This window comes from Anomaloglossus baeobatrachus, chromosome 8 (assembly GCF_048569485.1).
Source record: "Anomaloglossus baeobatrachus isolate aAnoBae1 chromosome 8, aAnoBae1.hap1, whole genome shotgun sequence".
Classification (NCBI taxonomy): Eukaryota; Metazoa; Chordata; class Amphibia; order Anura; family Aromobatidae; genus Anomaloglossus; species Anomaloglossus baeobatrachus.
Genome location: NC_134360.1, coordinates 59,809,029 through 59,881,117, shown reverse-complemented (window position 1 = coordinate 59,881,117; position 72,089 = coordinate 59,809,029). Strand labels below are relative to the sequence as shown.

The 72,089-nt window shown below is 50.6% G+C and overlaps 1 protein-coding gene across 2 annotated transcripts; it reads left to right on the top strand.

The window, feature by feature from the left end:
- The first annotated feature begins 19,980 nt into the window (after window positions 1–19,980).
- Window positions 19,981–62,497, top strand: DAG1 (dystroglycan 1). 2 transcript variants are annotated; one of them, XM_075321709.1, is made up of 3 exons: window positions 19,981–20,143; window positions 51,933–52,262; window positions 58,284–62,497. In XM_075321709.1, exons 2-3 carry the CDS (start codon window positions 51,993–51,995, stop codon window positions 60,678–60,680), a joined length of 2,667 nt encoding a protein of 888 aa, XP_075177824.1. In that variant the 5' UTR covers window positions 19,981–20,143; window positions 51,933–51,992; the 3' UTR covers window positions 60,681–62,497. The 2 variants fall into 2 exon arrangements, with proteins under 2 accessions (XP_075177824.1, XP_075177823.1); XM_075321708.1 differs by lacking the exon at window positions 19,981–20,143 and adding an exon at window positions 43,172–43,280.
- The last annotated feature ends 9,592 nt before the right edge of the window (window positions 62,498–72,089 follow it).

Here is a 72,089-nt window from a genome sequence, read left to right as displayed (position 1 = left end):
TGGGAGGCTTCCATTCCTTGTAGTAGTCTAGTTGCCGCCTTTGAACTGACTCTAACTTCTGAATGTCCTTTTTAAAATGTGGAGCCCAAAACTGGATCCCGTATTCCAGATGTGGCCTTACAAGTGATTTATAGAGGGGTAACAATACGTTGGGATCACGGGATCTAATCTCTCTTTTTATACACCCTAGAATCTTGTTTGCTTTTGCAGCTGCTGCCTGACACTGAGTGCTGCTGCTCAGCTTATTTGTAATGAGAATACTTAAGTCCTTCTCCTGTTCTGTAGTCCCGAGTTTACTTCCATTTAATGTATACGCAGTTATAGGATTACTCCGTCCTAGGTGCATTACTTTACATTTATCAACATTAAATCTCATTTGCCAAGTATCTGCCCATTCTGACATCTTATCCAGATCTTTTTGTAATATTGTACTATCAAGGTCAGTTTTTAATATCCTACATAGTTTGGTGTCATCAGCAAAGACTGACACTTTACTATCAATCCCATCCACATGGTCATTAATAAAGAGATTAAAAAGAATCGGTCCTAGCAAGGATCCCTACGGCACCCCACTGCTGACTATAGCCCATTTAGAGAATGTTCCATTTATGACTACTCTTCGTTTCCTATCTTTTAGCCAATTCCTTACCCAGGTGCATATAGTTTCCCCTAGTCCTTGCTTCTGGAGCTTTAGTATAAGGCTATTATGTGGTACAGTATCAAATGCCTTTGCAAAGTCCAAATAAATCACATCAGCTGCATTACCAATATCCAGGTCTGCACTTACCCCCTCATAGAACCCCAACAGGTTGGTTAGACAGGACTTATCTTTCATGAATCCATGCTGTCTGTCAGTTATCATATTATTTATTTCGGTTATATCGTTGTTGGGATCGCTGATAAGTTGTTTAGTGTGACTGGGCCTTTATAGTCCTACTACCCAGGGACATCTCTCATATAGCCCTACTACCCAGGGGCAGCTCTTGTATAGCCCTACCACCGAGTGACAGCTCTCGTATAGTCCTACTACCCAGGGACAGCTCTTGTATAACAGTAGTTCTACTCCCAAGGGATAGCTCTTGTACAGCCCTTCCACCCAGAGACAGCTCTTGCATATTTCTTCTACCCAGGGACAGTTCTTGTACAGCCCTACAACCCAAAAACAGCTCTCGTATAGTCCTACTACCCAGGGACAGCTCTCGTATAGTCCTACTACCCAGGGGCAGCTCTCGTATAGTCCTACTACCCAGGGACAGCTCTCGTATAGTCCTACTGCCCAGGGGCAGCTCTCGTATAGTCCTACTACCCAGGGACAGCTCTCATATTCCCTGGCCAGTTTGTGCATTGCAGTCAATGCTTGTACCATGTTGCATGGAGATCTGCATGAGTCTTTACAATTACAAGCGGCCCTTTGAAGGCAACCATAATGCTGATGTTGCCCTCGGTGAAATTGAGTTTGACATCCCTGCAGTAGACCTTCTACTCGCATACTCTGCGTATACGTACTACATATGTGCTTAATACAGTCTGTCTATGATCCTTGCCGCAGGACATGCAAGTGCTAAATATAGATTCTGATGCTATCCTTACATGATAGAGGGGGGTGGAGGCCGTGGATGTCGGATAAGGTCATAACCAAGTTCAAGGCATAAGTGAAAGAGAAGCTGTAATTATCGCCCTCGCACTGGTTGGGGCAGATCGTGGTGTGATGAGTGCTAAGGATATGATGGAACTAGGTGGAGTGCAATCTATTATATATATCTAGAACCACTAACCATGATGTGGGCACAATCTGGTAGTGAGCAGCTACTGGAGATCCGAGATGACCCCCATACTCCTTGAGACCTCCTATTCTCATCTCTGCTCTTTGTGTTCCCTGACCTTTCTAATGGCACTAAAAGTCCCTAGATTAATTTCTCCCTCTCCTCCATTGCCTGTCTTGGTGTATATCGGACTGCACTGTGATGTCATCAGAGTGCAGTCCAATGTTTCACATGCCCCATACACTTGTACACAAGATACACTGCAAATCGCTGCATGCTGCAATTTTTCTTTCATGCCGATTCAGATGTTTGGAGAGTTTGACTCAGGAAAAAAAAAAACAAAAACAAAACAACTCAGTGTGAACATACCCTTAAAATTAGAGGTCGCAATACAGACAGTGATAACCATAAACACGTGTTCTGATATGAAGCACCCATGACAGTCCACAAGTTATCTGATACTAGTCCAAACCTGATAACTCCAAGCTCCCTACACAACAGTGGTGGGTAGGGCTGCTGGACAGCTCTTGGTGTGGTGTTTGCATGTTCTGTACATATAAGCAGCTCAATCATGACAGGTAAATTCCCTTGTGTGTTCAGTAATAAGCAACTGGTAAGACCATATGGGGTCCCCAGAATATATCAGGAGACACCAAACTTTGAAATCATGCTCCAGACGATGAGGAGTTGATGGGAGCTTATGATTAATAAGATAACCCAGTCTCAGCGCTAGATGCTGATTACCTGATGAAGGACTTGATGATGATAACCTGCCTGGAGCCTATGATGCTGATGACCTGGCTGAAGGACTTGAAGAAGATGAAGACCTGTCTGGGGAGCTTGATGATAAATTTCACCACAGAGCTCGTAATGCTGCTGACCTGACCAAAGATCATTGTTGATGATCATGACCTGGCAGGAGCACTTGATGATGACCTGGTGTCAGGGCAGGGAGGACTGGTAGGCCCAGGAGGTGGATCCACTGGACCATGCACCCCACCGGAGGGCAGGGTACACGGCAGCCGGAGCACTGGCGTGGCAGGGACAGGTATAACCAGGTCACCAGGGTCACTGAGTTCTTTAAGATGGTACAGAATGCTGGTACAGGTAACAGGACACGGTACAAGGGGACCTGAGCACCTAGCTAACAAGACAAGGCTTCAAGACATGTTGATCAGGCCCCGCCCACATGGAAAGACAAGTCTCATATACCCAGCACAGCCTCATGTCATTTCCTGCTGCAGGTGTGCTGGGCCTATAAGACCAGGAGAGTGGGCGCGGCCTGGTCCTATACAGAGGCACTAGTCAGAGTCAGACTCCTGAGACCAGGAACAGAACACAGGAGAGGACGAGCGGGAGTTGCAGGCGTGACCGGCGGACACGTGAACTGGATCAGTGGGCAAGGAGCTGTGGTGCGATGCAGGTGCGACTGGATCAGTGGGTACGGAGCGGTGGTGCGATGCATGTACGACTGGATCAGTGGGTACGGAGCGGTGGTGCGATGCAGGTACGACTGGATCAGTGTGTACGGAGCGGTGGTGCGATGCAGGAACCGGGTCAGTGGGTAAGGAGGGCTGCCGGGACATCGGGAGCGTGACACCTGGCTGAAGAGATTGATAAAAATGATGACCTGGCTGGATCTCTTCATGAGGACCTGGCCAGAGCTTGTGATGCTAATGACCAGGCTGGATCACTTGATGGAGGTGGTAACCTCATGAGCTTGTAATGTGGATGGCCTGGCTGAAGGGCTTGGTGATGATGATGACCTGATTGAAGCACTTATTGATGATGAACTGGCTAAAAGGCTTGATGATGACCTGGCCAGAGCTTGCTATGCTTATGACCTAGCCCAAAGGCTTGTTGATGACCTTACCAGTGGCTGGAGTGCTTCATGGCCTGGCTGAAGGGATTGATGATAACCTGGTCAGCGTTTGTGATGCTGATGACCTAGCTGAAGGACTTGGTGATGATGATTATCTTGTTGGAGTGTGACGCCCCTGACTACATCAGGGTGTCACAGAGAACTGCACCCCTGTCTCTCATGGTGCAGGACCCAACCTCCATGGTTCTGGAATCCTAACTACTGGTATTGCTTCCATCAGCACTCAAATCCTAACCACACCTCACACCACACCCTGTCAGGCACACCAGTGGGTGGTCTAGCTGGAATAGGGTCACCCACATATGGGTCAGGCAGATTGGTGGGAGGGAGGAAGTCAGTTAAGAAGTAGCCCTCAAGGGAGTGAGGAGCTGAGGGAGTTGGAGCTCCCTGTGTGACCTTGGTTGGGTCGCAAACGGTGGTCTGGGACTAGAGGAGTCGGAGACCCGGTTGCAGGGTATTGGGAGAGGGTGCCCAGACTTAGTTTTGGAGAACGATCAGGATCAGAAGTCCAGTAACCGGACCAGTACCGAGCACGGCGGGGTACAGGACCCTAGATCAGGGAGTAGCTTCACGCAATCTGATAGTTCACCCGTGGTGTCTTTATGAACTTTACCCAAGAGCTCAGAGATCAAAGGCATCAACACAACGAGGGGGATAGGGCTTTCCAGCTTATGCAGCCTACTGAAATCCCAAGTGTCAGCCATCGAGAGCACAGCTCCACTATATCACTATAGGGAGGGGGACCCTGACAGCTTCAGGCCGAAGGGTCACTCAGGAACAGCTATACAATTGTGCATGGAGGCAGGCTCCGGACCACTAAGCAATACTAGTGGGGACGGACACCCAGATGGGCTCCCCAGAGTGGCAGCGGCACCCAGAGACTTGGTTTACTTCTGTGGCAGAGTCTGCTTATTGGCCGCACTAACAACTGCCCTGCCTGAGTGAGTACACTTGCCTCCCTGGGTCCTGACCTGACCAAATCCCTTCCACCATACAGTTCCACCTCCCTCCAGAGCCACGGGGCCTTCCCTACCCGTGGAGGGATTACCATCTAGCTGCCCCGCTCCATCAGCCCCGGGTACTCCCTTACCGCACACTACAGGTGGCGTCACGAACTGTCCCCTTGTAAATAATTCCCCCTTTTATTCGAGTGGCCACTGAGCCCCGGGTCCGAGGACCCTCGAGCCACAGCAAAACCCCCAGATCCGAGCAGTCCGACTGCTGCAGAGGCGGCACAGGAGAACTTGATCATTATGACCTGACTGAAAAGCTTGATGATGACCTGGCCAGAGGTCGCAATGCTTATGACCTAACTGAAAGGCTTGTTGATGATGATGATGATGATGATGATGATGATGATGACCTAACCAGTGGTTGAAGTTCTTAATGATAACCTGGCTGAATAGAATTGATGAAGATAAAGACCTGGCTGAAGGGCTTGATGATGATGATGACCTGGCTAGAGCACTTAATGATGACATAGCCAGCGCTTATTATGCTGATGAACTGGCTGAAGGACTCGGTGATGATCATGAGCTGACTCTAGCACTTGATGACGTATCTAGAGGTCGTGATGGTGATAACCTGGCCGGAGCTTGCGATACTTATGCCTTGGCTGAAAGACTTGATGATGACCTGGCCAAAGATTGGGATGCTTAAGGCCCAGCCTGAGCCTATGATGTTTATGAACTGGCCCGAGGTTGCGAAACTGATGACCTGGCGTGAGCTTGTGATGACCTGGCGTGAGCTTGTGATGACCTGGCGTGAGCTTGTTATGACAATGACTGTGTGGTTTCATGTTACTACAAAGCCTCAGTCTCTACCCGTTGCTGTGTAAGGCTGTACATGGCAGCCATATCAGTACACCCTCACCGGATCCGACATGAAAGAAGTAATTAATATTCCACTAGGAGGACAGACGCAGAAGTGTATCATAGTAATAATCAGCTATAGGAATTCCATCAGAGATGTATCAGGACGGCACCACTGGTCATTCTCTGTATTCATGAGGCTTCAACACAAGAAATAATAGTAATTAAATCTCGCAATGAGATCTGAATATATCACCAAGGGCAAAGCGGGGAGGGATGCCTACGACACATCACAACACCTGCTATAAGGCAATACCACAACGAAGCAGTGTGACTGGATAACAATGTGTTTCCTCGAGCTTTGATGAAGACCATTCAGTAAATCCGGCCATTTCAGTGCCATTAACCCTTTCTCACCTGTAGCCCGACCTTGGAGCTTTTGCCCCAAACAAAAAAAGGAGACAATTTCAAGGTAATTAACCCTTCGTCTCGGTTGGCTCAGTCCCAGACAAGCGGCTCCGTGAAGCAGTAATGATTGATTTAATGGGGCTTAGGTTTAGCCACTTCTCTGGAGCCGGCCATGCATGGTCGCCATGACAACAAAATGCGCTGCTGCAAAACTAGGTGATGCATGGCAGCCAGACACAAGACTTGACCTGCTGCTCTGCAAACCCCAAAGCTGATGTTCAATGTGAGAGATTGTCATATGAGGACTGAACCATATTCCAATGTTCCTAGCACACGACGGATCTTGTGCAACGTTCCCGGTATACAGTGAGACTTGGTTTTCCGAGATACGGCAGGTCTTGTGGGGCATTCCCAATAAGTGGCAGGACATGAGGGGTGCTCCCGGTATACGGGAGGTCTTGTGGGGTGCTCCCGGTATAAGGAGGGTCTTGTGGAGGGTTTTCCGGTGTATCGGATGGGTTTTGTGGAGGGTTTTCCTGTATACACCGGGTCTTGTGGAGGGTTTTCCAGTATAGAGCAGGTCTTCTAGGACATTTTCCAGTGGAGGGTTTTCCAGTATAGAGCAGGTCTTCTAGGACATTTTCCAGTGGAGGGTTTTCCAGTATAGAGCAGGTCTTCTAGGACATTTTCCAGTGGAGGGTTTTCCAGTATAGAGCAGGTCTTCTAGGACATTTTCCAGTGGAGGGTTTTCCGATATACAGCGGTTCCTATGGAGCATTTCCCGCTATACACTGAGTTTCGTGTAGGTTTTTCCGCTATACGGCGCGCCTTCTGGGGCATTTTCTAGTATTCGGCAGGTTTTGTGGGCACACCACTGATCTCGTTGGACTTTTTGTGGTATATGGGTTGTCTTTTTTGACAGTTTTCCAGTATACAGCAGTTCTTATGGGCCATTCTCTGGAATACCGCGGGTCTTGTGGGGTACACCATGTATACAGCGAGTCTTGTGGGGTGTTTACGGTATACGCCAGGTCTTGTAGGCGTTTCCCACTGTATGGCAGGTTCTGTGGAGGGTTTTCCAATATACGTTGGGTCTTGTGTTGGATTTTGCAGTATATGGCGGGCCTTGTTGGGAGTTTTTCAGTATTTGGTGGGTCTTGCGCAGAAATTTCCGCTATACTGCAAGTCTTGTCGAGGGTTTTCCGGTATACAGCGGGCCTTGTGGGGTGTTTTCCAATATTTGGCGGGTCTTGTAAGGCCTTTTACAGTGTATGGGGGTCTTGTGGGGCATTTTGTGGTCTACAGCGGGTCATGTGAGTCGTTTTTCGATATGCGGCAGGTTTGTGGGGCATTTTCCAGTATATGGCAGGTCTTGTGGGGCGTTTTCCGGTATACACCGCACAGCGGGTCCTGTGGGGCACTCCCAGTATACGGTGGGTCTTGTGGAGGATTTTCCAGTATATACGGCGGGTCTTGTGGCTCATTTTCTGGTATATGGCAGGTCTTTTGGAACGTTTTCCAATATACAGTGGGTCCTGTGGGGCATTCCTGGTATACAGTGGGTCTTGTGAAGAGTTTCCCAGTATACGGCAGGTCTTGTGGAGGGCTTTTCAGTTTACAGGGGTCTTGTGGAGGGTTTTCAGTATACATTGAGTCCTGTGGAGGGTTTACCTGTTTTTGGCGGGGCTTGTGGGGCATTTTCCGGTATTCTGTGGGTCTTGTGGGGCATTTCTAGTATGTGATGGGGCTTGTAGGATGACGTTGCCAGTAGGCAGATGCCATCAGACACCTGCAAAGATCTTGTAAAGTCCAGGCATAAATGACTCGGGGAGAATAATACGAGGAAAGATGTAGTTAGATCAAGGCTGTATCGTGTCCAGGAGGACGTGTCCCCCAGTCTATGTATCAGGTGTCAGGAACATTGGAGTCTGTGATTCCCATGAGGCGGGGGCTGTCCTGTGGGGGACACTTGTGCGGGGGAACACTGAAGTCTGTTCCCACGACCTTGGAGTCTGAGTCCATTTTATCAGTCATCTCCTGGCAGATTTGTCTGTGAATGAGAAGCTGTTCCAAGATCTGCCTCCCGTGTTATGAGGGGCTGGGATGCCATGAACACTATGGCGCACTCTGTGCTGGTCACTGCAGGAAAACAGCGCCAAAAATCTGCAGGAAACGCAAGACCGTCAGGCGCAGATTTCCCTCTAAATCCAATGTTACAGAGGATAGTGGCACATCTGGCATCTCAGGGTGGCAGCACGTCCAGCAGTCACCTCTTAATGTTCAATCTCTTGTTCTCCGGGCCCCTGTGCCCTTGTGTTCCAGTTTAACCTTTTGTTCTCCAGGTTGATGTGCCCTCGAGTTCTGGTTTAACCCCTTGTTCTCCAGGCCCCTGTGCCCTTATGTTCTGCTTTAACCCCTTGTTCTCCAGGCCCTTGTGACCTCATGTTCTGGTTTAACCTCTTGTTCTCCGGACCCGTGCCCTTGTATTGTTCTCCAAGACCCTCTGTCCTCGTGCTCTCGTTTAACCGCTTGTTCTCCGAACCCGTGCCCTCGTTTAACCGCTTGTTCTCCAGGCCCCTTTGCCCTCGTCTTTTAGTTTAACCACTTTTTCTCCGGGCCCCTGTGATGTCATTACCCACTCCTGGGCTCTGATTACACAGATAATGGCTTCCTGGCATCTTACCTGCAAGACGTGTGGTGACAAGACGCAGCCACAGAGCATTCCGCACATTCTTCAGCAGAAAGAGGCCATTCATGGAGATGAGCAGATCATCACCCCCGCCACCATACCCACAGCCCTGAGCAACCACAGAGAAAAAAAGTCTACTATTTTATTGTCAGCATCCTGTGTGCAGAGAGCCGAGGACTGCGCAAATTATGAAAATATTGCATGATTACATCCATACACGGCGCGGGGCCCCTGCGGCCACATCTGTTCACTGCGTGGGGCTCTTGGTACCACATCCATACACAGCACGGGGCCCCTGCGGCCACATCCAGACACGGCACGGGGCCCCTGTGGCCACATTCATACATGGCGCGGGGCCCCTGCGGCCTCATCTGTTCACTGCGTGGGGCTCCTGGTACCACATCCATACACAGCACGGGGCCCCTGGTACCACATCCATACACAGCACGGGGCCCCTGGTGCCACATCCATACACGGTGCGGGGCCCCTGGGGCCACTTCTATACACAGAGGGGGCCATATCTATACACCGCACAGGGCCCCGGCCACATCCATACACCGCGCGGGGCTCCAAGGGACCCAGCTATATGTTCTTCTCATGGCTCCTCAGGTTTAGTCTGCACACCTCTAGGTTACAAGGTCCAGGGGTTAGGGATGATGGGAGTGATATATTGCGTACAGAGCTGCAGGCTATAAATATACGCACGCCGTTAGCTCTGTAAATATCTCCACTTCCCGGTTATATAATTACCAGGTGACAATTATAACAGGCGCCGCTTCTCTCATCCCACTTTAGAACAAGAAATAAACTTTAGTCCCCAGAGTCAGAGAAGAAACAAGAAACCGCCGAAACCTCAGATGGGTCAGAACCAGAACATCTACAGATGGGACAAGATACATAGTCTGCCAGGGTCAGCTCCGCGTCGTCATACACACTGCAAAGCGCTGGATACTATACACACATGGCCAGGGTAATGTGCCCCCAATAACCGATGCCGCCTATCCACTGCTATGGGTTGTGTATACAGCTGCAATGCAGGCCTATATGTCTCCATGGTAACCTATAGCCGGTAGGGACAACTCCAAGTCTGGTTAAAGTACAATCCAAAGGTAAAAACACTTATAGATCGGCAGAGGAGCTGTAAACACAGATAATTATCAACAGGTGAAAGAAATATGAGTGCAAGCATGTGACGTAGAGATTTACCAGGGGCACAAACACGAGCAGTGGCCAAAAACCCACAGGATAAGCAAACGTTACAGGATTTGAAGGTGTCAGGGAGCGGTTTTCGAAGGCCGCGATGCAGTTGGTGAAGCAGAGGTCATATGGAAATATCTCCGCAGAAAAGAATTCCAAGGTGACGGAGGAGGGAGCGGCGGCCACTTATCTCTGGGCCCCAAAATAATCTGTGATTTGACTGTGTCCGGGGAGCGCGGCGGACATTGCAATCAGCGACTCAGTCAACAGTCGCTGTTTGTTCAGAGCCTCAGTCCTTATCAGTCGCATCGTCTGCAGATCGCTGCCCCGCAACAGCGAGTGGAGGTCACAGGCCTATGTCGTCAGACAGCTACAGGTGAGAATCGAAGCATGGTGGAACGTAAAGATGCCCCTTTACTACCCGTTATCTGGACCATCCCCCCACACACAAAACCCCCAATGTCAGTGGACCCCACCAAACAACCTTACACACACACGCTTTCCCATATCATCCGGTTCCACACATACTTTCCAATATCACCTGGACCTCCCCCCAAACACAAACTTCACCATATTTCCCAAACCTCTTACACACATACTTCAACGTATCACCCGGAATCCACACACACACATTCTACCTGTCACCCAGCACTCCCACCATACACTACAACATATAACCTGGACCCCCGAACATTTCTCCGTATTACCCGGACCAATCTGCACACATACTTCCATGTATCATTCTGACCCCCCACCCCAAACACCACACTTCCCCATATTATCCAACCCCCCCCCCCCTCATACACACTGCTTCATATCACCTGGACCCCTCAGACACTTCTGTTTTACCCAGCCCTCTTCTGCACATGCTACCCCGTATAGCCTGAACCCCCCAAAACCCAAACACACACACAAAATTCCCTGTATCACCCAAAACTCCAGGACCATGCTTCTTAGCATTACCCAGACACTTCCCTTACACACACACACACATACACACTTCCCCATCTCACCAGGACCCCCCACACACCCTCTCGTCACCCATGTTGCTCCCCAGTGTTACCTATACTCCCTACACAAACTCCCCCATGTCACCCAGACCCCTCCCCCTCACATGCTCCCATGTCACCCAGACCCCTCCCCCTCACACGCCCCAGTCACCGAGACCTCTCCCCCTCACACAACCCATGTCACCCAGACCCCTCCCCCTCACACACCTCCATGTCACTAAGAACCTCCCTCCCCATACCCCCTCACAGACTCCCCCATGTCACTCAGACCCCCTCCCCTTCAGAGACTCACCTAGACTCCCTCCCCTTCACACACTCCCCCATGTCATTTGGACCCTTTCCCTCATTTCACCTAAACCCCTTGCTGCTCCCACTTTAAGCCTCCTAACCACAGCTGTGTCTCCGATACGTGTGACCTCCATTTTCACATGTACTGGAGACACGGACTCATGTAGACCCATTAAATTCAATTGGTTTGCACAGACATCCGTTTTTTCACATGGATGCATGTCCGTGTGCTTCACACTGCAACATTTCCATTTTTCTCAGGCAGCACGAGTGTCACACGGACTACACACTTCTGTCATCTGTGTGACACATCCCGGAGAAAACACGTGTGACAAAAAATAAAAAATGTGTATACTTACCTGTCTGCGGCGCTGCTGTCTCTGCTGTTACTTCAGGGTCCGCTTATTATGCTCATTGCATATTCACTGCACTGACCATGGACCCGGAAGCAACAGCAGTGCTAGACACAGGTAAGTATACCATCTCATGCTGATCATGTGCTATCCGTATGTCACATGAATAGAACAGGGACTGCACTTGTAACACACACACGGACCTTCACCATGGACTGTGTAAAACATGGCCGGAGTCACACTTGCGTGTATCTCGAATCGCATAACCTGGCACGGCCTGTCGCTCTCCGGACAGGAGCATCTGAGGTGCATAGACATACATACAGCTGACCCGCCACAGTGTGTGCGGCCGTGGCGGGTGATGCGATGTGACATACGCGCAAGTGTGACTCCGGCAATGTTTTGCACGGACGCTTGAAGGAGGTCTACACTCATCATCTGTATACAGACACATCGCCTCCTGCTGGCGCCTCACCCCGGGATATGGAGTCTCCAGACCTCAGCATCACAATCATTTCATCACTTTCGTTAACCTTCCGATGAGAACATGCATCATATGACTGGAAAAGGAGGGGCCAAAACCACAAATGAAGGGAGCGGGATAAGTCAGCCAATAAGCGGCGTGGATGGAAGGAGATGGAATGGAAGTGCATGCCAAGAGGCCTGGTCTACAGAGCAGAGGGTACTAGAAGACCCAGACATCCCCACAGATGACCCCAGCCGAGGCCTGCTCATGTATGCTGAGGTACCCCAATGTTCAGACTGGGGGGAACCTGCATTCAGTGCTGTACAGCTCCCCATCCACGCACACAGAACTGTATCCCTATAACCTGCCCTGACCAGAAGTGTTTTCATGGGACCTGGGCAGAAAAGATGACAACACAGGAGAACTGGACAAGCAACAGAGGAGCACATGAAGAGTGGGGACAGGAAACAAAAGAGTGGAGGAAGACTGGGTACAGGAAACAGGAGCACCGGAAGAGTGTGGGACAGGAAACAGCGAAGCACAGGAAGAGGGGTGACAAGAAACAGAGGAGCACGGGAAGGGGGGGGGGCAGGAAACAAAGGAGCGTAGGAAGAGGGGGGCAGGAAACACTAGCACAGGAAGAGGGGGGACAGGAAACAAAAGAGGGGAAACGGGCTTGCAGGAAGAGGGGTGACAGGAAACAGAGGAGCACGGGAGGGGGGGTACAGGGAACAGAGGGGCTTAGGAAGAGGGGGACAGGAAACAGGAGTGGAAGAAGAAGGGGGACAGGAAAAAGAGTAGTGCAGGAAGAGAGGGGACAAGAAACAGGAGTGCAGGAACAGGGGGGATGGGAAACAGGACCACAGGAAGAGAGGGGAAAGGAAACAGATGAGTGGAGGAAGAAGGGGACAGGAAATAGACTAATGCAGGAAGAGAGGGGAAAGGAAACAGAGGAGCGGAGGAAGAAGGGGGACAGGAAATAGAGTAGGGGCAGGAAACAGGAGTACAGGAACAGGGGGATTGGAAACAGAGGACCGCAGGAAGAGGGGGGACAGGAAGCAAAAAGAGCAGGGGCAGGAAACAGAAGTGCAGGAAGAGGGGGGAAAGGAAGTAGAGGAGTGCATGAAGATGGGGGACAGGAAACAGGAGCAGTCAGTGTGGATGCAGTGTAAGGTGAAATCTGAGTGGTTCTGTGATTGGTGAACACTGGTCATGTGGCCTGGATGGACTAGACTGGGCCTATAACTGCCCCACAGTGATGAGCCCATGGAGCGCTTGGGAGACTTGACCTCTTTATTAAACCTCATTCACATGTCAGTCAGTTTTTTCCATTCTGTCCTTTTTATTAGTGCTTTGCACATGGACGCCTTTTATTCTATGAATATCTTCATGTGTATAAAGTCCTCAGACTTGTTTGATTGCAGTGACTGGGTCAGTACACGGATACCATGTGCTCCTCTCCTCGCCATATAGACCCCCCGTGTAGTAATGAGCGCAGCTCCTGAGCTCGTGATACAACCATGTACACACCTAGATTGAAACCTGCTGACTGGTGTGCCCCGCTGTCGGCTGCGTATTTGCTGTATTTGGACATACACAGCCGCTGTTACCCGGTGTCCAGTCCTCTGGAGGTTTCCTGTTGGTGCGTATGGAGCAACTGGCCCTGGACCTTTCACCCTCAGCTTAGTGTCATCATCTTTTCTTGGAGTTTTGCACTTTGGAAGCCCTGGGTCACACTTATCTTGGGGGGTGTGGATGATGAAAGTTATCAGGAGGGACCACCTATCTGGCTGCAAAACCCTCTAAGCAGAAAATTGTATTTCCTTTTCTATTTGCGCACGTCTTCCACATCCCACTCCCCCATCATTGTAACCATTGGTACGTGTGCCCCTCTCCTTCGGCTCATGTGATTGCTGGGGTGGGGGTAGTGTTAATGATTAATTAGCCTATAATTAAAGTAATGCCTCATTAACTGCACATCATGCTAGAGCTCCCTTGTGACAACGGACAGTATGCGGCTCCACCGGGGAGAGGGGGAACTGTGCACAAGATGTTGGTGTCGCCACCAAAAGAAAAAAAGTAGTGAGAAACTTAGCAAGGCAAAAGTCGCAGCAGGGTACGTCACACGTTCTCCACATCTCCACCTGTCAGAGCGTGCTGGGAGTTATAGTGTAATCATAGCTAGACCGCACTCATCTAGAGCACGGAGAGCAGCGTGACAGAAAATGAGGAACTTGGGTCATCGCCCACGATCGGGCCATGGAAGCCATCAGAATGTTATTGGTAGATCTCAAACACCTGGAACATCACATACTGTCCGGAGCAGCGTAATAACATTATTTCACCATAGCGATCGCCCTAATAATCTACTACAAATTACATTCACTAACAGCTCAGTGTTATTAGGTTGATTGCCAAGCAAACGACTGGTTTGAATTGAGAAGCAACCATGAAGATTTCCCAAGAAAAGAGAAACCGCATCATCCAGCTCACCCATAGTGGTCTCTTGGCCAAGAGAATCGCCAAACTGCATCATGTGAGGCCATGATAGTTATACAAATAGGAAATTAAGTCTGTTGATTCATTGAAAAGCCAAGAGCTAGCCGTCCCGGCAAAATATCGGAGTCAACAAGTCGGCTCATCAGAAGGTCTATCAGTTCTGGCGCAACAAAACCGGCAGTGGAGGCGGCTCGTATGCTTCATAATAGTGAGATCACAGACATCCATGCAAGCACCGTGTGATACACATTACACAAGTCTGGAATGGTGGCCCGAAAAAAAGGTGAAGAAGCCTCAACTTCAATATCATCATAAGAAGCGTTCGCTCATGTTTGCAGAAATGTACAAAAAGTGGACAAAAGAAGATTGGAAACTGGTGTTTTTGAGCAATGAGATGAAAGTCAATAGATGGCTCTAATTGGTGCAAATGTGTCTGGAAAAAACAAAGGGAAAAAGGGATCGAGAAATTGAAGGAACAGTCAGGTTCAGTGGAGGAAGCCTAATGATATAGGAGTATTTCACAGCCAAAGGCATTGGATACTTGACCAGAATGGATGGTGGCCTCAATGCTGAGCTATATGTGAGTGTCCTACAAGACGAGTTACTTCGTACACTCGAGTACTATGGGTATGAAAAGGACGACATAGTGTCCCAGCAGGACAATGACCCAAAGCATACGTCAAGATTGGGCAAGAAATGGTTCAGTGACAATGAAGTAGAGGAGCTGGATTGTCCCCACAGTCCCCGCACCTCAACCCAATTGAATACTTGTATGTAGAGTTGAAGAAAAAGCTGTATACATACCCAAGTGAGTCGACCAGAATACACCAAGAGTTGGAACGTGTAGAAGAGACCGGGGGTCAGATTTTGATCGGGACATGCTGGAGTCTGATGATCCCAGAAGGATTCAGACAGTGTTAAAAGCTAAAGGTGAATTTACAAAATACTAACAAAAAAATAAAAATGTAAATTTAGATTTTTAGGAGCAAAACAGTAACAATGCAGTGACGTAACAAGAATCTGCATAACTAATCATGTGCTACATAGCTGCAAGCCAAATTTATGTATGAGATAGCCAAGATGATTGTCTATAAAATGAAGGTAACTCAGGCTCAGAGCTGTAGAGGATGGTGAGATATGGAGCCTGAAAGTCAAAAGTTCGTAACAAGAAAAAAAAATCAAAACACCAGAATTACGTTTTTTTTGGTCACCACAACAATGAAATAAGAGGTGCTCTACATAAAAATTGTATAATTAAAAACGTCAGTTCAGGACGCAAAAAATAAGCCGTCACACAGCCCCAGATCTCGAAAAATGAGAACACTACAGGTCTCAGAAAATGGCGACAAAAGCGCAATTCTTTTTTACAAATTTCTAAAATTTTTCTCACTACTCAAATAAAAAAAAAACCAACTATACATATTTGGTATATGCAAACTCTTACGGATTTGGGGAATCATACTGCCCAGTCAGTTTTACCATATAATGATCGTGGTAAATAAAAAATCATGATATTGCGCTTTTTTGCAATTTCACTGCACATGGATTTTTTCCCCCCCGTTTTCCACTACAATAGGTGACAAAGTAAATGGTGTCATTCAAAAGAACAACTCATCACGCAAAAAACAAGCCCTCATATGTCTGTATTGATTGAAAAATAAACATTTTTATGGCTCTTGGAAGAAAGGAAGGAAAAAACGAAAATCTGCCAGGTGGTGAAGGGGTTAATATATAGCAGCCTCTTTTTAAAGGGAGTTGAACAGTTATCACAAAAAAATCATTAATGAGCTTGTCCCTGATTAATGCATCATCAATTAAGCAGGTAAAAGGTCTGGAGCTTATTCCAGGTGCTGCGTTTGGAAGTTGTTGCCTCCTCTTAGGAGTACTTCTCACATAGTGAGATCGCTGCTGAGTCACGGTTTTTGTGACGTACCAGTGACCTCATTAGCGATCTCGCTGTGTGTGACACTGAGCAGTGATCTGGCCCCTGCTGTGAAATCGCTGATCGTTACACACTGCTCTGGTTCATTTTTTGCTCGTTGCTCTCCCGCTGTGAAGCACACATCGCTGTGTTTGACAGCGAGAGAGCAACGATCTGAATGTGCAGTGAGCAGGGAGCCAGCTTCTGACAGCTGCGGACGCTGGTAACCAAGGTACACTTCGGGTAACTAAGCGAAGCGCTTTGCTTGGTTTCCCGATATTTCCCTTGGTTACTAGCTTATGCCACTCTCAGGCTGCCAGTACTGGCTCCCTGCACACGTAGCTAGAGTACACATCGGGTAACTAAGCAAAGCGCTTTACTTAGTAACCCGATGTGTACCCTGGCTACGAGTCCAGGGAGCCAGCGCTAAGCGGTGTGCGCTGGTAACCAGGGTAAATATCGGGTAACCAAGCAAAGCATTTTGCTTAGTTACCCGATATTTACCTTGGTTACCAAGCGCAGCATCGTTTCCACGAGTCGCTGCTGGCAGGCTGGTCACTGGTCGCTGGTGAGATCTGATTGACAGCTCACCAACGACCATGTAGCGACGCACCAGCGATCCTGACCAGGTCATATCGTGGTCGGAATCGCTGGTACGTCGTTTAGTGAGACGGTACCCTTACTGTCAGGGTTCCTTGCAGTTCAGTCCTAGGCCCCCTCCCCTTCTATCTATACACCGCCTCTATTAGCTATCAGCAGATTTGGCTTCCAGTATCATCTCTATTCTGAGGACACCAAACTATATACCTCTTCTCCTGACACTACCCCCTCCCCCCATTACTACAAAATACCAGGGATTATCTGTCCGCTGTCTCTAACATCATGTCCTCCCTCTATCTAACAATGAATCTCTCCAAAACTGAACTTTTTGTGTTTCCGCCCTCTACTATCCTACTATACCTGATAAAGCAATTTCTTTATGTGATTCAACCATAACTCCCAGCAACAATGACACAGAACTTTCCTTTATTCCCTATATCCGATCATTAGCTCGTCACCTGCATCTAAAAGACTTTCACAAAATCCGACCTATTCTTTCTTTTGAAACTGCAAAAACTTACTGTCGCTCCTATTCGTTCTCTTGCAGACTACACCAATGTTTCCAGCGTGTGCCAGTCATTGCACTGGTTACCCATCCGCCACTGAGTGCAATCGTGCTGTGTAATCAGGATCTTGATATGCCGCACCTGTGAGGTGGATGGATTATCTCGGTAAAGGCGAAGTAACACAGAGTTACACACATCTGTGAACAATATTTAAGAGAAAAATGCCTCCTGTGTACATAGAAAAGTCTTAGCTGTTTGAGTTCAGCTCAAGAAAAATGGGAGCAAAAAGAAAAGTGTCGCGTTTTAGAATTTTGTTCAGTGTATATGTACTATATATACATACATACCCAGAGGCGCCGTGCGGTGTATATATATAACAATACACTGAGTGGCACCACTTCGGGCGGCATGTGTGTGTATAAATATATATATATATATATATATATATATATATATATATATATATATATATATAGATATTTATATTTATATTTATTTATTTACTAGAGATCAAAATTAGAGAACAACAGACAATTTCCTAAATGTTGCGGTCATTGTGTCGTCCTATGTGATTATATCCTAACATGAGGAAACTCGCATTATTTTACGCTTATTTTCTAAATTGAATTTATTCTAAAGCACATAATAAAAATGTAAATGAGAAAGAGCACGGATCAAAATTAGAGAACACAAGCAATGGACCCACACTACGGATTGAGAGGGTCAGTTTGATGGATATTATGTATTAAGATGTCTACTCTCAAAATGTGTACAAATGTCTTTCATTTGACAGCTTTATGTTATGTACGGATCTGTTGTATAAATAAAGAATTAAAAAAAAATAAAATTAGAGAACACTTTCAGATCCCTGCAAGTTATTGGTGTTAATCTTGCATCTGGTGCTAATTTCCTTAATTATCAGATAAACCCTACAGTATGTAACTGGCACCTAACTTTCCAGTTTGCACTGACTTTGCAAAACTGGTGTGCCGTTCCAAAGTGACTGAAACCCTCCGGCAGCAGGTTGTCCAGATGAAGGTGAAAGGGGTGACCCTATCAGCCATAGCAAGAGACGTTGGTTGTTCCAAGTCTGTGATTTTGAAAATATATTGCATCTTTACAACATCATAAACTCTTTCATGTCACCCAAGAAAGCTGGTCACCCTCAAAAGACAAATGCAAGAGAAGACATGATAATGCGGAGAATCTCCATTGATAATCGTTTCATCACTGCAGCTGGAATTGCTCGCCAGTCCAACAGTGAACAGGGTAAGGATCTGCCTTGTCATACAGTGTCACGATGCTTAAGAGGATTTAGACTGAAAGCCCACTCTGCAGTGACCTAACTTCTCAGCAGAAAGAATCACAAGACTAGACTCCCCTCTGGTGAGGAGCATGTTATGTGGACAGAGGAGAAGTGTCCACAGTTCATTCTAGTGATGAAGCAAGTGTAATTTATTTGGGTGTGATCGGAAACATTATGTTCATCGACAAAGTGGGGAAAGACTGAACCCAAAGTGTGTTAAGAAGTGAGTGAAAGGCGGTGGAGGAAGGGTCCTGGTTTGGGGGATGTTTTCTGCAGCAGGAGTTGGACCTCTCATACAGCTACATGGCAGAGTGAATGCAAGTGTGGATCAGAACCTTATACACAACACGTGGTTCCTTACTTGTGTTCATCACTCAATCAGCCAGCAATTTTCATGCAGGACAATGCTCCCCGTCACAGCAAAACCGGGAAAGGAGTCCATAGAAACAGAAAACACTGAAGTAATGAAATGGCCGCAGCCCAGAGTCCTGATCTAAACCCAATAGAAAACCTCTGGAAAATCCTTAGTGACAAAGTTATGGCCAAGAACCCACAACAGTCAAAGAACTGTGGGAGAGACTGGAAGAAGAGTGGACCAAAATCCCACCAGAGCAGTGAGAGAGACTAGTGATGTCCTGTGGCTGCAGATGTCATTCACAGCGACAGCCGGTGCACGCCCTACTGATCGGTGACTGTTGTTACCTGCAGGAAATTTAGTTATAATCTTTCTCTGTGCTACAGTCATTGCTGTTCTCTAATTATGATCATCATGTTTTGGGGAAAATAAAGGTTTTATGTTGAGAAACTCTGGATCTTTTGTAAAACCCTGTTCTTGTTGCATGGTGCACCCCTTACAGGAAACCTCCAAATGTTCATCAATGTAGATTACAAATGCGACTGATCAGACATTGTTCTCTAATTTTGATCTCCAGTATATATATATATCTGCATATTACGCATTGGTCGCGTCGTGCGTTGATCCGTTTCCGTCTGATCGCTCATCAATGTGGCGCTGTGTATCTGTGATGTGATGGGGTACCACGTTCCCTATTCTACAGCGGATCAGTGGTGTTCAGCTTTTATTCTCTGGTGTCTGCCCATTCTCTGTTAGGAGAACTCCTCTGTCCCTGAGCCAGGAGATCTGTTAACCCTTCCCCATCCTCCACAGGTCAGCGAGCGACAGTGTATGCAGAGCTAAGGACGGATCCATTGATGTGACAGCCGCTCGCTATTGGAGGGGCAGGAGGCGGCTGCAGCCAATGTGCGGCGGCTTCTCCGGCAGCGGTGGGGGATGGGCGGCTGTTTGGCTTCTTGCAGGGCTAGCACCTTTCCTCCCCAGGCTGAGGCTCGGAGCTGCAGAGCACAGGACGGCATTTTGCTTTTTGGCTTCTGCTCAGACTTGAAATCTCGTCCATGGGAATGAAGCTGCTGCGAGACATGAAAGGTACCGCGCTCCTCCATCACTGTCCCTCCATTCACCGCTCAGCGTCAGGTGCAGGCCGGCGAGAGGCCTATGCACACAGATGTACCAGCACCTGCGACTGGCTGCCTGCTCCGGGGTCAGGATGGCGGAGGTCAGGCCGTGCCACAGGCCCTGCACCGGAGCGGCCTACACAATGCACTGCTGTGGATAATATCCGCGGGACCGGTCCTTTCTAAGCTCCGCCCACTTCATGTCCTGTCCAATCACTGCAGTCCCATACATGAGACTGCGATGTAGAATCCTCAGTGCAATGTGTGTACTGTGATATTGGCGAGAAACGCTGCCACAGTTTAGGGCAAGATGGGCGACATCTCTTGACCACCTCCAAAGGTTTATCTACTAATGATCAGTCCATCCCGTTGTGGGTCTGGCAGGTCGCAGCCCCGGGCCATCCCGCCGTGGGTCTGGCAGGTCCCAGCCCCGGGCCGTCCCGCCGTGGGTCTGGCAGGTCGCAGCCTCGGGCCGTCCCGCCGTGAGTCTGGCAGGTCGCAGCCTCGGGCCGTCCCGCCGTGGGTCTGGCAGGTCGCAGCCTCGGGCCGTCCCGCCGTGGGTCTGGCAGGTCGCAGCCTCGGGCCGTCCCGCCGTGAGTCTGGCAGGTCGCAGCCTCGGGCCGTCCCGCCGTGGGTCTGGCAGGTCGCAGCCTCGGGCCGTCTCGCCGTGGGTCTGGCAGGTCGCAGCCCCGGGCCGTCCCGCCGTGGGTCTGGCAGGTCGCAGCCTCGGGCCGTCCCGCCGTGGGTCTGGCAGGTTGCAGCCCCAGGCCGTCCCGCCGTGGGTCTGGCAGGTCGCAGCCTCGGGCCGTCCCGCCGTGGGTCTGGCAGGTTGCAGCCCCAGGCCGTCCCGCCGTGGGTCTGGCAGGTTGCAGCCCCGGGCCGTCCCGCCGTGGGTCTGGCAGGTCGCAGCCTCGGGCCGTCCCGCTGTGGGTCTGGCAGGTCGCAGCCTCGGGCCGTCCCGCCGTGGGTCTGGCAGGTCGCAGCCCCGGGCTGTCCCGTCCCGCTGTGGGTCTGCCAGGTCGCTGCCCTGGGTCGCGGTTGCGGTACAGGGTTAAGCCCCGCCCCCGCTGTTCTCTAAGGACCAGTGAATTGGACGTAGATATTTGTAGGCTTCCACTAAACAGTTACCTGCAGAGGAGGATGGACATCACAAAGATGTTTCCATCAGGACTTCCTCCTAAAATCCTCAGACATGCACCCACCACCTGGAGGCTGGATAGTATGTCTACGCACAGAACACAAGCCCTGCTGAACCGTCTGGCCTCCATATTGTGTCTGCTTACAGCTTCTACTTTTTTTTTTTTTATCTGATTTCCTTATCCAATGTAATGATAGTGCTATTCTTTGACTGCTGAGGTTCCCAGGGCTCTCCACCCTCCCACGTTCCCGTCAACTGCTGAGGTTCCCAACCTCCCCCCCTTCCCCCCGACTGCTGAGGTTCTTGGGCCCGTCAATTCCCCCAACTGCTGAGGTTCTTGGGGCCCGTCCATTCCCCCGATTACTGTGATTCTTGGGCCCGACCATTCCCCTGACTACTGTGATTCTTGGGCCCAGCCTCGTCCCCACATCCCGACTGCTGAGGTTCTTGGGGCCATCCATTCCCCGACGGCTGAGGTTCCCGGGCCCCTCCATTCCCCGACTGCTGAGGTTCCCGGGCCCCTCCATTCCCCGACTGCTGAGGTTCCCGGGCCCCTCCATTTCCCGACTGCTGAGGTTCCCGGGCCCCTCCATTCCCTGACTGCTGAGGTTCCCGGGCCCCTCCATTCCCCGACTGCTGAGGTTCCCGGGCCCATCCATTCCCCGACTGCTGAGGTTCCCGGGCCCATCCATTCCCCGACTGCTGAGGTTCCCGGGCCCATCCATTCCCCGACTGCTGAGGTTCCCGGTCCCCTCCATTCCCCGACTGCTGAGGTTCCCGGTCCCCTCCATTCCCCGACTGCTGAGGTTCCCGGGCCCCTCCATTTCCCGACTGCTGAGGTTCCCGGGCCCCTCCATTCCCCGACTGCTGAGGTTCCCGGGCCCCTCCATTTCCCGACTGCTGTGGTTCCCGGGCCCATCCATTCCCCGACTGCTGAGGTTCCCGGGCCCATCCATTCCCCGACTGCTGAGGTTCCCGGGCCCATCCATTCCCCGACTGCTGAGGTTCCCGGGCCCATCCATTCCCCGACTGCTGAGGTTCCCGGGCCCATCCATTCCCCGACTGCTGAGGTTCCCGGGCCCATCCATTCCCCGACTGCTGAGGTTCCCGGGCCCATCCATTCCCCGACTGCTGAGGTTCCCGGGCCCATCCATTCCCCGACTGCTGAGGTTCCCGGGCCCATCCATTCCCCGACTGCTGAGGTTCCCGGGCCCATCCATTCCCCGACTGCTGAGGTTCCCGGGCCCATCCATTCCCCGACTGCTGAGGTTCCCGGGCCCATCCATTCCCCGACTGCTGAGGTTCCCGGGCCCATCCATTCCCCGACTGCTGAGGTTCCCGGGCCCATCCATTCCCCGACTGCTGAGGTTCCCGGGCCCATCCATTCCCCGACTGCTGAGGTTCCCGGGCCCATCCATTCCCCGACTGCTGAGGTTCCCGGGCCCATCCATTCCCCGACTGCTGAGGTTCCCGGGCCCATCCATTCCCCGACTGCTGAGGTTCCCGGGCCCATCCATTCCCCGACTGCTGAGGTTTCCGGGCCCATCCATTCCCCGACTGCTGAGGTTTCCGGGCCCATCCATTCCCCGACTGCTGTGGTTCCCGGGCCCATCCATTCCCCGACTGCTGTGGTTCCCGGGCCCATCCATTCCCCGACTGCTGAGGTTCCCGGGCCCATCCATTCCCCGACTGCTGAGGTTCCCGGGCCCATCCATTCCCCGACTGCTGAGGTTCCCGGGCCCATCCATTCCCCGACTGCTGTGGTTCCCGGGCCCATCCATTCCCCGACTGCTGTGGTTCCCGGGCCCATCCATTCCCCGACTGCTGAAGTTCCCGGGCCCATCCATTCCCCCACTGCTGAGGTTCCCGGGCCCATCCATTCCCCGACTGCTGAGGTTTTGGGGCCCACCCACCCCCGACTGCTGAGGTTTCCGGGCCCATCCATTCCCCGACTGCTGAGGTTTCCGGGCCCATCCATTCCCCGACTGCTGTGGTTCCCGGGCCCATCCATTCCCCGACTGCTGTGGTTCCCGGGCCCATCCATTCCCCGACTGCTGAGGTTCCCGGGCCCATCCATTCCCCGACTGCTGAGGTTCCCGGGCCCATCCATTCCCCGACTGCTGAGGTTCCCGGGCCCATCCATTCCCCGACTGCTGAGGTTCCCGGGCCCATCCATTCCCCGACTGCTGTGGTTCCCGGGCCCATCCATTCCCCGACTGCTGAGGTTTTGGGGCCCACCCACTCCCGACTGCTGAGGCTCCCGGGCCCATCCATTCCCCGACTGCTGAGGTTTTGGGGTCCACCCACCCCCAACTGCCAAGGTTCTTGGGCCCATCTACATCCCCCCCGTTCCCCGCCTGCTGAGGTTCCGGGGTCTATCCATTCCCTAGACTGCTTTAGTTCTCAGACCCATCCACCTATTCACCCCCCCCCCCCCCCCGAAATCTCCCTCTGATGCTGAGGTTCTTGGGCCCATCCATCCACCCCCAACTGCGGAGTTTCTTAGGCTCATCCATTCCAGGACTGCTGAGGTTCTTGGGCCTATCCACCCTCATTGACCACTGAGGTTCTTGGGCCCATCCATCCCCCGACTGCTGAGATTCTTTAGCCCATCCATTCCTCATCTCCTGAAGTACTTGGTCCCATCCACACCTATCCATTCCTCGACTGCTGAGGTTCCTGGCCCCAGCCCCCCTACTGCCTGAGGTTTCCAAGCCCATCCATTCACCGACTGCTTTAGTTCTCGGGCCCATCCACCTCCTGCCCCCTCCCTCCGACTGCTGAGATTCTTGGGCCTGTCCGTCCTCCCGACTGCTGAGGTTCTTGGGCCTGTCCGTCCTCCCGACTGCTGAGGTTCTTGGGCCTGTCCGTCCTCCCGACTGCTGAGGTTCTTGGGCCTGTCCGTCCTCCCGACTGCTGAGGTTCTTGGGCCTGTCCGTCCTCCCGACTGCTGAGGTTCTTGGGCCTGTCCGTCCTCCCGACTGCTGAGGTTCTTGGGCCTGTCCGTCCCCCCGACTGCTGAGGTTCTTGGGCCTGTCCGTCCCCCCGACTGCTGAGGTTCTTGGGCCTGTCCGTCCTCCCGACTGCTGAGGTTCTTGGGCCTGTCCGTCTCCCCGACTGCTGAGGTTCTTGGGCCTGTCCATCCCCCCGACTGCCGAGGTTCTTGGGCCTGTCCATCCCCCCGACTGCCGAGGTTCTTGGGCCTGTCCATCCCCCCGACTGCCGAGGTTCTTGGGCCTGTCCATCCCCCCGACTGCCGAGGTTCTTGGGCCTGTCCATCCCCCCGACTGCCGAGGTTCTTGGGCCCGTCCATCCCCCCGACTGCCGAGGTTCTTGGGCCTGTCCATCCCCCCGACTGCCGAGGTTCTTGGGCCTGTCCATCCCCCCGACTGCCGAGGTTCTTGGGCCTGTCCATCCCCCCGACTGCCGAGGTTCTTGGGCCCGTCCATCCCCCCGACTGCCGAGGTTCTTGGGCCCGCCCATCCCCCCGACTGCCGAGGTTCTTGGGCCCGCCCATCCCCCCGACTGCCGAGGTTCTTGGGCCTGCCCATCCCCCCGACTGCCGAGGTTCTTGGGCCTGCCCATCCCCCCGACTGCTGAGGTTCTTGGGCCTGCCCATCCCCCCGACTGCTGAGGTTCTTGGGCCTGCCCATCCCCCCGACTGCTGAGGTTCTTGGGCCTGCCCATCCCCCCGACTGCTGAGGTTCTTGGGCCTGCCCATCCCCCCGACTGCTGAGGTTCTTGGGCCTGCCCATCCCCCCGACTGCTGAGGTTCTTGGGCCTGCCCATCCCCCCGACTGCTGAGGTTCTTGGGCCTGCCCATCCCCCCGACTGCTGAGGTTCTTGGGCCTGCCCATCCCCCCGACTGCTGAGGTTCTTGGGCCTGCCCATCCCCCCGACTGCTGAGGTTCTTGGGCCTGCCCATCCCCCCGACTGCTGAGGTTCTTGGGCCTGCCCATCCCCCCGACTGCAGAGGTTCTTGGGCCTGTCCATCCCCCCGACTGCCGAGGTTCTTGGGCCTGTCCATCCCCTTGACTGCCGAGGTTCTTGGGCCTGTCCATCCCCCCGACTGCCGAGGTTCTTGGGCCTGTCCATCCCCCCGACTGCCGAGGTTCTTGGGCCTGTCCATCCCCCCGACTGCCGAGGTTCTTGGGCCTGTCCATCCCCCCGACTGCCGAGGTTCTTGGGCCTGTCCATCCCCCCGACTGCCGAGGTTCTTGGGCCTGTCCATCCCCCCGACTGCCGAGGTTCTTGGGCCTGTCCATCCCCCCGACTGCCGAGGTTCTTGGGCCTGTCCATCCCCCCGACTGCCGAGGTTCTTGGGCCTGTCCATCCCCCCGACTGCCGAGGTTCTTGGGCCTGTCCATCCCCCCGACTGCCGAGGTTCCCCCCCGTTCCCCGCCTGCTGAGGTTCCGGGGTCTATCCATTCCCTAGACTGCTTTAGTTCTCAGACCCATCCACCTATTCACCCCCCCCCCCCCGACATCTCCCTCTGATGCTGAGGTTCTTGGGCCCATCCATCCCCCCCCAACTGCGGAGTTTCTTAGGCTCATCCATTCCAGGGCTGCTGAGGTTATTGGGCCTATCCACCCTCATTGACCACTGAGGTTCTTGGGCCCATCCACCCCCCGACTGCTGAGATTCTTTAGCCCATCCATTCCTCATCTCCTGAAGTACTTGGTCCCATCCACACCTATCCATTCCTCGACTGCTGAGGTTCCTGGCCCCAGCCCCCCCTACTGCCTGAGGTTCCCGGGCCTATCCATTCCCCCGACTGCTGAGGTTCCTGGCCCCATCCCCCCTACTGCCTGAGGTTCCCAAGCCCATCCATTCACCGACTGCTTTAGTTCTCGGGCCCATCCACCTCCTGCCCCCTCCCTCCGACTGCTGAGGTTCTTGGGCCTGTCCGTCCTCCCGACTGCTGAGGTTCTTGGGCCTGTCCGTCCTCCCGACTGCTGAGGTTCTTGGGCCTGTCCGTCCTCCCGACTGCTGAGGTTCTTGGGCCTGTCCGTCCTCCCGACTGCTGAGGTTCTTGGGCCTGTCCGTCTCCCCGACTGCTGAGGTTCTTGGGCCTGTCCATCCCCCCGACTGCTGAGGTTCTTGGGCCTGTCCATCCCCCCGACTGCTGTGGTTCCCGGGCCCATCCATTCCTTGACTGCTGAGGTTCCCGGGCCCATCCATTCCCCGACTGCTGAGGTTCCCGGGCCCATCCATTCCCCGACTGCTGAGGTTCCCGGGCCCATCCATTCCCCGACTGCTGTGGTTCCCGGGCCCATCCATTCCCCGACTGCTGTGGTTCCCGGGCCCATCCATTCCCCGACTGCTGTGGTTCCCGGGCCCATCCATTCCCCGACTGCTGTGGTTCCCGGGCCCATCCATTCCCCGACTGCTGAGGTTCCCGGGCCCATCCATTCCCCGACTGCTGAGGTTTTGGGGCCCACCCACCCCCAACTGCTGAGGCTCCCGGGCCCATCAATTCCCCGACTGCTGAGGTTTTGGGGTCCACCCACCCCCAACTGCCAAGGTTCTTGGGCCCATCTACATCCCCCCCGTTCCCCGCCTGCTGAGGTTCCGGGGTCTATCCATTCCCCGACTGCTGAGGTTCCTGGCCCCATCCCCCCTACTGCCTGAGGTTCCCAAGCCCATCCATTCACCGACTGCTTTAGTTCTCGGGCCCATCCACCTCCTGCCCCCTCCCTCCGACTGCTGAGGTTCTTGGGCCTGTCCGTCCTCCCGACTGCTGAGGTTCTTGGGCCTGTCCATGCCCCCGACTGCTGAGGTTCTTGGGCCTGTCCATCCCCCCGACTGCTGAGGTTCTTGGGCCTGTCCATCCCCCCGACTGCTGAGGTTCTTGGGCCTGTCCATCCCCCCGACTGCTGAGGTTCTTGGGCCTGTCCATCCCCCCGACTGCTGAGGTTCTTGGGCCTGTCCATCCCCCCGACTGCTGAGGTTCTTGGGCCTGTCCATCCCCCCGACTGCTGAGGTTCTTGGGCCTGTCCATCCCCCCGACTGCTGAGGTTCTTGGGCCTGTCCATCCCCCCGACTGCTGAGGTTCTTGGGCCTGTCCATCCCCCCGACTGCTGAGGTTCTTGGGCCTGTCCATCCCCCCGACTGCTGAGGTTTTTGGGCCTGCCCATCCCCCCGACTGCTGAGGTTCTTGGGCCTGCCCATACCCCCGACTGCTGAGGTTCTTGGGCCTGCCCATCCCCCCGACTGCTGAGGTTCTTGGGCCTGCCCATCCCCCCGACTGCTGAGGTTCTTGGGCCTGCCCATCCCCCCGACTGCTGAGGTTCTTGGGCCTGCCCATTCCCCCGACTGCTGAGGTTCTTGGGCCTGTCCATCCCCCCGACTGCTGAGGTTCTTGGGCCTGTCCATCCCCCCGACTGCTGAGGTTCTTGGGCCTGTCCATCCCCCCGACTGCTGAGGTTCTTGGGCCTGTCCATCCCCCCGACTGCTGAGGTTCTTGGGCCTGTCCATCCCCCCGACTGCTGAGGTTCTTGGGCCTGTCCATCCCCCCGACTGCTGAGGTTCTTGGGCCTGTCCATCCCCCCGACTGCCGAGGTTCTTGGGCCCATCCACTCCATGACTGCCGAGGTTCCTGGGCCCATCCACTCCATGACTGCTGAGGTTCCTGGGCCCATCCACTCCATGACTTCTGAGGTTCCCAGGGCCATCCACCCTCGAGTGCTTAGATACTCATACCGCCCTGATCACTTGACACTCAAGAGCTTAAATGCTTAGACCCCTTCCTGAGAACTGAGATACCGCGAAACTATCTTATAGCTGGTGTACTGCAGTCCCCAGGTTCATTCTTGGTGGAAAGCTACTTCCTCTCTGGCCTGAACACTGACATTTGTGGATATTGATGTGGATGATGTCCCTATGACAACACTGCAGGGCTGTGTAGTGATCAGAATCTCTCTGTGGCGCACCTCAAATCCCAGATATTACATTATGTCCCTGGTGACCCAGGTCGGAGGTCATATTCACAGATCTCTGTGTATGTGTGTGGGGTGTTTCTGATAACCTGCCTGTATATCGGGGGGGTTGTCAGCAGTAATAGATGAGGAGCTGGTGCTGTTGTATAAGATGATGTGGGCTGTTGTGTGGATGGCGAGCAGTGACACGGTACAGTTTGGCGCAACAGGTGGCAGATGTCCTGCCTGGTGACTGCACGTGAAGTCACAAAAGACAGTAGACAACTAATCCTTCAACTCGTACTCTGCCCGGGAATCTGCCGCTGCACTGAGAGGCTGACATCAGCGAGACCCTCCTCCTGACGCTACAATGCAATCATGGCAGCCGCAAACATTACACGAACAATAATCAAAACTAATTTTGACCCACAAAACGGCTCACCTGTCCGCTGAAAAGGGAGCGGAGAATATATCCCCTGTCCTACAGTCACTTTCCCAGTAATGGCTGATAACAGGGAGTAATAGATTGTACTCACTTGTCCTACAGTCGCCTCTCCCCAGTAATGGCTGATAACAGGGAGTAATAGATTGTACTCACCTGTCCTACAGTCACCTCTCCTCAGTAATAGCTGATAAAAGGGAGCAATAGATTATAGTCAGCTGTCTTACAGTCACCTTCCGATTAATAGATTGTACTTGCCTGTCCTACAGTCGCCTCCCTCTCCCTGGCTGATAACAGGGAGTAATAGATTGTAGTCACCTGTCCTACAGTCACCTCTTCCCAGTATTGGCTGATAACAGGGAGTAATCGATTACAGCAGGCTCTGTTCTGGTGTCACATGACATGTTTTCACCCTACTGATGGCTGACCATTTGCGCCTGTCCCTCCGTGCTTATCTCCTGGATTTGGTCAGTGCTGTAAGGTTGTAGCTTCCACCACACAGTGCAGTAGAGGGTTGGGGTCCTGGGGCAGCTGGAATTACATTCGGGGGCTTCTCTAATGCTGCAGGTGACCGGTCGCAAATTTGGAAGTTACTAGTCCCTGCAGGCCAAGAACGTACGGCACAATCTGCAGACAAGCATGTGATGTCATCAGTCGCAAGCCCGTGCACATGATGACATCACATATAATGGAACTGTTCACCTGTGGATGGGAGGCCACTAATACCACCTGTGCCATACCCCTAACCTGCAGCAAACCATGCACCATTACCCCATAACCTGTGCTATTCTCTGCGCTGTACCTCATAGCCACTGCACCCCGATAACCTGCCAAACCCTGCACTGTACCCTGCATTTTACCTCCATGTCCTGCATTGTACCCCCATACCCTGCATTGTACTCCTATACACCCCCGTACCCTGCATTGTACTCCTATACACCCCCGTACCCTGCATTGTACCCCCGTACTCTGAATTGTTCTCCCATACTCTGCATTGTACCCCCATACTCTGCATTGTACCCCCATACCCTGCATTGTACCCCCATACTCTGCATTGTACCCCCATACCCTGCATTGTACCCCCATACCCTGCATTGTACCCCCATACCCTGCATTGTACCCCCATACTCTGCATTGTACCCCCATACCCTGCATTGTACCCCCATACTCTGCATTGTACCCCCATACTCTGCATTGTTCTCCCATACTCTGCATTGTACCCCCATACCCTGCATTGTACCCCCATACTCTGCATTGTACCCCCATACTCTGTGCTTTTGCTCTGCACCAGGTGTTTGCAGCACTTTGTGGCTCTGGTCAGCGCAGTGCGTGGTGATGGTGTAGATCCTCGGTGATCTCTGTGACTGCCGCCATCAATGCTCATTCCCTACATGGAGGGGATAACCCAGGCGGGATGACGCTGAGATCTCCATCTTCTGCTGGTGTTTGTAGTTCTCCATCTAGGGGTCTTGATGGAGCAGACGGCGCTCTGCAGATTCCAACACCCTGAAGAATGCTCCTGTCATGTTTCCATGGGAACAGGAATCCTGCTAGACAATCGCTACACTCTTATGGATGGAGGTCAGAGGGGACGCCAAATCTGCCGCAAGGGGGCCCCGACCTACAGACACATGCACACACCGGCCCCGAACTGCAGAGGCTGCACAGCACGTGGATCTGTTAGGGTGTGTTCACACTGAGATCTTCATGTGAAGTCCACACAAAAAAACTGCTTGAAATATTCTTAGAATTATCGTTGCATGTGCAGTGTCGGTCTTCACATCTGTAGCCTCCCATGACACTAGTCTTCACGTCTCAACCTCCCCCGTGGTGTTGGTCTTCACATCTCTATCCTCCCCGTCCTACTGGTCTTCACCTCTATAGCTCTCGTGATGCTGGTCTTAACATCTGTAGCCCCCCGTAATACTGGTCTTCACCTCTATAGCTCCCGTGGTGCTGGTCTTCACATCTGTAGCCACTCGTGGTGCTGGTCTTCACATCTGTAGCCACTCGTGGTGCTGGTCTTCACATCTGTAGCCACCCGTGGTGCTGGTCTTCACAACTATAGCTCCTGTAGTGCTGGTCTTCATATCTATAGCTCCCGTGGTGCTGATCTTCACATCTATAGCTCCCGTGGTGCTGGTCTTCACATCTATAGCTCCCGTGGTGCTGGTCTTCAAATCTATAGCTCCCGTGGTGCTGGTCTTCACATCTATAGCTCCCGTGGTGCTGGCCTTCACGTCTATAGCTCCCGTGGTGCTGGTCTTCACGTCTATAGCTCCCGTGGTGCTGGTCTTCACATCTATAGCTCCCGTGGTGCTGGTCTTCACATCTATAGCTCCCGTGGTGCTGGTCTTCACATCTATAGCTCCCGTGGTGCTGGCCTTCACATCTATAGCTCCCGTGGTGCTGGCCTTCACATCTATAGCTCCCGTGGTGCTGGCCTTCACATCTATAGCTCCCGTGGTGCTGGCCTTTACATCTATAGCTCCCGTGGTGCTGGCCTTTACATCTATAGCTCCCGTGGTGATGATCTTCACATCTATAGCTCCCGTGGTGCTGGGCTTCACATCTATAGCTCCCGTGGTGCTGGTCTTCACATCTATAGCTCCCGTGGTGATGCTGTTCACATCTGTAGCCGCCCGTGGTGCTGGTCTTCACATCTGTAGCCGCCCGTGGTGCTGGTTTTCAGATCTATAGCTTCCTTGGTGCTGGTCTTCACATGTGTAGCCACCCGTTGTGCTGGTCTTCACATCTGTAGCTCCCGTGGTTTTCACAACATGGTGCCCATCTTTACACCTATCGCATCTGTGACACTGGTTTTCACGCCACCATGCCACATTAAAACTAGACCAGCAACAACACCTGTAGAGAGCGAGGCACAGACGGCTGGGGGACGACTGAACGTGCCAACGATAATCTGGGCCCCCACTACTGCGGCCCAGGTCTCCAGTAGCATAAGGCCACGGTTGGCGCTGACTACCTGTACTTCATATTTACCAAGGAAGGGAAATGAGAGGCTCCAGTGAGAATGAAAGGAACAGACAGGTAAACGTGAAACGTTCTCCGTACCCGCTCGTCCTGCGCACGAGAACATGGCTGCCCGGAGATCGTGTCTGTGACCAGGGAGTTTATAGAGAGCAAGGAATGTGGTCTCGTCTTTCCCCTCCCCCGCTGTGAAGCACTGGCCCTCTAAGCCCGGCTCAGGTTGAAAGATTCCCAAGCAGAAATTGTATTGAACCACCTTTGTAAAATTTCCTGAAAATCCCTCAAGATGACGAGTGGGGGTGCATGATCCCCCCTACTACAACAAGCAGGGGCTCATTATCCCCCAGGACGACAAGCGGAAGGCACATGATCCTTACCCTGGTACCATAATTGGTGGGGGGGCGCATCATCCCTTTAGTACCAAAATCCACCTACAATAGTGAACGCAGAAAATAGATTTTAAAAGAGACACTTTATTTTTTTGCAAACGAAGACTAAAACTGTTCAATAACAAACTCCTCTGAAATCCTGCGAGGGATGCAGTGTACCACAGCCATGTCAGCAGATGACACCACTCCCTGCACAGGTCACGGAGCCTGCCCACAACATTCCCCTAGAGAGGCGATGTCACAGCTCACCTCCTCCTCCTGCCTGCATTACGACTTCTGCACAGATAATGGAGCCTGCCCACAACATTTTCCTATGAGGTGATATCACAGTTCACCTCCTCCTCTTTTCTGCACCATGACCTCTGTAGACGTAACGGAGCCTGCTCACAACATTCTCCTATAGAGGTAATATCACAGCTCACCTCCTGCCTGCACAACGACTTCTGGACCAGTCACGGAGCCTGCCCACAACATTCTCCTATAGAGGTAACATCACAGCTCACCTCCTCTTCCTCCTGCCTGCACGATGACCTCCTGTACAGGTAATGGAGCCTGCCCACAACATTCTCCAATTGAGACGATGTTACAGCTCGCCTCCTCCTGCCTGCACGATGACTTCTGTACAGATAACCGAGCCTGCCCACAATATTTTCCTGAGGTAATATCACAGTTCGCCTCCTCTTTTTGCACAGTGACCTCTGCACAGGTAACAGAGCCTGCCCACAATATTCTCCTATAGAGGTGACATCACAGCTCACCTCCTCTTCCTCCTGCCTGCACGATAACCTCCTGCACAGGTAATGGAGCCTGCCTATAACATTCTCCTATAGAGACGATGTTACAGCTCGCCTCCTCCTCCTGCTTGCACAACGACTTCTGCACAAATAATGGAGCTTGCCCACAACATTTTCCTATGAAGTGATATCACATTTCACCACCTCCTCTTTTGTGCAACATGACTTCTGTAGAGGTAACAAAGCCTGTTCACAATATTCTCCTATAGATGTGATATCACAGCTCACCTCCTCCTGCCTGCACAACGACCTCTGCACAGGTCACGGAGCCTGCCAACATCATTCTCCTATAGAGGTGATGTCACAGCTCACCTCCTCCTCCTTTCTGAACAACATCTCCACAGGGCCTGCCCACAACACTCCTATAGAGGTGATATCATAGGTCACCTCCTCCTCCTCCCTGCACAATGACCTCTGCGCAGGTCATGGAGCCTATCTCCAACACTCCGATAGACCGGTAGGCGTCCTCTCCAGACGGCAGTTGTAAATGTTGTTAGACGTATGGCCACCTTGATAAATAGTCCTCATTACAAAGCAATTTATTGCTTTATTAGATTTTTTTAAACAATCTTCAGATATTAAACTTTTCTTTTGTTTACATCTCGTTGCTTTGGAAACCACCATTGCTAGACAGCAGAGCGTGCGGCGTGTTCACAGTCTCTATCCATTGAGTGTGTGTGCGCTGTTTTGTCTAGAATCGCGGAGGTGAACTCTTACCTCCTAATCCCAGCCAGTTTAACTCTTACAAGCTAGGTATCAGCGGTGGTCTGTTTCCAAGGCAACTAACTGTAAACAAAAAGACATCTTAAAAGCGTTTTCTGGTTTCAGAAAATCACAGTCCCCCATATGTTTGTTTAACCCCTTCACAACATGTGCTGTAAATGTAGGCGCAAGTTGGAAGCGGGTATCTGGCACAGGGTGAGGCCATGCCCCATACCCGGCAGATAATTGGTGTGTGTTGCACCCAGAACCTGCTGATATCAATGGGGAATGGATCGGAGTACGCCCATGATTTTTAACCTGTTAAATCCCGCTGTCAAACTTCTGACAGCAGGATTTAACACATGCCAGCACAGTGGCACGCCATTTTAAGCTCCCATTGGTGCACCCATGATGTGATCATGGGTTGCTGATTGGTTGCTATGATAGCAGGGGGTCTGCTGAAGACCTCCATGCTTGTCATAGCAGAGCTATTCTGAAACCTGGCTGTGGCCGGGCCTCATAGGAGACTGTGATTTCTGCTGTATACAGCAAAGCTATTGCACTGCTGTATATAGCACAAGCGATCAGACGATCACAGGTTATAGGTCCATAAGGGGAATATTAAAAATAGTGAGAAGTTAAAAAAAATAAAAAATGTTTAAAAAAAAATTAGAAAAATTAAAAATAACATAAGTTCAAATCCCCCCCCCCCATTTGTGCCATAAAAGATAATAAAAATACATATTTGGTATTACCGCATTCATAAAAGTCCAATCTATAAAAATGAGATGATGGTATTGTATAAAGGTGACGATGTTATATACGGGGTAACGGAGATATACACGGGATGACGGTGTTGTATACGAGGTGATAATGTTCTATACGGGTAACGGGATATTCATGGGGTGACAGGAGTTGTATATGGGGTGATGGGTGTTATGTATGGGGTGTACGATGAGGTGATGGTGTTGTATATGAGGCGACTGTTCTATACAGGATGATGGGTGTTGTATATGATGTGACAGGTGTTGTATACAAGGTGACTGTGTTCTATATGGGGTAATGGTGATATACATGGGGTTATGGGTGTTATGTACAGGGTGTACAATGAGGTGACCGTGGTGTATACGAGGTGACGGTGTTGTATACGAGGTGACTGTTGTATAAGAGGTGATGGTGTTGTATACGAGGTGACGGTGTTGTATACAAAGTGATGGGTGTTTTATATGAGGTGATGGTGTTATATACGAGGTGACGGTGTTGTATATGGTGTGACGGTGTTGTATATGGTGTGACGGTGTTGTATATGAGGTGACGGTGTTGTATATGAGTTGACGAAATTGTATACGAGGTGACGGTGTTTACGAGGTGACGGTGTTTACGAGGTGACGGTGTTGTATATGAGGTGACGGGTGTTGTAAATGAGGTGACGGGTGTTGTAAATGAGGTGATGGTGTTGTATACGAGTTGACGGTGTTGTATACGAGTTGACGGTGTTGTATACGAGGTGATGGTGTATACGAGGTGACGGTGTTGTATACGAGGTGACGGTGATGTATACGAGGTGATGGGTGATTTATATGAGGTGATGGTGTTATATACACGGTAACAGTGACATACATGGGGTGTTGGTATACAGTGTGATGGGTGTTATGTACGCGGTGTACAATGTGACGGGTGTTATGTACGGTGTGATGGTGTAAAATGCGAGGTGACAGTGTTAAAAATTCTGGATGATGGTGTTATATACAGTATGACTGTGATATGTTTATAATATATACACATATGTACAGTATATGCTGCTCAAAAATAATAAAGGGAACACTAAAGTACCATTTTGTTGTTTAAGTGTTCCCTTTATTTTTTTTGAGCAGTATATATTATAATTGAGTGACAGTGTTATATATGGGGTGATGGTGTTGTATACAGGATGACGGGTGCTATATACGGGGGGTGACGGTGTTATACACTGATGATGAAGAGTAAGGGTATGTGCGCACGTTGCTTTTTACCTGCTTTTTACCTGCTTTTTTGCTGCTTTTTCTTCTGCGCTGTTTAATGCCAAAATGGATGTGTTCTTCTATTCAAGCAAAGTCTATGGGAATTTGGGTTTCTTGTTCACACTATGTTGTTCAAAATGCTGCCTTTTTGTGGCAGAACTTTGGTCAAAAACTCAGCTTTTCAAAGAAGCAACATGTCAATTGTTTTTGCCATTTGGGTTTTGCACTGCAAAGCTGAGTTTTTGACCAAAGTTCTGCCACAAAAAGGCAGCATTTTGAACAACATAGTGTGAACAAGAAACCCAAATTCCCATAGACTTTGCTTGAATAGAAGAACACATCCATTTTGGCATTAAACAGCGCAGAAGAAAAAGCAGCAAAAAAGCAGGTAAAAAGCAGGTAAAAAGCAACGTGCGCACATACCCTAAGAATGTTTTAAACTTCTGACTTTCAGCCTCCATATCTCACCATCCTCTACAGCTGTGAGCGTCAGACGACCTTCATTTTATAGACAATCATCTTGGCTATCTCACACATAAATGTGACTTGCAATTATGCAGCATATGATTAGTAATGCAGATTCTTGTCATGTCACTACATTGTTACTGTTTTGCTCCTATTGATGGGAAAAAAATTCTTCTTGTATTCTACAAATTACAACCTGTTCTCACATTGCCTAATAGCTCAGTGTGTTATTAGGTTGATGTCCAAGTGAAAGGTCACTGTTCAGATCGAGGAGCAGCCATGAAAAAGATTTCCCAAGGAAAGAGAAACGGCATCATCCAGCTCATCCATAGCGGTCTCTCTACCAAGATAATTGCCAAACTGCATCATGTGAGGCCATGACAGTTAGAAGAATGGGAAATGAAGTCCGTCCATCCATTCACAAGCCAAGAGGTGACGTCCAGGCAAAATATCGGAGTCAACAAGTCGGCTCATCACAAGGTCTATCAGTTCTGGTCCGACAAACCCGGCAGTGGAGGCGGCTCGTATGCTTCATAATAGTGACATCACAGACGTCCATAACACCGTGTGATACACATTACACAAATCTAGAATGGTGGCCTGAAAAAAGGAGAAGAGCCTCAACTTCAATATCATCATAAGAAGCGTTCGCTCGAGTTTGCAAAAAAAGAACAAAAAGTGGACAAAAGAAGATTGGAAATGGGTGATTTGGGGTGAAAAGATGAAAGTCAATAGACGGCTCTGATTGGGGCAAATGGGTCTGGAAGAAACAAGGGAACAAGGGGCTAACGGATCGAGAAATTGAAGGAACTTTCAGGTTCGGTGGAGGAAGCCTGATGATATGGGGTTACTTCACAGCCAAAGGCGTTGAATACTTGTCCAGGATCAACGGTGGCCTCAATGCTGAGCTATATGTGAGGATCCTACCAGATGAGTTACTTCATATACTCGAGAACTATTGGTATGAAAAGGACAACATAGTGTTCCAGCAGGACAACGACCAGAAGCATATGGCGAGCTTGGGGAAGAAATGGTTCATTGACAATGAAGTAGAGGAGCTGGATTGTCCCCACAGTTCCCAGACCTCAACCCAATCCAACACTTGTGGGTAGAGTTGAAGAAAAAGCTGTATACAGTTAGGTCCAGAAATATTTGGACAGTGACACAAGTTTTGTTATTTTAGCTGTTTACAAAAACATGTTCAGAAATACAATTATATATATAATAGGGGCTGAACGTGCACACTCCCAGCTGCAATATGAGAGTTTTCACATCCAAATCGGAGAAAGGGTTTAGGAATCATAGCTCTGTAATGCATAGCCTCCTCTTTTTCAAGGGACCAAAAGTAATTGGACAAGGGACTCTAAGGGCTGCAATTAACTCTGAAGGCGTCTCCCTCGTTAACCTGTAATCAATGAAGTAGTTACAAGGTCTGGGGTTGATTACAGGTGTGTGGTTTTGCATTTGGAAGCTGTTGCTGTGACCAGACAACATGCGGTCTAAGGAACTCTCAATTGAGGTGAAGCAGAACATCCTGAGGCTGAAAAAAAAGAAAAAATCCATCAGAGAGATAGCAGACATGCTTGGAGTAGCAAAATCAACAGTCGGGTACATTCTGAGAAAAAAGGAATTGACTGGTGAGCTTGGGAACTCAAAAAGGCCTGGGCGTCCACAGATGACAACAGTGGTGGATGATCGCCGCATACTTTCTTTGGTGAAGAAGAACCCGTTCACAACATCAACTGAAGTCCAGAACACTCTCAGTGAAGTAGGTGTATCTGTCTCTAAGTCAACAGTAAAGAGAAGACTCCATGAAAGTAAATACAAAGGGTTCACATCTAGATGCAAACCATTCATCAATTCCAAAAATAGACAGGCCAGAGTTAAATTTGCTGAAAAACACCTCATGAAGCCAGCTCAGTTCTGGAAAAGTATTCTATGGACAGATGAGACAAAGATCAACCTGTACCAGAATGATGGGAAGAAAAAAGTTTGGAGAAGAAAGGGAACGGCACATGATCCAAGGCACACCACATCCTCTGTAAAACATGGTGGAGGCAACGTGATGGCATGGGCATGCATGGCTTTCAATGGCACTGGGTCACTTGTGTTTATTGATGACATAACAGCAGACAAGAGTAGCCGGATGAATTCTGAAGTGTACCGGGATATACTTTCAGCCCAGATTCAGCCAAATGCCGCAAAGTTGATCGGTCGGCGCTTCATAGTACAGATGGACAATGACCCCAAGCATACAGCCAAAGCTACCCAGGAGCTCATGAGTGCAAAAAAGTGGAACATTCTGCAATGGCCAAGTCAATCACCAGATCTTAACCCAATTGAGCATGCATTTCACTTGCTCAAATCCAGACTTAAGACGGAAAGACCCACAAACAAGCAAGACCTGAAGGCTGCGGCTGTAAAGGCCTGGCAAAGCATTAAGAAGGAGCAAACCCAGCGTTTGGTGATGTCCATGGGTTCCAGACTTAAGGCAGTGATTGCCTCCAAAGGATTCGCAACAAAATATTGAAAATAAAAATATTTTGTTTGGGTTTGGTTTATTTGTCCAATTACTTTTGACCTCCTAAAATGTGGAGTGTTTGTAAAGAAATGTGTACAATTCCTACAATTTCTATCAGATATTTTTGTTCAAACCTTCAAATTAAACGTTACAATCTGCACTTGAATTCTGTTGTAGAGGTTTCATTTCAAATCCAATGTGGTGGCATGCAGAGCCCAACTCGCGAAAATTGTGTCACTGTCCAAATATTTCTGGACCTAACTGTACATCCTCAAGTGAGCCGACCAGTATACACCAACAGTGGGAATGTGAAGAAGAGACCTGGGATCAGATTTTGGTCAAGATATGCTTGAATCTGATTGAGAGCCCAGAAGGATTCAGACAGTGCTGAAAGCCAAAAGTGGATTTACAAAATAATAAAAATTAAAATGTTGATTTTTAGGAGCAGAACAGTAACAATGCAGTGACATGACAAGAATCTGTATAACTAATCATATACTAAATAATCACAAGTCAGATTTATATATGAGATAGCCAAGATGATTGTCTATAAAATGAAGGTCGTCTCAGGCTCAAAGCTGTGGTGGATGGTGAGACATGGAGACTGAAAGTCACGAAAAATCAAAACATTGTTACCCTTTTGCTCATCAGTGTATTTGGGATGACAGTGTTATATACAGGGTGACTGTGATATCTTCTGATGATTAGTGTTATGTAGTTGTGGCTTGAAATTGTTCCAGAAATTTTTGTTTCCAGAAAAGTATTTCTCCCACAAAAATAATTTTCCAGAAAAATTTCAAGGGTGCCAACACTTTCAGCCATGACTGTATACGGGATGACTGGTGTTCTATACAAGGTGACAGTGTAATATACGGCGCAACGGTGTAATATACAGTGACATGTATTATATACAGGGTGGTGGGTGTTTATATACAGGGTAACGGTGTTATATACTGGGTGACTGGTATTATATACAGGGTAACGGTGTTATATACTGGGTGACTGGTATTATATACAGGGTAACGGTGTTATATACTGGGTGACTGGTATTATATACAGGGTAACTGTGTTATATTCTGGGTGACTGGTATTATATATAGGGTAACGGTGTTATGTACTGGGTGACTGGTATTATATACAGGGTAACGGTGTTATATACTGGGTGACTGGTATTATATATAGGGTAACGGTGTTATATACTGGGTGACTGGTATTATATACAGGGTAACGGTGTTATATACTGGGTGACTGGTATTATATACAGGGTAACTGTGTTATATTCTGGGTGACTGGTATTATATATAGGGTAACGGTGTTATGTACTGGGTGACTGGTATTATATACAGGGTAACGGTGTTATATACTGGGTGACTGGTATTATATACAGGGTAACGGTGTTATATACTGGGTGACTGGTATTATATATAGGGTAACGGTGTTATGTACTGGGTGACTGGTATTATATACAGGGTAACGGTGTTATATTCTGGGTGACTGGTATTATATACAGGGTAACGGTGTTATATACTGGGTGACTGGTATTATATATAGGGTAACGGTGTTATATTCTGGGTGACTGGTATTATATACAGGGTAACGGTGTTATATACTGGGTGACTGGTATTATATATAGGGTAACGGTGTTATATACTGGGTGACTGGTATTATATACAGGGTAACGGTGTTATATACTGGGTGACTGGTATTATATACAGGGTAACGGTGTTATATACTGGGTGACTGGTATTATATATAGGGTAACGGTGTTATATACTGGGTGACTGGTATTATATATAGGGTAACGGTGTTATATACTGGGTGACTGGTATTATATACAGGGTAACGGTGTTATATACTGGGTGACTGGTATTATATATAGGGTAACGGTGTTATATACTGGGTGACTGGTATTATATACAGGGTAACGGTGTTATATACTGGGTGACTGGTATTATATATAGGGTAACGGTGTTATATACTGGGTGACTGGTATTATATACAGGGTAACGGTGTTATATACTGGGTGACTGGTATTATATATAGGGTAACGGTGTTATATACTGGGTGACTGGTATTATATACAGGGTAACGGTGTTATATACTGGGTGACTGGTATTATATACAGGGTAACGGTGTTATATACTGGGTGACTGGTATTATATACAGGGTAACTGTGTTATATACTGGGTGACTGGTATTATATACAGGGTAACTGTGTTATATTCTGGGTGACTGGTATTATATACAGGGTAACGGTGTTATATACTGGGTGACTGGTATTATATATAGGGTAACGGTGTTATATTCTGGGTGACTGGTATTATATACAGGGTAACGGTGTTATATACTGGGTGACTGGTATTATATACAGGGTAACGGTGTTATATACTGGGTGACTGGTATTATATACAGGGTAACGGTGTTATGTACTGGGTGACTGGTATTATATACAGGGTAACTGTGTTATATTCTGGGTGACTGGTATTATATATAGGGTAACGGTGTTATGTACTGGGTGACTGGTATTATATATAGGGTAACGGTGTTATATTCTGGGTGACTGGTATTATATACAGGGTAACGGTGTTATATTCTGGGTGACTGGTATTATATACAGGGTAACGGTGTTATATTCTGGGTGACTGGTATTATATATAGGGTAACGGTGTTATGTACTGGGTGACTGGTATTATATATAGGGTAACGGTGTTATATACTGGGTGACTGGTATTATATACAGGGTAACGGTGTTATATACTGGGTGACTGGTATTATATATAGGGTAACGGTGTTATATACTGGGTGACTGGTATTATATATAGGGTAACGGTGTTATATACTGGGTGACTGGTATTATATACAGGGTAACGGTGTTATATACTGGGTGACTGGTATTATATACAGGGTAACGGTGTTATATACTGGGTGACTGGTATTATATACAGGGTAACGGTGTTATATACTGGGTGACTGGTATTATATACAGGGTAACGGTGTTATATACTGGGTGACTGGTATTATATATAGGGTAACGGTGTTATATACTGGGTGACTGGTATTATATATAGGGTAACGGTGTTATATGAGTTGACTGTGGTATATTCGGGTTGACGGTTGTTATATATGAGGTGACTGTTACGTACAGAGTGATGGGTGATATATACTGGGTGACTGTGTTACATATGGGGTGAAGGGTGTTATATACAGGGTGATGGCGTTATATATGCGGTGATGGGTATTTTATTTATATATATATATATATATATTATGGAATCATGGGTGTTTTATACACAGGGAGACTGGCATTATATTCAGGTGACTTGGTGGTATATGGGGTGATGGATATTACATGCAGGGTAATAGTGTTATATACGGCTTGATTGATGGTTTTTTTTTAATGGGGTGACAGGTGTTTATATAGGGGGTTACTGGTATTATATACATGGTAATGGTGTTAAATGCATGGTAACGGGTGTTATTTAGGGGGTGACGGGTGTTATTTAGGGGGTGACGGGTGTTATTTAGGGGGTGACGGGTGTTATATACGGGGTGACGGGTGTTATATACGGGGTGACGGGTGTTATATACGGGGTGACGGGTGTTATATACGGGGTGATGGGTGTTCTATACAGGTGACTGCTGTTATATACGGGGTGACGAGTGTTATAGATGGGTAATAGATGTTATATACGGGGTAATGGGTGTTATATATATGGGGTGACTGTTATATTCGGGGTGATGGGTGTTATATACAGGTGACATATATACGTGATGACTGGTATTATATGCTGGGTAACAGTATTATATATGGGGGAACTGCTGTTATATACAGGGTGATTGGTGTTATAGACGGGGTGATGGGTGTTATATATGGGGTGACTGTTATATTCGGGGTGATGGGTGTTATATACAGGTGACTGTGTAATATACGGGATGACTGGTATATGCAGGGTAACGGTATTATATACAGGGTGACTGCTGTTATATACGGGGTGATGGGTGTTATATACAGGGTGACTGCTGTTATATACAGGGTGACTGCTGTTATATACGGGGTGATGGGTGTTATATACAGGGTGACTGCTGTTATATACGGGGTGATGGGTGTTATATACAGGGTGACTGCTGTTATATACGGGGTGATGGGTGTTATATACAGGGTGACTGCTGTTATATACGGGGTGATGGGTGTTATATACAGGGTGACTGCTGTTATATACGGGGTGATGGGTGTTATATACAGGGTGACTGCTGTTATATACAGGGTGACTGCTGTTATATAGGGGGTGATGGGTGTTATATACAGGGTGACTGCTGTTATATACGGGGTGATGGGTGTTATATACAGGGTGACTGCTGTTATATACAGGGTGACTGCTGTTATATACGGGGTGATGGGTGTTATAGACGGGATGATGATGTTATACACTGTGCAGCGCGGTGGGGGCAGGGATTGCCGTCTCCCGCCCTCTCCCGTCTCTATAGTGCAGTGATGTCGGTCTTTGGGACCCTGCGCGGTCTCTCCGCTAGGACACGCCCACCGACCGCCTCTCACTCATCCACTGATTTGTAGGTTATGTAGCCGGGCGGGGTCATACAGATACTGGGCGGAGCGAACCAAGGAGACAGGGGAGGACTGGACGAGCAGATTCAGAATAGGGGTGAAAACTGTGACTTCGGCGGCGGAGGAGGCCTGCGTGACAGCTGCGGCCTGAGAGGCCTCTCCCGGGACACGGAGCGGAAACTGACCGGTGCGTGAGACGGCCGACACGGAAGTAGTACTGCGTGCGGCGAACGGGGGCTGTGTGTGTGTGTGTGTGTGTGTGTGTGTGTGTGTACGGGGGCAGTTGTACTGTGTGTGTGTACGGGGGCAGTTGTACTGTGTGTGTGTACGGGGGCAGTTGTACTGTGTGTGTGTGTACGGGGGCAGTTGTACTGTGTGTGTGTGTACGGGGGCAGTTGTACTGTGTGTGTGTGTATGGGGGCAGTTGTACTGTGTGTGTGTACGGGGGCAGTTGTACTGTGTGTGTGTGTACGGGGGCAGTTGTACTGTGTGTGTGTGTACGGGGGCAGTTGTACTGTGTGTGTGTGTATGGGGGCAGTTGTACTGTGTGTGTGTACGGGGGCAGTTGTACTGTGTGTGTGTACGGGGGCAGTTGTACTGTGTGTGTGTGTACGGGGGCAGTTGTACTGTGTGTGTGTGTGTACGGGGGCAGTTGTACTGTGTGTGTGTGTGTATGGGGGCAGTTGTACTGTGTGTGTGTATGGGGGCAGTTGTACTGTGTGTGTGTACGGGGGCAGTTGTACTGTGTGTGTGTGTATGGGGGCAGTTGTACTGTGTGTGTGTATGGGGGCAGTTGTACTGTGTGTGTGTGTATGGGGGCAGTTGTACTGTGTGTGTGTGTATGGGGGCAGTTGTACTGTGTGTGTGTATGGGGGCAGTTGTACTGTGTGTGTACGGGGGCAGTTGTACTGTGTGTGTGTACGGGGGCAGTTGTACTGTGTGTGTGTACGGGGGCAGTTGTACTGTGTGTGTGTACGGGGGCAGTTGTACTGTGTGTGTGTGTGTACGGGGGCAGTTGTACTGTGTGTGTGTACGGGGGCAGTTGTACTGTGTGTGTGTGTGTACGGGGGCAGTTGTACTGTGTGTGTGTGTGTACGGGGGCAGTTGTACTGTGTGTGTGTGTGTACGGGGGCAGTTGTACTGTGTGTGTGTGTGTACGGGGGCAGTTGTACTGTGTGTGTGTGTGTACGGGGGCAGTTGTACTGTGTGTGTGTGTGTGTACGGGGGCAGTTGTACTGTGTGTGTGTGTGTGTACGGGGGCAGTTGTACTGTGTGTGTGTGTACGGGGGCAGTTGTACTGTGCGTGTGTGTGTACGGGGGCAGTTGTACTGTGTGTGTGTGTGTACGGGGGCAGTTGTACTGTGTGTGTGTGTGTGTACGGGGGCAGTTGTACTGTGCGTGTGTGTGTACGGGGGCAGTTGTACTGTGCGTGTGTGTGTACGGGGGCAGTTGTACTGTGTGTGTGTACGGGGGCAGTTGTACTGTGTGTGTGTACGGGGGCAGTTGTACTGTGTGTGTGTCTGGAGAGCGGGGACAGTTGTACTGTGTGTGGAGGACGGGGACAGTTATATGTGTGTGTGTGTGGAGGATGGGGGCAGTTATATGTGTGTGTGTGGAGGATGGGGGCAGTGTGTGTGTGTGTGTGTGTGTGTGTGTGTGGAGGACGGGGGCAGTTTGTGTGTGTGAGGAGGACGGGGGCAGTTGTATGGTGTGTGTGTGTGTGTGTGAGGAGGACGGGGGCAGTTGTATGGTGTGTGTGTGTGTGTGTGAGGAGGACGGGGGCAGTTGTATGGTGTGTGTGTGTGTGTGTGTGTGGAGGACAGGGGCAGTTGTACTGTGTGTGTGTGTGGAGGACAGGGGCAGTTGTACTGTGTGTGTGTGGAGGACGGGGGCAGTTGTACTGTGTGTGTACGGGGGCAGTTGTACTGTGTGTGTGTGTACGGGGGCAGTTGTACGGGGTGTGTGTGTGTGTGTGTGTACGGGGGCAGTTGTACTGTGTGTGTGTGTGTACGGGGGCAGTTGTACTGTGTGTGTGTGTGTGTGTACGGGGGCAGTTGTACTGTGTGTGTGTACGGGGGCAGTTGTACTGTGTGTGTGTGTGTGTGTGTACGGGGGCAGTTGTACTGTGTGTGTGTACGGGGGCAGTTGTACTGTGTGTGTGTACGGGGGCAGTTGTACTGTGTGTGTGTGTACGGGGGCAGTTGTACTGTGTGTGTGTGTGTGTGTACGGGGGCAGTTGTACTGTGTGTGTGTACGGGGGCAGTTGTACTGTGTGTGTGTGTGTACGGGGGCAGTTGTACTGTGCGTGTGTGTGTACGGGGGCAGTTGTACTGTGTGTGTGTACGGGGGCAGTTGTACTGTGTGTGTGTCTGGAGAGCGGGGACAGTTGTACCGTGTGTGGAGGACGGGGACAGTTGTACCGTGTGTGGAGGACGGGGACAGTTGTACTGTGTGTGGAGGACGGGGACAGTTGTATGGTGTGTGTGTGGAGGACGGGGGCAGTTGTATGGTGTGTGTGTGGAGGACGGGGGCAGTTATATGTGTGTGTGTGGAGGATGGGGGCAGTTTGTGTGTGTGTGGAGGATGGGGGCAGTTTGTGTGTGTGTGTGTGGAGGATGGGGGCAGTTTGTGTGTGTGTGTGTGGAGGATGGGGGCAGTTTGTGTGTGTGTGTGTGTGGAGGATGGGGGCAGTTTGTGTGTGTGTGTGTGGAGGATGGGGGCAGTTTGTGTGTGTGTGTGTGTGGAGGATGGGGGCAGTTTGTGTGTGTGTGTGTGGAGGATGGGGGCAGTTTGTGTGTGTGTGTGTGGAGGATGGGGGCAGTTTGTGTGTGTGGAGGATGGGGGCAGTTTGTGTGTGTGTGTGTGGAGGATGGGGGCAGTTTGTGTGTGTGTGTGTGTGGAGGATGGGGGCAGTTTGTGTGTGTGCGTGTGGAGGATGGGGGCAGTTTGTGTGTGTGCGTGTGGAGGATGGGGGCAGTTTGTGTGTGTGCGTGTGGAGGATGGGGGCAGTTTGTGTGTGTGTGTGTGGAGGATGGGGGCAGTTTGTGTGTGTGTGTGTGTGGAGGATGGGGGCAGTTTGTGTGTGTGTGTGTGTGGAGGATGGGGGCAGTTTGTGTGTGTGTGTGTGTGGAGGATGGGGGCAGTTTGTGTGTGTGTGTGTGTGGAGGATGGGGGCAGTTTGTGTGTGTGTGTGTGTGGAGGATGGGGGCAGTTTGTGTGTGTGTGTGTGTGGAGGATGGGGGCAGTTTGTGTGTGTGTGTGTGTGGAGGATGGGGGCAGTTTGTGTGTGTGTGTGTGGAGGATGGGGGCAGTTTGTGTGTGTGTGTGTGGAGGATGGGGGCAGTTTGTGTGTGTGTGTGTGGAGGATGGGGGCAGTTTGTGTGTGTGTGTGAGGAGGACGGGGGCAGTTGTATGGTGTGTGTGTGTGTGTGTGTGTGGAGGACAGGGGCAGTTGTACTGTGTGTGTGTGGAGGACAGGGGCAGTTGTACTGTGTGTGTGTGTGTGTGTGTGTGTGTGTGGAGGACGGGGGCGGTTGTACTGTGTGTGTGTGGAGGACGGGGGCAGTTGTACTGTGTGTACGGGGGCAGTTGTACTGTGTGTGTGTGTGTACGGGGGCAGTTGTACGGGGTGTGTGTGTGTGTGTGTGTACGGGGGCAGTTGTACTGTGTGTGTGTACGGGGGCAGTTGTACTGTGTGTGTGTGTACGGGGGCAGTTGTACTGTGTGTGTGTGTGTGTGTGTGTGTGTGTGTACGGGGGCAGTTGTACTGTGTGTGTGTGTACGGGGGCAGTTGTACTGTGTGTGTGTGTACGGGGGCAGTTGTACTGTGTGTGTGTGTACGGGGGCAGTTGTACTGTGTGTGTGTGGAGGACAGGGGCAGTTGTACTGTGTGTGTGTGTGTGTGTGTGTGGAGGACGGGGGCAGTTGTACTGTGTGTGTGTGGAGGACGGGGGCAGTTGTACTGTGTGTGTACGGGGGCAGTTGTACTGTGTGTGTGTACGGGGGCAGTTGTACGGGGTGTGTGTGTGTGTGTACGGGGGCAGTTGTACTGTGTGTGTGTACGGGGGCAGTTGTACTGTGTGTGTGTACGGGGGCAGTTGTACTGTGTGTGTGTGTGTGTGTACGGGGGCAGTTGTACTGTGTGTGTGTGTGTGTGTGTACGGGGGCAGTTGTACTGTGTGTGTGTGTACGGGGGCAGTTGTACTGTGTGTGTGTGTACGGGGGCAGTTGTACTGTGTGTGTGTGTACGGGGGCAGTTGTACTGTGTGTGTGTGTGTACGGGGGCAGTTGTACTGTGTGTGTGTGTACGGGGGCAGTTGTACTGTGTGTGTGTGTACGGGGGCAGTTGTACTGTGTGTGTGTGTACGGGGGCAGTTGTACTGTGTGTGTGTGTACGGGGGCAGTTGTACTGTGTGTGTGTGTGTACGGGGGCAGTTGTACTGTGTGTGTGTGTGTACGGGGGCAGTTGTACTGTGTGTGTGTGTGTACGGGGGCAGTTGTACTGTGTGTGTGTGTACGGGGGCAGTTGTACTGTGTGTGTGTGTACGGGGGCAGTTGTACTGTGTGTGTGTGTACGGGGGCAGTTGTACTGTGTGTGTGTGTACGGGGGCAGTTGTACTGTGTGTGTGTGTGTGTACGGGGGCAGTTGTACTGTGTGTGTGTACGGGGGCAGTTGTACTGTGTGTGTGTACGGGGGCAGTTGTACTGTGTGTGTGTGTGTACGGGGGCAGTTGTACTGTGTGTGTGTGTGTACGGGGGCAGTTGTACTGTGTGTGTGTGTGTGTACGGGGGCAGTTGTACTGTGTGTGTGTGTGTACGGGGGCAGTTGTACTGTGTGTGTGTGTGTGTACGGGGGCAGTTGTACTGTGTGTGTGTGTGTGTACGGGGGCAGTTGTACTGTGTGTGTGTGTGTACGGGGGCAGTTGTACTGTGTGTGTGTGTGTGTACGGGGGCAGTTGTACTGTGTGTGTGTGTGTGTACGGGGGCAGTTGTACTGTGTGTGTGTGTACGGGGGCAGTTGTACTGTGTGTGTGTGTGTACGGGGGCAGTTGTACTGTGTGTGTGTGTGTACGGGGGCAGTTGTACTGTGTGTGTGTGTGTACGGGGGCAGTTGTACTGTGTGTGTGTGTGTGTACGGGGGCAGTTGTACTGTGTGTGTGTGTGTACGGGGGCAGTTGTACTGTGTGTGTGTGTGTGTGTGTGTACGGGGGCAGTTGTACTGTGTGTGTGTGTGTGTGTGTGTACGGGGGCAGTTGTACTGTGTGTGTGTGTGTGTGTGTACGGGGGCAGTTGTACTGTGTGTGTGTGTGTGTACGGGGGCAGTTGTACTGTGTGTGTGTGTGTGTGTACGGGGGCAGTTGTACTGTGTGTGTGTGTGTGTGTGTGTGTGTACGGGGGCAGTTGTACCGTGTGTGTGTGTGTACGGGGACAGTTGTACCGTGTGTGTGTGTGTACGGGGACAGTTGTACCGTGTGTGTGTGTGTACGGGGACAGTTGTACCGTGTGTGGAGGACGGGGACAGTTGTACCGTGTGTGGAGGACGGGGACAGTTGTACCGTGTGTGGAGGACGGGGACAGTTGTACCGTGTGTGGAGGACGGGGACAGTTGTACCGTGTGTGGAGGACGGGGACAGTTGTACCGTGTGTGGAGGACGGGGACAGTTGTACCGTGTGTGGAGGACGGGGACAGTTGTACCGTGTGTGGAGGACGGGGACAGTTGTACCGTGTGTGGAGGACGGGGACAGTTGTACCGTGTGTGTGTGTGTGTGTGTGGAGGACGGGGGGCAGTTGTGCAGGGGGGGTGCGGAGGAGGACGGGGCAGTTGTGCAGGGGGGGTGCGGAGGAGGACGGGGGCAGTTGTGCAGGGGGGGTGCGGAGGAGGACGGGGGCAGTTGTGCAGGGGGGGTGTATGGGAGCGGAGGACGGGGGCTGTGGTACGTTCTGTTTGTGCATGCGTAGGACAGGGGCCGTTGCGGTGTGTGGAGGACGGGGGCAGTTGTACAGGGATATGTGTGGAATTGGGTCCCTGTGTCCGGTGATCTGTAAATCGTATGGGACAATTCGTTTTCTGAGCTCCAGTGCAGGTTACAGTTATCCGGGGTTGGTGTCTGCTCGCGGTGCCGGGTGTTGCGCTCCCACCAATCACACACTGATGACTGATCCCAGGACCGATTGCAGTAAAAACTTTGGGCAATAAATTTACATATTTATTAGGCAACATGAATTAGGCTAGTTTCACACTTGCGTTCAGCGGAGTCCGTCACTATGGAGAATAGCGCAGTCCGTTATCGCACTGCGCTATTCTCCATAGACTTGTATGGATGACGCACTGTAACGCAAGTGTCAGCGTTGCATCCGCCGGACGACGCAGCGTCGTTATTTTGACGCTGCGTCGGGCGGAAGGAACGCTGCATCTTAACGGTTTTTTGAGCAACGGAATCCTTAGGATTTCACTGCGCATGCTCTCTCTGGCTCCCTCCACCCGTAACCAGGGTACACATCGGGTAACCAAGGAACCCTGGTTACGTGTGCCGGGAGCCAGACACTTCCCCCGCTCGGCTCCGTCCCCTCCCCGCACTCCGTATGTATACACACACACAATCGCGCGCGCACACACACACTCTCACACTCGCTCACCTGTCCCTCAGCGATGCAGTCCCAGCGGCTCTGACGTCCTCAGCCATGGCCCTGCTCGGCTCCACCCACCGCACTCCGCCCCCCGCTCCCGCCACCCGCACACATTGTCGGCGACCGAACGATCAGCTAATCACCCGGCGGCCGGCTACTGTGAGTGATCGGCTGATCACCCGGCGGCCGGCTACTGTGAGTGATCGGCTGATCACCCGGCGGCCGGCTACTGTGAGTGATCGGCTGATCACCCGGCGGCCGGCTACTGTGAGTGATCGGCTGATCACCCGGCGGCCGGCTACTGTGAGTGATCGGCTGATCACCCGGCGGCCGGCTACTGTGAGTGATCGGCTGATCACCCGGCGGCCGGCTACTGTGAGTGTTCGGCTGATCACCCGGCGGCCGGCTACTGTGAGTGATCGGCTGATCATTTACAATAGTCTGCCGACGGTAAAACTGTAAAAAAACCAAAACGAATTGCGTTGTTTTGCAGCATCCGTTGTGCCACTATATGCAACACATCCGTTGCATCCGTCACACAACGCAATGCTACGGATGCCGTTCAACGCAAGTGTGAAACTAGCCTTAGTCATTTTTGTCCGGGTTGTGACGCCTCCTTCACCGCACTGTCCCTGGTGTCCTGTCCCCATCGCTGCTTCCAGACCACTCATCAGCTACATACAATGCAGTGACCAGTATATTACACAGTTACGCCCCTCCTTCTAGACGCTTTGTATATAATGTATACTTTGAAGCCCCTCCTCCTGGACTCCCCTCTGTGTATATAATATATACCTTGAAGCCCCTCCCTCTGTGTATATAATGTATGCTGAAAAGCCCCTCCTTCTGGACTGTCCTCTCTCTATATAATGTATGCCGTGAAGCCCCTCCTCCTGGACTGTCCTCTCTTTATAATGTATGCCGTGAAGCCCCTCCTCCTGGACTTTCTATTCTGTATGTCATGTATGCCGTGAAGCCCCTCCCTCTGGGTATATAATGTAAGCCGTGAAGCCCCTCCTACAGGACTGTCCTCTGTGTAAAGTATGTTGTGAAGCCCCTCCCTCTGTATATAATGTATGCCATAAAGCCCCTCCTCCTGGACTGTCCTCTCTATATAATGTATGCTATGAAGCCCCTCCCTCTGTGTGTATATAATGTATACCGTGAAGCCCCTCCTCCTGGACTTTCCTTTCTGTATGTTGTGTATGCTGTGACTCCCCTCTTTCTGGGTATATAATGTAAGTTTTGAAGCCCCTCCTACTGGACTGTCCTCTCTGTATATAATGTATGCTGTGAAGCCCCTCCTCCTGGACTTTTGTGAGGGTGGGCTGTGTAGCAGTGTGATGTCATAATGTCCCGTATGGGGATCATGATAGTTGGACAGTGTTCTATACTAGAGGAATATGGAACAGTAGGGGTTAATGGCAGAGAGTCTGCTTTGTAGTTGGCCGGTGGAGATCATGTGACTGGCGTTTACTGCTCCTATAATTAGGCAGCGTCTGGGAGCGGTCACACCCTGTATAAGTATCTCCCAGAGCTCGCTGCGCCCTCTGCCATTCCCTCCCTGCCCCCGGCTACAAAAAGTTCTAGAGCTTTTCAAGATCTCTGCTTGTTGTCAGTGAAACCATTGTTTACAGGCTGTGAATGAACATTAGCACTTCCCAGAGCTGACAGCCCCCTCTCCCATCCTCCAATACATTGTACCAGCACATCAGCTGTGAGCGGGATAGTTTGTGTGATGGGACGCGGTCTCGTCCTCTCATCTTGACTGATGTTGCGTTCATGACCCGGTGGCTTTGTTGTTGGAGAGGAGAACGGTCACATAACTCCGGTCAGTCGGCTCGCAGCTCTGGCTGTGACTGGAGTAGTCCTGGTAACTTAATGCTGGGATTGTGGCCGCAGGGTATAAATATTCACTGGCCTCGGCTATTTCTAGAGCTGCCGCCTTCTTGTCTCCTGTAGTTGCAGATTGGCACCGCATGTCCATCCGGTGGTCTGACAGCGGCGGCTCACGGGACCCCAGTATTTACACCCAAGAGGGGCGGCCTCTGGGGTGAGGGGACTCGGTGTCCCCATCTTCTCACTCGCTTTCTGCAGGGACTTAGTCACAATAGACTGGTATAAACCTAGAGTGCAGGTCTGTGTTTGCAGTGTAAAGTATGGTGGATTTGGCTTCATTGATCACATCTTTATCTTTCTTCCCTTCCTCAGATGTTGGTAATGAGGGGCCATAGTGTCCAGTGAGACCCCTCCTATACTGCCGATGCTGCCATGACGATGACATCAGAGATGAATGCCTCCAGGACCCTCTTGGTGCTTCTCTTGGCCTCCTCAGCGTGGGCCATCTGGCCGAATGACCCTATGGAGCAGAACCACGACTGGGACCCTCGGCTCGAGGCCTCCATGCATTCCCTTTTCCCGGATGTTAAAGAGACGATTGCACCAATGACTGGTATCCCTGACAGCTCCACCATGGTGGGCAGAGCATTCAGGATAGCTGTGCCTGCCCATCTGCTGCCCGCTGCGGAAGAAACCATCCAGGTGAGAGATGTGGGGGGGTAGAGACCACGGACCATTATACCCTTGGGGGGGATGGTCCGATTCATACCATTGAGGGTGCATCGACCAGCATATAACAAGTGGATGGGTGGCTGCACGAGCCGCGTCCACCACTGGGGGAGGTAGGGGGTGCACGGCCCGATATACACCAAAAGGGGTGCACAGACCAGTATATACAAGAGTAGGGGGGTGCATGGATGGCATACACCAGTAGAGAGAGGTGGGGGGGGGTGCATGGACCGGCATACACCAGTAGAGAGAGGTGGGGGGGGTGCATGGACCGGCATACACCAGTAGCGCGAGGTGGGGGGGGTGCATGGACCGGCATACACCAGTAGAGAGAGGTGGGGGGGTGCATGGACCGGCATACACCAGTAGAGAGAGGTGGGGGGGGGTGCATGGACCGGCATACACCAGTAGAGAGAGGTGGGGGGGGGTGCATGGACCGGCATACACCAGTAGAGAGAGGTGGGGGGGGGTGCATGGACCGGCATACACCAGTAGAGAGAGGTGGGGGGGTGCATGGACCGGCATACACCAGTAGAGAGAGGTGGGGGGAGTGCATGGACCGGCATACACCAGTAGAGAGAGGTGGGGGGGTGCATGGACCGGCATACACCAGTAGAGAGAGGTGGGGGGGGGTGCATGGACCGGCATACACCAGTAGAGAGAGGTGGGGGGGGGTGCATGGACCGGCATACACCAGTAGAGAGAGGTGGGGGGGTGCATGGACCGGCATACACCAGTAGAGAGAGGTGGGGGGGTGCATGGACCGCCATACACCAGTAGAGAGAGGTGGGGGGGTGCATGGACCGGCATACACCAATAGAGAGAGGTGGGGGGGTGCATGGACCGGCATACACCAGTAGAGAGAGGTGGGGGGGGGGGGTGCATGGACCGGCATACACCAGTAGAGAGAGGTGGGGGGGGGGGGGGTGCATGGACCGGCATACACCAGTAGAGAGAGGTGGGGGGGGGGTGCATGGACCGGCATACACCAGTAGAGAGAGGTGGGGGGGGTGCATGGACCGGCATACACCAATAGAGAGAGGTGGGGGGGTGCATCATGGACCGGCATACACCAATAGAGAGAGGTGGGGGGGTGCATCATGGACCGGCATACACCAATAGAGAGAGGTGGGGGGGTGCATCATGGACCGGCATACACCAATAGAGAGAGGTGAGGGGGTGCATGGACCGGCATACACCAGTAGAGAGAGGTGGGGGGGTGCATGGACCGGCATACACCAATAGAGAGAGGTGAGGGGGTGCATGGACCGGCATACACCAGTAGAGAGAGGTGAGGGGGTGCATGGACCGGCATACACCAGTAGAGAGAGGTGGGGGGGTGCATGGACCGGCATACACCAGTAGAGAGAGGTGGGGGGGTGCATGGACCGGCATACACCAGTAGAGAGAGGTGGGGGGGTGCATGGACCGGCATACACCAGTAGGGGGGTTGTGCAGCTGCTCCCGTGCTGTAAAGCTGTAGTTATACGTCTTATTAATGTCCTGGAATGTGGAGGATTTAACACGGAGCAGATTATGGCGGCTGCACCCCTCCCCCTTGGTAAAGAGCTCTGTGCAGGGAGCTGAGTACTTGGGCTGTTGGCTTTCCTGTTAGCCAGTGATAGCGTTTAGAAGCTGGCATGCTGCATCTCACCTGAGCAGTAACCCCCTTTGCTCCTGATGGAGCCAGATTAAGGGTGAAACTGTTAAGGGGAGAGGTGTCTGTGGATGCGCCACCAGCACAATAGCTGTGACAGGAGGAGAGTGGAGGAAGCGTGTGCTGGACGAGAATATTGGAAATCCGCACAGCTGGCACTCATGTTTGTGTTGAGCAGTTGACGATGTTCATGTCATATAATTCCTTGTGAATGCGATGTCCATAAAGGTAGATGATCGGTGAAAGAATCTTATATTGGTGTAAGGCAGGAGTGCAGAGGGTCTGTTAATATGTAATTTGGACCATGGCAGACCTTGTGTCCTCGCTCACAGTCATGTGAAATGGCCGATCAATGATCCCATTCAAAGTTGAGGATGGCAGGCCGGTTAAGGGGGAGGGGAGCATGGCCTGCCCCCTAGAGAGCTGGAGGGGAGAATGGCCAGGCCCCCGAGGAAGAGGAGGAGGGGAGAATGGCCAGGCCCCCGAGGAAGAGGAGGAGGGGAGAATGGCCAGGCCCCCGAGGGAGAGGAGGAGGGGAGAATGGCCAGGCCCCCGAGGGAGAGGAGGAGGGGAGAATGGCCAGGCCCCCGAGGGAGAGGAGGAGGGGAGAATGGCCGAACAGCCCCCAAGGAGAAGGGGAGAATGGCCAGGCCACCGAGGAGGGAGAGTGGCCGGCCCCCAAGGGAGAGGAGGAGGGTAGAATAGCGGGCCCCTGAGGAGGAGCGGAGAATGGCCGGCCCCCGAGGGAGAGGAGGGGAGAATAGCGGGTCCTGGAGGGGAGAATGGGCGGCCCTCTAGGAAGATGATAGGGGTGGCGCGGAGGGGAGGAATGCCGGCCCCCAAGGGAGCGGTGGAGGAGGGGAGAATGTCCTGCCCCCGGGGGAGAATGGCCGGAGGATAGTCGGGGGGGGGGGAGAGACACGATTCTTCATTCTGGTTGGGAGGAGTGATCTTCTGAGATCTGGTTGCTGTCTGATTCCAGCAGCTATTCCTGCGTTTCAACTGCTGGGAATGTAATATCGGTCATCCTTATACCTTGCATTTGTGTGTTTGTGGTGGAGGCTTGCTATTTGCAGTGTAGAGGCCGATCTAAGGCTATGTGCCCTCGTGAGCTCGTATTTGTGGATATATCCGCAGGTACGGCCGCAGGTTTCCCGCAGCTGCTCACCGGCATCAGCACCTATTTGTAGCTGGGGTAGTACAGCGGAATAGCTGCGGTAAACCTGCGGACTTTCATGCGATTTACATGCGGACGTCCCGGCCTCTATCTCCATAGTGGAGGGCCGGGATTTCCGCAGGAATAATTGACATTCAGTTATGTGCGGCTGCGGGACATCCGCAGCATATTCCACAGCCACACGTACTACAGCATGGACACAGACACTCCCCATGTCCCATAGGATAACATGGGGAGTGTCTGAACTTGCTGAAACCTGCGGATTTATCTGGAAAATCCAGATAAATCCGCAGGTTTTCCGCGGCAAAATCCGCATAAGTAAGCTCCTGTGGGCACATTGCCTAAGAGTTTGGGGACATCTGCGCTAAGCAGCTCTTGTGGAGGCTGTCCTATGTGAGGTGGAGGTCGTGTGCCCCCCAGGGCAGGTATGTTAGCGTTGCGTGGCACTGCTCTGTGGTATACATATCAACCACGAAGGACAAACATTCCTCCTGATGCTTTGTTTGCCACTTGTGTTCTGGCATTTCATGGGGTGAGAGCTTTAGGATGCAGCATAGGAGGGGGCTGGTTCATGGTAAATATTCTACTCCCAAAACAGGTTTCTCCTCTGAGTGGCTGACTACAGAGAGCACTAGGGGGGGAGACGTATATTGTGTGCAGCTACTGATCTGTTCCTAACCTCTCTATCAAACAAAGCTTCGCTGCAGTTGCTATTCTGCTGTTACATCGTGCCTTAGGCTAAGTTCACGTGTTCAGTAATCGTCGGTCAGAACGGATCCTGCAGCAATCTGTTGGCAAAAAAGTTGTGGAAGCAACTTTCTTGTCCATTTTTTTTTTTTAAAAATTGTTGTTTTTTTTTCCCGGGATCGTTTTTTGTTTTTTTTTTTTAAACATGGGAGTCTATGGAAAATAGATCCGTTAACTGATTGCTATTTGGCCATCCATTTTTATCGTGTCTTATCCTCCAGTCACCTCTCGAGCTGCGGTCACTCCTTAGGCTGCTTTCACACGACATTTTTTTTAACATGCGTCATGAACGTTTTTTTGCTGCAAAAGCGGATCCTGTTTTTGCAAAATAAAACGCATGCAAACGCATGTGTTATTTTGCAGGATCCTGTCACTTTAAGTTTATGGGCAGGCATTGGAGTCATGTGATTGGGAGTGAGGGGAACTGAACGTGACGGACTGGGAGCCGGCATCTGACAGCTGCGGAGGCTCGTAACCAAGGTAAACATCAGGTAACTTGCTTGGATACCCAATATTTACATTGGTTGCGAGCGTCTGCAGCTGCTAAGAGCCGGCTCCCTGCACACGTAACCAAGGTAAACATCGGGTAACTTGCTTGGATACCTGATATTTACATTGGTTACGAGCGTTCTCCGCTCTCAGGTGGGGGGGGGAGAGACTGATCACGCCAGGCTGGTTTCTGGGCATGCTCAGTAGAGAAAGCAGGATCCTGCCTATCAGCATGCCAGCATTCACATGCGTTTGCATGCAGTATAGTCAGGATCCAGCAATTTGCAGTATTTGGACGCAGCTCAAAAACGCTAAAAAGTAGCGTTTTTGAAAAAAGTTTAAAAACTGCAACTCGCTGGATCCTGACTATAACCAGGGCTGTGGAGTCGGAGCTCATTTTGGTGGAGTCGGTATAAAATGGACCAACTCCGACTCCTAAAATATATAATAAATTGGGGACAGTAGTGCAATGGAGAATGTGCAGAATATTTTACTAAATAATATTTAGTATAATGCTTATATTTAAGTGAAAAATGTATTGTACAATGTGAACATCAGACATTTAATTATTTTTATGATACAATAATCAAGATATTTGGATAGAACATAAAATATATTTATTGGAATACAACTCTAGAACACAAACTGTAATAAATTGTAAATATGTAATACAATATGTAATATATATATATAATATACACACATATATATATATATATATATCTACTGTATATTACATAGTGTATTACATATTTCCAATTTATTACAGTTTGTGTTCTGAAGTTGTATTCCAATAAAATATATTTATGTTCTATCCAAATATCTTGATTATTGTATCATAAAAATTATTAAATGTCTGATGTTCACATACACATGTTTATGTATTACAATAAATTTTTCACCTAACTATAAGCAGTATATGTCGGAGTCGGTGCAAGAGAAATTGAGGAGTCGGAGTTGAAGGTTTGGTTTACCGACTCCACAGCCATGACTATAACGCAGGTGAATGCATGTTGACGCGAGTCCATTGCAAATGCATTGAAATGAAAACGCATTTGCACTGGATCCGTTTTTGCGTTAAAAAAACGTTCATGACGCATGTTAAAAAAACGTAGTGTGAAAGCCGCCTAACCCTCCCGATCTTGTGTGACTGCCCGGGTGTGTCCGTCTGGTGCTTTACAGTTGGGGTCGCGCTGAGGCTGTGGGCGCTGTATGTGTAGAAGTTGAGGATTAGCAGAGAAGGTCATTCTACAGTGTATACTCATATTACAGAGCTGAGAATAGGACGACCGCGACCGCTTCCATCCACCTGTGCTGGGTTGTCAGAGCGGCTGCTGCTCGTTAGTCGCAGTCCTTGGTCTGTTCTTTGATTTTAGCAAAAAGCCAATATGGCTGTGGATCTCAGCGGTCGCACTGCACTTTTCTAGTGTCCTGTGTGGCCATCCTGCACTGTGTGGCATGGGATAGCGAGTGTCCCCTTGTGGTTTAGAGGGTTCTGCCTCTTCAGTACATCATCTGTGGGTGGAAAGGAGCACTGACTGTGCTCCTCAGTGAGTGCAGCCTCAGCCGACCAGCAGCTGTCACTACTCCATATATATATCTGACGTGCTGCTATCACGCATGTGAGGATGGGGACACGCAGCGGCTCCACTGGACGGACTGCTGCTTATTATAACGCACGAGTCAGAGTTTCCAGAATTCCCCTCGTTCCATCTCGTGAGCCTACTAATGGAGTTGGCAGTATTTGGTAAATGTTGGGCGGTGTAGGCAATGGACAAGCAACAGGCAGTACAGGGGGGTAACTCAATGCTCCTTGCCTCCATTGTGTCCGCAGTAGTGTATCCCTGTGATAATGATTTTGTGCACCTCCTCCTGTATATCTCTCTTGTCCAGACACTAAATCTTTTGTTTCTTTCCTCTGCAGATCGTTGAAGTTGGGAAGGAGACGCTCCCGTCATGGCTGCACTGGGAGGGTGACGCACTGGAGGGGCTTCCCTTGGACAGTGATAAAGGCGTGTATGACATTTCCGTAACCACCTTCCTGCTGGCTCCAAACGGCTCCTTTGTCCCACAAGCCTCTGATGTCTTCTCCATCGAAGTTCACCCCGAGGACCATAGTGAACCGCCATCTATCCGGCTGGCAGGACCGGAATCCAATGACGTGTCGCCCTTCCTGTGTGGCACCGATGAGCCTGTTACAATCCTCACAGTCATCCTAGATGCAGATTTGACTAAAATGAGCCCGAAGCAGAGAGTGCAGCTCCTGAGGAGCATGAGGGACTTCTCTGAAGTGGAGCTTTATCACATGAAGTTGGTCCCTGTGGTCAATAACAGACTCTTTGATATGTCCGCTTTTATGGCTGGGCCTGGAAACGCTAAGAAAGTAGTAGAAAATGGGGCACTGCTGTCCTGGAAGGTTGGCTGCTCCATGGATCAGAACAGCGTACCAAACATCAGTTCTGTTGAGGTTCCAGCAAAGGAAGGGACCATGTCTGCCCGCCTGGGTTACCCTGTTGTGGGGTGGCATATTGCCAACAAGAAGCCTCACATGCCTAAAAGACTTCGAAGGCAGATTTACACTACACCAACCCCTGTTACTGCAATTGGTCCTCCTACTACTGCTGCCCATGAGCCACCAGTAAGGATTGTCCCAACCCCAACATCACCAGCTATAGCCGGGCCGACAGATACAACTGCCCCTCCAGTCCGTGAGCCCATCCCTCTTCCTGGGAAGCCGACCATTACCATCAGGACTAGGGGACAGATTATGCACACCCCAACTCTTACTGTCATCCATCCTACAAAGCTGGAACCTACCAGCGTGGTTCCTGGCCACGTCACTCCCACAATGACCAGGCCATCATTTGTAGAACCCACAGCAACTGTAACGCCACCGTCTGCAACTACAAAAAAGCCGAAGTCCACCCTGAAACCAGCAACAACTCCAAGTACAGATTCATCCACAACCTCAACTAGAAAACCGACACGAAGAACCAAACCTCCCAAAACGAGACCTCCAGATACCAAGACCCCACCCACCAAGATGGAGACTACTACTCCTAGCCGCGCACGCAGCTCTACCAGCAGCGCTCCTCGCATGTATAACACAGAACCTGAGCTGAAGAACCACGTAGACAAAGTTGTGGCCTGGGTGGGTACTTACTTTGAAGTTAAAATACCCCCAGACACGTTCTACGACAAGGAGGATGGCACCACAGACAATCTGAGACTCACTCTGGAGCCCCGGAAAAGTGCAAGCCCTCGGGACAAGATGTGGGTGATTCTGAACAGCACCAGCCAAGTCATGTATGGTATGCCCGACTTGCGACATGTAGGTGACCACGAGTACTACCTGAAAGCCACAGATAAGGGTGGCCTCACTGCTGTTGACGCCCTTGAAATTCAAGTCCGAAACCTGTTCCTCAAAGACCCGTCGCCAGTTAAATTTACTGCACGGTTCCAGGGCGACCACGAATCTGTCATCAATGATGTCAACAAGAAGATCCAGCTGGTGAAGAAGCTCGGCTTCGCCTTTGGTGACCGGAACAGCAGTTCCATCACTCTGCAGAACATCACCCGGGGCTCCATTGTGGTGGAGTGGACCAACAACACACTACCCGTTGATCAGTGCCCGAAGGATCAGATCGAGGCCATCGGGAGGAAGATCTATGATGAGCAGCGGCAGCCCAGATCCCACTTTGTTACGGCCATGGAGCCTGAGTTTAGAATGGAGGACATAGCTATAACCCTCACTGGCAGCTGCCAGCACAGGCGTAGGCTTTTTACTATCCCTCTAACCCCAGAAGAACAGGTTGTCACAGCGGTCGCCCCAACAGTCGCCGCTGACAGAAACCCTGAAAAGAGCAGTGAGGATGATGTCTACCTCCACACGGTCATCCCGGCTGTCGTTGTGGCCGCCATCTTGTTAATTGCCGGTATTATAGCAATGATCTGTTATCGAAAGAAGCGGAAAGGCAAGCTGACCATCGAAGACCAGGCCACATTTATCAAAAAGGGGGTGCCCATCATATTTGCTGATGAACTGGATGACTCCAAGCCACCGCCTTCCTCTAGTATGCCACTGATCCTCAAGGAGGAGAAAGCCCCTCTGCCCCCTCCTGAGTACCCAAACCAGAATGTGCCAGAGACCGTCCCCTTAAACCACGACACGTTAGGGGAGTATACCCCACTTAGGGATGAGGACCCTAATGCTCCCCCTTACCAACCACCTCCACCTTTCACAGCACCCATGGAGGGGAAAGGCTCTCGCCCTAAAAACATGACCCCTTACCGATCCCCTCCCCCTTACGTGCCCCCTTAATGAACGGTGTCCTCTGTGAGGGGCGGATTAGGGCTGTTGGTTCCCTTCAGAGCTTGGTAGCCTGCAATCTACTGTCGCCACGACAGAAAACTCTGCTGTTCTAAGCAAAGAATCAAAGACCTGGAAGATTTCCTTGAGACTCGGGGACCTAGGCCCCGCTCCCTCACAGCCTCCTACATCGGACCGCCACCATTCTCATGTTTGTGTTGGTACAAATGTGCGCCCACATCTAGATTGCAGGCAGAGACGCTGACGAGCGCAGGAAGCGGCCGCACCCCCTGAGCCCGCTCCCGGGGACCCCGCTTCTCTGCTCTTCTTGCCTTTAACACTAACTGTATTTGATTTCTTCTCTCCACGTGTCTACGACATAACAGACGTAACGGTGCCGTGGTCCGGAGACCTCGCTGGTTTTTATGTTTTTAAATTTAATCCTCAGTTTGTTTATTTGTAATAGGGACAATTAACGTCAGGATTAACCTCCCGTCACAAGCGGAGACGGCGCCACCTTCGCGCTCCCCGCTCCTCCGTGGTGGGACGGAGGCTCCAGCCGCTCTGCCTGCTGGTTTCTAACGCGTGCAGGAGATCTGCTGGGCCCTCCCCGGCCGTGCACCGGCTTCCCTGGGGAATCCTGCGCGGCTTTTATGTAAAGATGCAATATTTTTCTGTAGTTGATTTCCTCCTGACTGGGCTCAGATTAATGGTCTTGGCTTCTCTGCCCATCAGTAAAGGTTCATGACCCTGGCGCCGCTGATCCGTATGGTGCTGTCCCGGGCGTCCACCGATCACTCATTTTTTTAACAAAGTTTTGATACAGCCTCAAAGTGTTTTATTAGGAAATGTGCCGATGCTGTAACTCCGCGGTGTGTGGGGTTCTCGCTCGTGGAGGTGTCACACACGACCGCTCCTTCTGCTGCGCCTTCTCTCCACCTTCTGTTTTGAACGTCCCCACGTTTTCTGTTGCGATTATTTATCACGATTCTGGTGCGTTTTCTGCGGTTTTGCTTTTGACTAAACGGTTTTTTTTTTTTGGTTTTTTTTTTGTAATCCTTATTCCATTAAAGGAAGGGAAGTGATTTGCAATAACGTCTCGAGCCTTTTGGGGGGCAGCGGTGGTGGAGGCTGAGGACGACACGATACACTAAAGCCATATTGAATGTCCTGCTGTGTGTAGCGATGACACTGGATTTCACGGAGGGGCCAGATCATCCGGACCCGTCAGTATTAGGCCCATCGCTTCTACCCTCCCCTTTGGTCGATGGTTTTATACAAACAGCCAAGTGTCTGGGGTGGGGCCTGGGGGGTGATCACACTGTACCAGGGCGATGATGGTGTATCGGGGCTGTGCTTTCTCTGCTAGCAGAACATCATTGATCAGTCATGCGGTTGATGGGTGCAGCGTTGAGGCCGGGTCCTCCTAAAATGTACCCGTCATCGGCGCACAGCGGAAGCCGCCATTTTTGGCTTTATTGGCCGTGTTGTAATCTGAAGGGATGAGGTCACTAGCTATAGACTCCACCCCACAATGGCCGCCACCGCTGGGCGAGCGATGGATACACTTTAAAGCACATAAGACGTTTGTGATGAGCGGGTGGGAGCGGCGGCCTGGGCTCCACGGTTCCTCCTCACCACTTGTGCTGCGCTTTCATTATTAAACAATTTGCCTTATTACTTGTTGTCCATAATTCTACCCACAATCCTTTTCTGTGCACCATTGATGATGATGTTTGCTGCGGCCGCTCGGTCAGTGTGGAGCATATAGTGTGTATGTTATCTTACAGATCCTTGTATTGTATAGACAATAAACCACCGTGACTTTACTGCCGCTTCTGTGTGTGACCGTCCCTGACCTCTGATATGTTACTTAACCATCAGCCAGACTGGAGTAATTGCTGCTAGACTGCCCTGTTCCCCTCCTGTCCGCCTTCAGCCGCCAGACTGCCCTGTCCGCCTTCAGCCGCCAGACTGCCCTGTCCGCCTTCAGCCGCCAGACTGCCCTGTCCGCCTTCAGCCGCCAGACTGCCCTGTCCGCCTTCAGCCGCCAGACTGCCCTGTCCGCCTTCAGCCGCCAGACTGCCCTGTCCGCCTTCAGCCGCCAGACTGCCCTGTCCGCCTTCAGCCGCCAGACTGCCCTGTCCGCCTTCAGCCGCCAGACTGCCCTGTCCGCCTTCAGCCGCCCCACCACCGCCAGACTGCCCGGTCCCCGCCTCCTCCCCACCACCGCCAGACTGCCCGGTCCCCGCCTCCTCCCCACCACCGCCAGACTGCCCGGTCCCCGCCTCCTCCCCACCACCGCCAGACTGCCCGGTCCCCGCCTCCTCCTCCCCCCACCGCCAGACTGGCCTGTCTGCCTCCACCCTGGGTGTCTGTGTAATATTAGCCAGGACCTCTGGGGAGGGGGGGTAGTGTATATATTACTTCTCTCTGCTCCTAGGTCACACCACTGTCCATCCGGTGTTTGGCATCAGGTTCTGTATCCTGCTGGTGGCTGGAATCTGGGGATGGTGGATTTGTGGCTCCTGTACGCTACCCCTCCCCCGGATGTACCGCTCCACTTACTGAGCGCACTCCACTTGACACAATAGGATTAAAAACAAAGGAGGCAGTGAATGGAATAACAACCCCCATCCTCCCACCGTGGTTACCAGCCGCCTGCTCCATTAAACTTTCGTCTGGTTTGTTCAGGCTCAGAATCCTCCCAGCTCCGGCAGGAAATCGCTGACGACGTCGCCGCCGGTCTAGGCTACAGCAGTTGTCAGCATAGTGCTTCCCACCTGTGTATCCAACACTTATCCAATGAGACGCTCTGCAACTTTCCTGTACGCACCATTTTTGAGATCTCTGCTTAGTGTCAGTGAATTGTATCAAATCTGTCTATTGCAGTAGCCTGGATTGGTTACAGTATATCAGTATTAACATGTACTGATGTATTGTGACAGATCCTCAGCTGTGTGCGCAGGACGATGTCAGGACACCTGCGCAGACTCTGGGTGGAAATACTGATAGTCCCTGTTCTCTGAGAGGAAGCAAATATCACAATCTTAGAGAAGTAGAACCTTACATCCCAGCTCTGGCCTCGTGCCCTCTGCATACTCGGGTAATGGTGGAAGTTGCGGGGCCCCTGTGCACTTGGGCCCTTACTGTGGCTTCTCTTAACCCCAGAAGTGATGAATGTTGTGCACCCTTCCCCCTCGCTGTGAGAGAATCCTACTCCCGCATAAGGTATCAACATGACTTCATATCCAGAAACTACGAGCCTAAAGCTACCTGCCATAGGATAACGCCCATCATCCTCCGCTGTTATGATTTCATTAATTTATATCCTGCAGAGAGACTGACATCAGACTCCTGTCCCTCACAAAATAATCTCCCATCACACAAGGTATCACTACTCCCATCATCCCTGATCCCAATGGTACTGCTCACCCTGTACATGATGAAAACCCAAACCGACCTCCATCTACAGAAATTAAAAATCCTCCGAGACAGCATAAGTCTAAAAACAGTCAAACGCCAGAAACAATGCTGCCGACAGCGGTGAGGAGGTCGTTACGCACCAGTAATGCGACTAGTTCTGCACATGGACCTACAATCCATGCGTCTGATTGCACCCTGAGGAGCAGATCCCTATAAGAATGAACCTTTGGATACTTTGGTTTCTGTCTGTAAGGCTAGTTTCACACTTGCGTTGGACGGCTGCCGTAGCATTGCGTTGTGTGACGGATGCAATGGATGCGTTGCATATAGTGGCACAACGCAATGCTACGGATCGTACAAAAAAACGGAAAGCGTTATTTATTTATTTTTTTTCTTCTTTACAGTACCGGCAGCCGACTATTGTGAACGATCAGCTGATCGCTCTTAATAGCCGGCGGCCGAGCGCTCTCACATACCGGCGGCCGAGCGCTCAGCTGAGCGCTATAACATGCCGGCGGCCGGGCGCTCAGCTGAGTGCCCTGACATGCCGGCGGCCGAGCGCTCAGCTGAGTGCCCTGACATGCCGGCGGCCGGGCGATCAGCTGAGTGCCCTGACATGCCGGCGGCCGAGCGCTCAGCTGAACGTTCGGCCACCCAGAAATAAAATAAAGTTTGTGATTAAAAAAAAAAAAAAGAGAGCATGCGCAGTGAAAAATAAAGGTTTCCGCTGCTCAAAAAAAAGTTACATGCAGCGTTCCATTCGCCAGGCGCAGCGTCAAAATAACGACGCTGCGTCGTCCAGCGGATGCAACGCTGACACTTGCGTTACAGTGCGTCGTCCATACAAGTCTATGGAGAATAGCGCAGTGCGTTAACGGACTGCGCTATTCTCCATAGTGACGGACTGCGCTGAACGCAAGTGTGAAACTAGCCTTATAGATCGGATTTTACTAACGCTATCTCACATTTAGCGTTTTGGCATGAGCAGCGCTAAACGGTAGATGACATCACAGAAGCAGCGCTAAATGGCAGATGACGTAACGAGCCGCGCTAAATGGCAGATGACGTAAAGAGCAGCGCTAAATGGCAGATGACCTAACAGGAGCAGCGCTAAACGGCAGATGACATAATGAGCAGCGCTAAATGGCAGATGACATAATGAGCAGCGCTAAATGGCAGATGACATAATGAGCAGCGCTAAATGGCAGATGACATAAGAGCAGCGCTAAATGGCAGATGACATAATGAGCAGCGCTAAATGGCAGATGACATAATGAGCAGCGCTAAATGGCAGATGACCTAACAGGAGCAGCGCTAAATGGCAGATGACATAACGAGCAGCGCTAAATGGCAGATGACATAATGCGCAGCGCTAAATAGCAGATGACATAATGAGCAGCGCTAAATGGCAGATGACATAATGAGCAGCGCTAAATGGCAGATGATGTAACGAGCAGCGCTAAATGGCAGATGACATAATGAGCAGCTCTAAATGGCAGATGACATAATGAGCAGCTCTAAATGGCAGATGACATAATGAGCAGCGCTAAATGGCAGATGACGTAACAAGCAGTGCTAAATGGCAGATGACGTAACGAGCAGCGCTAAATGGCAGATGACATAATGAGCAGCGCTAAATGGCAGATGACATCACATGAGCGGCGCTAAATGGCAGATGACATAATGAGCAGCGCTAAATGGCAGATGACATAACGAGCAGCGCTAAATGGCAGATGACATAATGCGCAGCTCTAAATGGCAGATGACATAATGAGCAGCTCTAAATGGCAGATGACATAATGAGCAGCGCTAAATGGCAGATGACATAATGAGCAGCGCTAAATGGCAATGACGTAACGAGCAGCGCTAAATGGCAGATGACCTAATGAGCAGCGCTAAATGGCAGATGACATAATGAGCAGCTCTAAATGGCAGATGACATAATGAGCAGCGCTAAATGGCAGATGACGTAACGAGCAGCTCTAAATGGCAGATGACATAATGAGCAGCGCTAAATGGCAATGACGTAACGAGCAGCGCTAAATGGCAGATGACATAATGAGCAGCGCTAAATGGCAGATGACATAATGAGCAGCTCTAAATGGCAGATGACATAATGAGCAGCTCTAAATGGCAGATGACATAATGAGCAGCTCTAAATGGCAGATGACATAATGAGCAGCGCTAAATGGCAGATGACATCACATGAGCGGCGCTAAGCGACAGATGACATAACAGGAGCAGCGCTAAACAGTAGATGACATAACGAGCAGCGCTAAACGGCAGATGACATAACAGGAGCGGCGCTACACAACAGATGACATAACAAGAGCCGCCATTCGCATCCATTTCCTATAGACTTCAGACTTGTATCTGCCTTTTTTTTTTATCCAGATTAAAACCAGCCACAGAGCACTGCACTAAGACATTGTAACAAAACCTCAGTTGTGAATAGTACTAAGCTCTGATTTTTTTTTTTTTCTCTCTTTATGGATGTGACCTCTAATGTCCCCATTCTATTATGATAAGCAGAAATCTGGAAAATGGCTCCAGCGTCTCCCAAGAATCCCGGCTGGACTGATGCCTGGAGGAACCTGGGCAGCTGGGAACCTGGCGTCCTGCTGAGAAAAGATTAAATCACTTCCTGCAGACCCTTATCTTAAAGGGACAGAAAAGTAGGAATGGAGACTTCAATGGCCGAGAGAAGTGACAGGAGGAGTTGTCCTGTACTTTGTGGAGGGGCTCGGACCAGTGACGTGAGAAGGGGCTAATATTTGCCCTGTCTGATAATGTGGAGCTTTGTACATCTGACGCCCCAAGGACGGGTTCTTCACACCTCAGACATCCTCAGCATTCTCCAGACAAGTTCGGGCCCGCACCATAGCTGCTGGCCGCACCGCGCTGACCAAAGTCATGGATGCCACAACTCAACTGGTGGCCGATCCCAGAGGAGGACCAGAAATGAGAGGTAACCAGCTGCGCCACAGCACCAAGCGTGGGGAACTCCTGAGTGATTACACTGACCCCAACCGATTCTCCATATTCTCCGAAACAACGCACATCAAAGACTTCAGAAATAGAGTTCATCCTCTTAGGCTACTTTCACACATGCGGTTTGAGCACTGCGGCTCAATCCGGCTGTGAAAACTATGCAACGGATACAGCGAAAACACCGCATCCTTTGCATAAGGTTTTACATGCGGCCCGTCCGTTTTTTTCCGCTTGCGGCATGCTACTGAGCATGCGCAGTGGAAGAAACCGCATGCGGTGGCTGGATGCGTTTTTTTCCGCATTGCGGCGCATCCGGCGTCCATGGGCATGCATTGAAAAATGCGCCGCAGCGAGATGCGTTTTTTTTTTGCCGGAGCAAAAAACGTGCCAGGGAACGTTCCATCCGGCCGCGGCACCGGCTAAATCTGCCGCATGCGGCAAAAACCGGACCGAACGCAAGCCCAATGCGGCACAATACGGCACTAATGTAAGTCTATGCAAAAAAAAAAAACGCAACCGGTGGCAAAAAAAACGGTTGCGGTTTTTCTGCAGAGCGCCGTATTGTGCCGCAGAGCAAAAACCGGATGTGTGAAAGTAGCCTTACTGGCTTGAAATGGCTGATAAAGGAAGTAATAGATTATTGTCACCTGTCCTACAGTCGCCTCTGCCCAGTAATGGTTAATAAGTGAGAGTAATAGACTAATCTGTTCTACAGTTACCTCTCAATATTGGCTGACAACAGGGAGTAATAGATTGTAGTCACCTGTCCTAAACTCTCCTCTCCCCAGTAATGGCTGATGACTGAAAGTAATAGACTAGTCTCCTATCCTACAGTTACCTCTCAGTATTGGCTGATAACAGAGAGTAATAGATTGTAGTCACCTGTCCTCCAGTCACTTCTCCCCATTAATGGCTGATAACAGGGAGTAATAGATTATAGTCACTTGTCCACCGTTGCCTCGCCCCAGTAATGGCTGATAACAGGGAGTAATAGATTGTAGTCACCTGTCCTACGGTCTCCTTTACCAGTTATGACTGATAACCGGGAATAATAGATTGTAGTCACCTGTTCTACTGTCTGCTCTCACTAGTAATGGCTGATAACGGGGAGTAATAGATTGTAGTCACCTGTCCTATGGTTTTCTCTCATCAGTAATGGCTGATAACAGATATTAATAGATTGTAGTGACCTGTCCTACAGTCTCCTCTCCCCAGTAATGGCTGATAACAGGGAGCAGTACATGTCGCTGCACACAGACAGTGATGTCCCGCACTGACCATCCCGGGCCCGTAGCAGGTTCTCTTTTTGGTTTGAAACCAAAATGACAAATCCCAGAATGTGAACAACTGTGAGCGTGAAATACCCATAATCCTGTGTGAAATGAGCGATGTCTCCTGTGTATAATGGGCGAGAGAAGATGTCAGCTGCCCGGGTCCAGTGATGCCCAGACTGGCAGCAGGTTTATATACTGCGCCTCCAACATCTACACAAACCAGTGACCTCCGCGATCTAGAAGACTGACAGTGGCTGCTCCCGCTACCAGTAATCCGGAATTCATTGTGTACAGTTTTATTTTGTATTATACTCCAGAGCTGCGCTCACTATTCTGCTGGTGCAGTCACTGTGTACATACATTACATTACTACTCCTGTACTGATCCTGAGTTACATCCTGTATTATACTCCAGAGCTGCACTCACTATTCTGCTGCTGCAGTCACTGTGTACATACATTACATTACTTATCCTGTACTGACCCTGAGTTACATCCTGTATTATACTCCAGAGCTGCGCTCACTATTCTGCTGCTGGAGTCACTGTGTACATACATTACACTACTTATCCTGTACTGATCTTGAGTTACATCCTGTATTATACTCCAGAGCTGCGCTCACTATTCTGCTGCTGCAGTCACTGTGTACATACATTACATTACTTATCCTGTACTGATCCTGAGTTAAATCCTGTATTATACTCCAGAGCTGCACTCACTATTCTGCTGCTGCAGTCACTGTGCCATGAAAAATTATTCATAACCCATGAACGTTTCCCTATTTTTTTCACATTACAGCCACAAACTTAAATGTATTTTATTGGGATTTTTTATATACAAACACAAAGTGCAAGTATTTGTGAAGTATAAAGGAAATAATATGTAGTTTTCTAAATGTTTAAATCTGAAAATTATGACGTGCATTTGTATTCAGCCCCCCGGAGTCTATACTTTGTAGGATCACCTCCTTCTGCAATTCCTGCTGCAGGTCTTTTGGTGTAAGTCTCTACCAGATTTGCACATCTAGAGGTGATTTTTGCCCGTTCTGTGCCTCCGAGCTCTCACTCAGTGAGATTGGATGGAGACGTCTCAGATTCTCAATGGGGTTTAGGTCTGAACTGTGACTGGGCCGCTCTCACACATGAATATGCTCTCATCTAAACCATTCCACATAGTGTTTTGTATTTAGCCCCAAAAAGTTCTACTTTGGTCTCATCTGAACAGACAGAGCACCTTCTTCCAATGCGGAAGATAGTGCTCTGATAACCCAAAGGGGAACTTTTTAGACTAAATGTAAAATGCTGTGTGTGGCGGAAAACTAATTCTGCACATTACCCTGAAAACACCATCCCCAAATATTTAGAAAACCATGTACCATTTACTTAGTGTTAGTATACAGTGTGTCCATCGCCATTAACTTGAGAACGGCGGCAGCTATAGGCATAGAAGTGGTATCTAGGTATAGTAAAGTAGCCATGCGCTACACAATGAAACCACCTATAGCGCCACCTGGTGGAAAACAACGGAGTTAGCATTTTTATCTAAAAAAACGGAACGAGATAGAGAAAAAAAGTGAATTACAAAGTTGCAGGGCATCATCAATTCAATACGAATAGACACATTGCATACAGAAATGCTATGATATAAAACCCATGACCCCCCCCAAAACATTGAATGCTGGTCACGCATATGGCGCTCAGTTAATTTTGATGCTCAAAGTGGCCCCCGTCAGCTGCAATGCACATGTGGACTCTGGACAGCATACTGTATCTTGCTGCACGTTGTGCAATATGGTAGGTGACACGTTTGCACAAGCATCTGTGATACGTCGTCGTAGCTCCTGCAATGTTGGTGGAGGGGTCGCATACACCTGCTGTTTGATGTGACCTCACAGAAAGAAGTCCAATGGAGTCAGGTCAGGTGAGCGGAGGCCACTCCATGAAGCCACCATACCCAATGACTTGTAGGAAGGTCTCCATGAGGTATCGCTTCACGTCCGCAGCCTTGTGAGTTTTACACGTTCTAATCTCAGCATTTCTGTATTGAAGATGTGGATTAGTATTGAGTTGATGATGCCCTACAACTTTGTAATTCACTTTTTTTCTCTATCTTGTTCCGTTTTCAAAATAAAAAATGCTAACTCCGTTGTTTTCCACCAGGTGGCGCTATAGGTGGTTTCATTGCGTAGCACATGGCTACTTTACTATACCTAGACACCACCTCTATGCCTATAGGTGGTGCCATTCTCAAGTTAATGGTGATGGACAGGATATAAGTGGACACACTGTATAACAGAACATCCCAATAAAATGCATATTACTTATCCTGTACTAATCCTGAGTTACCTCCTGTATTATTCTCCAGAGCTGCACTCACTGTTCTGTTGCTGCAGTCACTGTGTACATACATTACTTACCCTGTACTATCCAGAGATACCTACTGTATTATACTTCAGAGCTGTGATCATTATTCTGTTTGTGCAGTCACTGTGTACATACATTATATTACTTTTCCTGATCTGCACTATCCTGAGTTACATACTGTATTGTACTTCAGAGCTACACTCACTATTCTGCTGCGGGACTCTAGATGTAAATGTGACCCTACCCTTAAGATTTTGGACAGTCCAAAAGGACAATTTTCGACCATTGTTCGCATCAGCATGACCCGAAGGCTATGTGCCCACAGGACTATGCACCCGCGGATTTTGCCACGGAAAACCTGCGGATTTATCTGGATTTTCTAGATAAATCCGCAGGTTTTAGCAAGTACAGACATTCCCCATGTTATCTGATGGGACATGGGGAGTGCTGTGTCCATGCTGCGGTATGTGGGGCTGCGGAATATGCTGCGGATATCCCGCAGCCGCACGTAACTGCATGTCAATTATTATGCTGAATTACCTGCGGAAATCTCGCCCCTCCACTATGGAGATAGAGGCCGGGACATCCGCTGGTAAGTCGCATTAATGTCTGCAGGTTTTCCGCAGATATTTCGCTGGAATCCCGCAGCTATGTATAGCTGCAGATTCCGGTGATCTGCGGGAAACCTGCGGACGTACCTGCAGATATATCCGCAGGTACAATGTACTGTGGGCACATAGCCTAATAGAGAGAATATCCAGAGCACATTTTGTTGTAGGGCCGTTCCACTCTCAGCATTTGTCCTTCAGATTCCGGATACTCCAGCTGTCGAGTTTCCTTCCTTTGTTCTAATTTTTTCCATCCCAGATTGGATTTACAGTATTTTCCAATCTGCAGGAAAGTTCTTCTCTTGGCCAATTCTAATACGTCTCTGTGGGAAACTGTTCTGGTTCTGTTTGATCTTCCGCAAAATTCTTTGGTTCTACTTTACTAGTAATAGAGCTGAGTATATACACCCAGAAGCACAGGACATGAAGGGAGCTGGTCACATGGGGGCCTCTGGTAGTGCATGATGGTCTTCTTACTGCCCAACAATCAGGGGTCAGAACTGAATTGTTCCCCGTCCTATTATTGTGGTAATTAGTGGGGTAAGAGAAATGACCCCATAGACCACAGTGCAATGATGTCACAGCAAAGAGGACATTGCTCCACACTCCTGTCTCCTCCACATTCTGTCTTCTCCACACTCCTGTCTCCTCCACATTCTGTCTCCTCCACACTCCTCTGTCTGCTCCACATTCTGTCTTCTCCACACTCCTCTGTCTCCTCCACATTCTGTCTTCTCCACACTCCTCTGCCTCCTCCACAT

Coding starts and splice junctions, on each gene's coding strand:
- DAG1 (XM_075321709.1), top strand. CDS start 51,993: ATGACGATGACATCAGAGATGAATGCCTCCAGGACCCTCTTGGTGCTT. Junction 52,263..58,283: donor CTGCGGAAGAAACCATCCAG/GTGAGAGATGTG, acceptor TTTCCTCTGCAG/ATCGTTGAAGTTGGGAAGGA.